Raw genomic sequence first — 69773 nt, forward strand, 5'->3', positions numbered from 1 at the left:
AGAAATGAATGCTGAAAGCAAATGCTCTAGTTGGGGTTAGAAATGTCTTTGAAAATGGAATTTTCAGCCCGCTGCACTAGGCCATAGACATCTGCCGAATCAGTGATCAAATGAAGAGGTTCTTTGAAAGTGGAGAAGGTCCTAAGGACTGCAGTCAATTCAGCAATTTGGGCAGGGTGAGGATGCCCTGGCTTGGCTTTTGTCTCTTGAGCAATGCGGAGCCAGGGCAGTGCAGAGCAGGGTGGGAAGCAGAGCCCGGAGCCTTTGGAGGCTGCAAGCCTTAAACATCAGCCGCTGCAGCAGCCCAGATGCAGGTGCCACAGTTGCCAAGGCTGTCAAGGCCTTGAGAGCGGGCAGGTGGATTTTGCATCCCTGTGGGCTGATGGCGGCTCTGGAGCCAGGAGTGGCTGTGGCTGCAGCAGGAAGGGTGGCTGAAAGTTTCCTGCCTTGCTTTGGTGGCATGGCTGCAGGGGCCAGTGCAGCGAGAGCCCCCTCTGTGCTGGTGAGAGCTCAGCTCTTGGGGACGCGGCTGTGCCCCAGCCCAGGAGCAGCAGCAGTGGCCAGCGGCAGCAGTGGTGTCAGTGGGACCCCCTGTGCACAGGGAGCCCCAGCCGCGGGGTGGCCGTGGCAGCAGCCCCAGGGAGCTCCAGCCCCGGGATCCCGGAACAAGTGGAAATCCCAACTGTGCAAACGCTGCCTGTGCCTCTTGGGTTTTCTTTGGTTGAGGGGATTTCGAGGTATGTTAAAAGTCTCTTTTTCTCTAACTTAGCTGTCGAAGGAAGAGTTGAGAAGTATGTGGTTCACGCTCTTAAGGTTGATTTTTATGTTTTGTCTAAAACATTTTTTGCTGGCCTGCTGAGGTTTGTTCAGCAGCTCAGCTTAAGGTACTCTTTTTGCCTCTTGGGTTGGTGTTATCTTTTATATTAAAACCTGCCTATACTATGTTTGCAAGAATGTTTTAATACCTATTACTTAAGTTAGATAGTGACTTTCTACTTGAAACCAATTTGTGAATGGTAATATCGTCTTTCATATGGATGCTAGGGAGAAGAAAGAGGAAGGACAGGGTACGCCCACATTTTTCTATCTATGTAGATAATACCAAACTCTTTCGTACAAGGTTCAAAACCTCTGTGTACAGTGCTCTAAATGTTTTGTGTTCACTTTGTGATTACTATTACTAGACTATCTAAATTGTTGTGACTTTTAATTCTTGACATAAAGGTGGTAACATGCTTTATGGGTTAAATTCAAAGGCACAGAGGTCTTTGGCTACATGCCAGGGTCTCCGAACCCCCTGCCAGGGATTTAAAGCCCCCTGGCTGGGGCTGGGATCATTTAGGATGGTCAGGGGGAGGTCCGGGGTTCTGACAGTGCCCAAAGGAATGAGAAGGAGAAGTGAAGTTTTATAAAGTATCATTATTTATTTGCTGATCATCGGCAAACACGAGGATTTACAGAACACCTTCCATTACAACAATCCTTATAACAACAACAACAACAATCTACTGCACATATTTCCATGGGATCCTATGGAGTAACAATCTTCAAAACATATTTACAAAGAACTACTAACCTAAGAACATATTTACAAAAATATTCTAACTTTTCAAACATATATACACAGGTGTAATATGTACGGCCGTCATCTCCAGCAGTCCTGGAAGGAAGAAAGAAGCAAAGCTGGAGTCAGCTGCCAGCACTGGGCCCAGCTGGGCCCCAGGAGCTGGGACAGGGTTGGCAGGGCTGGTGTGGCCCCAGGCAAGTGCAGGGCAGGCCAGGGCTGGTGCTTGTGGCAGCACAATCCAGGCCCCCTGCGGGCAGCGTGTCCCTGAGCGGGGCCATCCAGCCCAGCCCCAGCCTGGCGCCAGGGCAGCCACTGTGTCTGTGGGCAGGGCATGGGGAGCATCTGCCTGTCTTACTTGTGGGGCTCCATCTTCATCCAAGGACCATGGGCTCCTCCTCATCCTTCTCGTCCACTTCCATCTCCTTGATGTCATCCTCCACATCTACTTCCATCTCCTCAACCTGCTCTTCCACGTCCACCTCCATCATTTCTTCCTCATTCAGCACCATGTCCACTTCCATCGCCACCACAGTGTCTCTGGAAGTCTGAAAGAGACAGGACAATGTCACAGTGGGGTTCCTGTCCCACACCATCCATTGCCACGTGGCTGCAGACTGCTCAAGCAGGCTGCCCCCTCCCTGGAATGGCACAGTACCTCCACTGGCGCAGCAGTGCTCATCCTGCTGGGATTGGTGCTCCAGAGCAGGCAGCAGGAAAAGGCCAGGCAGCAGCAGCAACAGCTGAGTGCTGACGGGCAGAGCGCAGAGCGAGCGCCAACTGAGCGCTGGCAGCAGGCAGAGTGTCTGCTGTGGTGGTTTCCAGGTGCTGGACGTTCCACCTGGAACACTGTGGGAGCTGTGATGTCACAGAAGTTTCAGGGCCGCTCCACACTGGGAGGTGGGCATGGTGGAATGATGAAATCCTTGAATGGTTTGGCTTGGAAGGGACCCTAAGGATCATCTGGTTCCAAGCTGAGCAGCCTCCCAGCACAGCAGGTTGCTGCGGCCCCTGTCCAAGCTGGCCTTGGATGTTGGTGGGCATGGGGTATGCACAGCCTCTCTGCGCTGGTCCCTGTGTCAGGGACAAGCACCCTGACAGGAAAGAACTTCTTCCCATCATGGAATGGATTCCAGCTCTTGTAGTTTCGTCCCATTCCCCCTTGTTCTGTCACTTCAGTTGCTGACAAAGAGTCCTCTCCCACTTCCCTGTGGGTCAGGCTGTTCCTGCAGTGTCACACATGTGGCTGAAGCTGCAGGCAGGAGAGAGAGAAGCCAAGCTGCCAGAGCGAGGCAATGGGGAAAGTGACATGAGAGATGAGAGAAGAAGGAAAAAGTAGAGACATGCAAGGCATTGGGTTGGGTGGGCTGTGGCATTCATGCCTTTTATTAGAGGCCAGGTTCTCTGGTGCACTCAATGACTGTGTGATTGCGGCGTGTCCACAGTGAGCCCGTGTGAGCGACCTGCACTCCCAGGGGCCGGAGCACACTTGCTTCAAGTGCTGATGAATGAGGCCAGAGATGGGTCTTTGTGTGGAACTCCAAACGCTGTGCATTGCCATGAAGAGGGTCCAGGGCCGGAGAGAAAATGAGGCTGGGGTCTGAGGGTTTCATTCGGGGGGGAGAAGGGGTGAAGCCAGGACCAGCAGGGGAGAAGAGAGAGGAGAACATTCTCTGGAGAGTAGATCTAAGGAAAAAATGGCAGTTGAAGTGGGTGATAGCAACAAAACCTGCGGATTGCAAGAGGCTGCAAGTGGCCATGGGTGAGAGCCTTGCATTCAGAGGGGTTTCTCTGTTTCACCTTGGTCCCCTTTGCCCTAAGGTATTACAGTTGCAATGAGAGGCCCCTGGGCCTCCACAACTGCCCCCTTTTTGTTTTCAGGAATGAAGGCTTCTGCCATGGACTTTTGCAAGCATTGAGCAAAAATGGATAGAATAACCAAGACAATGAATACCAGAAACAAAGCCCACAAAACAGTCTTAACTAAAGGTGAAAGCCAGCCTTTCATGCCCCAGTCTTTCAAAAGTCCAGTGAGCCAGTCGTTGTTGTCTTTCATCTGGATCTTGTTGATTTGATCTGTGAGCAGCTGGCCGCTCTGGTATACTGAGTCCTTATGTGAGAAGAGGTTGACAAGCGTGGCCATGGGCAAGAAATTGTGGCTTGGCTGTGGAACCAGCCAGCTGAAGGCATGTGGCATAGTGAGGAGCATCCAGCTTCCTGCTGCAGTGGCAAGAAAGGACAGCATCCTTTGACTTTAGCTAATTTACTAGTGGGTGGAGGCTTGGGTGGCCTGAAAGTAAAGAGATAGGGAGATTGCAATGTGAAGCTTAAATTCTGGTCCCACTAAACTTTCTCTTCTGTAAGGCAAGGGTTTGAAGTCAGCTTATTAGAAGAATCAAATATCAAGGCTAGAATACAGTTTTTCCAATTGTTAAGCGGTATATCGCAGTTAGTGGTGTCTGAGCTCTCTTGGTGTTGGTCTGTGTGGTCCACACTGCTTAGGAGATCTTCTGCTGTCCTTCTTCTTCTTCTTTTCCAGGCTGCTGCTGTCTCTCTTAGGCTTTTGTTCTGTTTTTCTGATGGTGGCCCTGGTGTTTGCCTGGCCATTGGCAGAAGGGTTTGATGTTTTTTGCTGGGATCCGTCTTGGGCCTGCTGCTGTAGAGACACAAGCATATCCTCCCTCCCAAGTAATGAATGGGAAAGGGCCCATAATTTGTTTGGATTCAGGGTCTTTGATCAACACAGGTGGCTTTTCTTTTTATTGGGCTGCCAATTAAATATAAAATGCCTGATGACTGGGGGAGTTGTTCAAAAAGTTGAGCACATCAAGGGCCTTGGCCAGTCTCTCAATGGGAGATAATATGTGGACTCCCTGTCTCTGTTGATCAAGGATCCTTTGGATGGAAGAGTGGGCCCTCTAGACTATGGACTGTCCTGTGGCAGAGTGTGGTATGGCTGCGACATGTTTTGTAGCCCACTGGTCAGAAAATGGTTGGAATCAGTGGGAGGTATAAGCGGGACCATGATCAGTTTTAATTTCCTGTGGAACAGGGAAGGTGGAAAAGGCTAAAAAGTAACGTTTTATAGCATCTTTTGATTTTTCACCAGCATGGGCAGGGGCAGAAACCGCAGCGTTGTCGGTGTGGATTGAGACGGGGATGTATTTTAGTCTCCCAAAAGGGGCTTGGTGTGTGATGTGTGATTGCCCGATCTGGAGAGTCTTTAGTCCTCTTGGATTGAGTGCAGCTCTGACAGAAGCAAAGGCACGTTGCTGACAATTTGGGCAGGTGGCTGCCATGAATCTTGCCTGATCTTGGGTAATTTTAAAGATGCTGAGCGGTGCAGGAATGTTTTGATGGTAGAAGTGGTGGCGGATCCTAGCCTGTTCAGAAACATTCCGTAGGCAGGTTTGGAGAAGCATTGCTGAGGCATCTGCTCTAGCATTGCCTACTATAAATGCAGGAAGGGTGGTATGAGACCTTGTGTGCATGATATAGCGTGGGTGTTGTCTGTGGGACAAAAGAGAAATGAATGCTGAAAGCAAATGCTCTAGTTGGGGTTAGAAATGTCTTTGAAAATGGAATTTTCAGCCCGCTGCACTAGGCCATAGACATCTGCCGAATCAGTGATCAAAGGAAGAGGTTCTTTGAAAGTGGAGAAGGTCCTAAGGACTGCAGTCAATTCAGCAATTTGGGCAGGGTGAGGATGCCCTGGCTTGGCTTTTGTCTCTTGAGCAATGCGGAGCCAGGGCAGTGCAGAGCAGGGTGGGAAGCAGAGCCCGGAGCCTTTGGAGGCTGCAAGCCTTAAACATCAGCCCCTGCAGCAGCCCAGATGCAGGTGCCACAGTTGCCAAGGCTGTCAAGGCCTTGAGAGCGGGCAGGTGGATTTTGCATCCCTGTGGGCTGATGGCGGCTCTGGAGCCAGGAGTGGCTGTGGCTGCAGGAGGAAGGGTGGCTGAAAGTTTCCTGCCTTGCTTTGGTGGCATGGCTGCAGGGGCCAGTGCAGCGAGAGCCCCCTCTGTGCTGGTGAGAGCTCAGCTCTTGGGGACGCGGCTGTGCCCCAGCCCAGGAGCAGCAGCAGTGGCCAGCGGCAGCAGTGGTGTCAGTGGGACCCCCTGTGCACAGGGAGCCCCAGCCGCGGGGTGGCCGTGGCAGCAGCCCCAGGGAGCTCCAGCCCCGGGATCCCGGAACAAGTGGAAATCCCAACTGTGCAAACGCTGCCTGTGCCTCTTGGGTTTTCTTTGGTTGAGGGGATTTCGAGGTATGTTAAAAGTCTCTTTTTCTCTAACTTAGCTGTCGAAGGAAGAGTTGTGAAGTATGTGCTTCACTCTCTTAAGGTTGATTTTTATGTTTTGTCTAAAACATTTTTTGCTGGCCTGCTGAGGTTTGTTCAGCAGCTCAGCTTAAGGTACTCTTTTTGCCTCTTGGGTTGGTGTTATCTTTTATATTAAAACCTGCCTATACTATGTTTGCAAGAATGTTTTAATACCTATTACTTTAGTTAGATAGTGACTTTCTACTTGAAACCAATTTGTGAATGGTAATATCGTCTTTCATATGGATGCTAGGGAGAAGAAAGAGGAAGGACAGCGTACGCCCACATTTTTCTATCTATGTAGATAATACCAAACTCTTTCGTACAAGGTTCAAAACCTCTGTGTACAGTGCTCTAAATGTTTTGTGTTCACTTTGTGATTACTATTACTAGACTATCTAAATTGTTGTGACTTTTAATTCTTGACATAAAGGTGGTAACATGCTTTATGGGTTAAATTCAAAGGCACAGAGGTCTTTGGCTACATGCCAGGGTCTCCGAACCCCCTGCCAGGGATTTAAAGCCCCCTGGCTGGGGCTGGGATCATTTAGGATGGTGAGGGGGAGGTCCGGGGTTCTGACAGTGCCCAAAGGAATGAGAAGGAGAAGTGAAGTTTTATAAAGTATCATTATTTATTTGCTGATCATCGGCAAACACGAGGATTTACAGAACACCTTCCATTACAACAATCCTTATAACAACAACAACAACAATCTACTGCACATATTTGCATGGGATCCTATGGACTAACAATCTTCAAAACATATTTACAAAGAACTACTAACCAAAGAACATATTTACAAAAATATTCTAACTTTTCAAACATATATACACAGGTGTAATATGTACGGCCGTCATCTCCAGCAGTCCTGGAAGGAAGAAAGAAGCAAAGCTGGAGTCAGCTGCCAGCACTGGGCCCAGCTGGGCCCCAGGAGCTGGGACAGGGCTGGCAGGGCTGGTGTGGCCCCAGGCAAGTGCAGGGCAGGCCAGGGCTGGTGCTTGTGGCAGCACAATCCAGGCCCCCTGCGGGCAGCGTGTCCCTGAGCGGGGCCATCCAGCCCAGCCACAGCCTGGCGCCAGGGCAGCCACTGTGTCTGTGGGCAGGGCATGGGGAGCATCTGCCTGTCTTACTTGTGGGGCTCCATCTTCATCCAAGGACCATGGGCTCCTCCTCATCCTTCTCGTCCACTTCCATCTCCTCGATGTCATCCTCCACATCTACTTCCATCTCCTCAACCTGCTCTTCCACGTCCACCTCCATCATTTCTTCCTCATTCAGCACCATGTCCACTTCCATCGCCACCACAGTGTCTCTGGAAGTCTGCAAGAGACAGCACAATGTCACAGTGGGGTTCCTGTCCCACACCATCCATTGCCACGTGGCTGCAGCCTGCTCAAGCAGGCTGCCTCCTCCCTGGAATGGCACAGTACCTCCACTGGCGCAGCAGTGCTCATCCTGCTGGGGTTGGTGCTCCAGAGCAGGCAGCAGGAAAAGGCCAGGCAGCAGCAGCAACAGCTGAGTGCTGACGGGCAGAGCGCAGAGCGAGCGCCAACTGAGCGCTGGCAGCAGGCAGAGTGTCTGCTGTGGTGGTTTCCAGGTGCTGGACGTTCCACCTGGAACACTGTGGGAGCTGTGATGTCACAGAAGTTTCAGGGCCGCTCCACACTGGGAGGCGGGCATGGTGGAATGATGAAATCCTTGAATGGTTTGGCTTGGAAGGGACCCTAAGGATCATCTGGTTCCAAGCTGAGCAGCCTCCCAGCACAGCAGGTTGCTGCGGCCCCTGTCCAAGCTGGCCTTGGATGTTGGTGGGCATGGGGTATGCACAGCCTCTCTGCGCTGGTCCCTGTGTCAGGGACAAGCACCCTGACAGGAAAGAACTTCTTCCCATCATGGAATGGATTCCAGCTCTTGTAGTTTCGTCCCATTCCCCCTTGTTCTGTCACTTCAGTTGCTGACAAAGAGTCCTCTCGCACTTCCCTGTGGGTCAGGCTGTTCCTGCAGGGTCACACATGTGGCTGAAGCTGCAGGCAGGAGAGAGAGAAGCCAAGCTGCCAGAGCGAGGCAATGGGGAAAGTGACATGAGAGATGAGAGAAGAAAGAAAAAGTAGAGACATGCAAGGCATTGGGTTGGGTGGGCTGTGGCATTCATGCCTTTTATTAGAGGCCAGGTTCTCTGGTGCACTCAATGACTGTGTGATTGCGGCGTGTCCACAGTGAGCCCGTGTGAGCGACCTGCACTCCCAGGGGCTGGAGCACACTTGCTTCAAGTGCTGATGAATGAGGCCAGAGATGGGTCTTTGTGTGGAACTCCAAACGCTGTGCATTGCCATGAAGAGGGTCCAGGGCCAGAGAGAAAATGAGGCTGGGGTCTGAGGGTTTCATTCAGGGGGGAGAAGGGGTGAAGCCAGGACCAGCAGGGGAGAAGAGAGAGGAGAACATTCTCTGGAGAGTAGATCTAAGGAAAAAATGGCAGTTGAAGTGGGTGATAGCAACAAAACCTGCGGATTGCAAGAGGCTGCAAGTGGCCATGGGTGAGAGCCTTGCATTCAGAGGGGTTTCTCTGTTTCACCTTGGTCCCCTTTGCCCTAAGGTATTACAGTTCAATGGCAGGCCCCTGGGCCTCCACAAGTGCCCCCTTTTTGTTTTCAGGAATGAAGGCTTCTGCCATGGACTTTTGCATGCTTTGAGCAAAACTGGATAGAATAACCAAGACAATGAATACCAGAAACAAAGCCCACAAAACAGTCTTAACTAAAGGTGAAAGCCAGCCTTTCATGCCCCAGTCTTTCAAAAGTCCAGTGAGCCAGTCGTTGTTGTCTTTCGTCTGGATCTTGTTGATTTGATCTGTGAGCAGCTGGCCGCTCTGGTATACTGAGTCCTTATGTGAGAAGAGGTTGACAAGCGTGGCCATGGGCAAGAAATTGTGGCTTGGCTGTGGAACCAGCCAGCTGAAGGCATGTGGCATAGTGAGGAGCATCCAGCTTCCTGCTGCAGTGGCAAGAAAGGACAGCATCCTTTGACTTTAGCTAATTTAGTAGTGGGTGGAGGCTTGGGTGGCCTGAAAGTAAAGAGATAGGGAGATTGCAATGTGAAGCTTAAATTCTGGTCCCACTAAACTTTCTCTTCTGTAAGGCAAGGGTTTGAAGTCAGCTTATTAGAAGAATCAAATATCAAGGCTAGAATACAGTTTTTCCAATTGTTAAGCGGTATATCGCAGTTAGTGGTGTCTGAGCTCTCTTGGTGTTGGTCTGTGTGGTCCACACTGCTTAGGAGATCTTCTGCTGTCCTTCTTCTTCTTCTTTTCCAGGCTGCTGCTGTCTCTCTTAGGCTTTTGTTCTGTTTTTCTGATGGTGGCCCTGGTGTTTGCCTGGCCATTGGCAGAAGGGTTTGATGTTTTTTGCTGGGATCCGTCTTGGGCCTGCTGCTGTAGAGACACAAGCATATCCTCCCTCCCAAGTAATGAATGGGAAAGGGCCCATAATTTGTTTGGATTCAGGGTCTTTGATCAACACAGGTGGCTTTTCTTTTTATTGGGCTGCCAATTAAATATAAAATGCCTGATGACTGGGGGAGTTGTTCAAAAAGTTGAGCACATCAAGGGCCTTGGCCAGTCTCTCAATGGGAGATAATATGTGGACTCCCTGTCTCTGTTGATCAAGGATCCTTTGGATGGAAGAGTGGGCCCTCTAGACTATGGACTGTCCTGTGGCAGAGTGTGGTATGGCTGCGACATGTTTTGTAGCCCACTGGTCAGAAAATGGTTGGAATCAGTGCAAGGTATAAGCAGGACCATGATCAGTTTTAATTTCCTGTGGAACAAGGAAGGTGGAAAAGGCTAAAAAGTAACGTTTTAGAGCATCTTTTGATTTTTCACCAGCATGGGCAGGGGCAGAAACCGCAGCGTTGTCGGTGTGGATTGAGACGGGGATGTATTTTAGTCTCCCAAAAGGGGCTTGGTGTGTGATGTGTGATTGCCCGATCTGGAGAGTCTTTAGTCCTCTTGGATTGAGTGCAGCTCTGACAGAAGCAAAGGCACGTTGCTGACAATTTGGGCAGGTGGCTGCCATGAATCTTGCCTGATCTTGGGTAATTTTAAAGATGCTGAGCGGTGCAGGAATGTTTTGATGGTAGAAGTGGTGGCGGATCCTAGCCTGTTCAGAAACATTCCGTAGGCAGGTTTGGAGAAGCATTGCTGAGGCATCTGCTCTAGCATTGCCTACTATAAATGCAGGAAGGGTGGTATGAGACCTTGTGTGCATGATATAGCGTGGGTGTTGTCTGTGGGACAAAAGAGAAATGAATGCTGAAAGCAAATGCTCTAGTTGGGGTTAGAAATGTCTTTGAAAATGGAATTTTCAGCCCGCTGCACTAGGCCATAGACATCTGCCGAATCAGTGATCAAAGGAAGAGGTTCTTTGAAAGTGGAGAAGGTCCTAAGGACTGCAGTCAATTCAGCAATTTGGGCAGGGTGAGGATGCCCTGGCTTGGCTTTTGTCTCTTGAGCAATGCGGAGCCAGGGCAGTGCAGAGCAGGGTGGGAAGCAGAGCCCGGAGCCTTTGGAGGCTGCAAGCCTTAAACATCAGCCGCTGCAGCAGCCCAGATGCAGGTGCCACAGTTGCCAAGGCTGTCAAGGCCTTGAGAGCGGGCAGGTGGATTTTGCATCCCTGTGGGCTGATGGCGGCTCTGGAGCCAGGAGTGGCTGTGGCTGCAGCAGGAAGGGTGGCTGAAAGTTTCCTGCCTTGCTTTGGTGGCATGGCTGCAGGGGCCAGTGCAGCGAGAGCCCCCTCTGTGCTGGTGAGAGCTCAGCTCTTGGGGACGCGGCTGTGCCCCAGCCCAGGAGCAGCAGCAGTGGCCAGCGGCAGCAGTGGTGTCAGTGGGACCCCCTGTGCACAGGGAGCCCCAGCCGCGGGGTGGCCGTGGCAGCAGCCCCAGGGAGCTCCAGCCCCGGGATCCCGGAACAAGTGGAAATCCCAACTGTGCAAACGCTGCCTGTGCCTCTTGGGTTTTCTTTGGTTGAGGGGATTTCGAGGTATGTTAAAAGTCTCTTTTTCTCTAACTTAGCTGTCGAAGGAAGAGTTGTGAAGTATGTGCTTCACTCTCTTAAGGTTGATTTTTATGTTTTGTCTAAAACATTTTTTGCTGGCCTGCTGAGGTTTGTTCAGCAGCTCAGCTTAAGGTACTCTTTTTGCCTCTTGGGTTGGTGTTATCTTTTATATTAAAACCTGGCTATACTATGTTTGCAAGAATGTTTTAATACCTATTACTTTAGTTAGATAGTGACTTTGTACTTGAAACCAATTTGTGAATGGTAATATCGTCTTTCATATGGATGCTAGGGAGAAGAAAGAGGAAGGACAGCGTACGCCCACATTTTTCTATCTATGTAGATAATACCAAACTCTTTCGTACAAGGTTCAAAACCTCTGTGTACAGTGCTCTAAATGTTTTGTGTTCACTTTGTGATTACTATTACTAGACTATCTAAATTGTTGTGACTTTTAATTCTTGACATAAAGGTGGTAACATGCTTTATGGGTTAAATTCAAAGGCACAGAGGTCTTTGGCTACATGCCAGGGTCTCCGAACCCCCTGCCAGGGATTTAAAGCCCCCTGGCTGGGGCTGGGATCATTTAGGATGGTGAGGGGGAGGTCCGGGGTTCTGACAGTGCCCAAAGGAATGAGAAGGAGAAGTGAAGTTTTATAAAGTATCATTATTTATTTGCTGATCATCGGCAAACACGAGGATTTACAGAACACCTTCCATTACAACAATCCTTATAACAACAACAACAACAATCTACTGCACATATTTGCATGGGATCCTATGGACTAACAATCTTCAAAACATATTTACAAAGAACTACTAACCAAAGAACATATTTACAATAAAAAATCTAACTTTTCAAACACATCTACACTGCCGGAATATCTACAGCCATCATCTCCAGCAGTCCTGGAAGGAAGAAAGAAGCAAAGCTGGAGTCAGCTGCCAGCACTGGGCCCAGCTGGGCCCCAGGAGCTGGGACAGGGCTGGCAGGGCTGGTGTGGCCCCAGGCAAGTGCAGGGCAGGCCAGGGCTGGTGCTTGTGGCAGCACAATCCAGGCCCCCTGCGGGCAGCGTGTCCCTGAGCGGGGCCATCCAGCCCAGCCCCAGCCTGGCGCCAGGGCAGCCACTGTGTCTGTGGGCAGGGCATGGGGAGCATCTGCCTGTCTTACTTGTGGGGCTCCATCTTCATCCAAGGACCATGGGCTCCTCCTCATCCTTCTCGTCCACTTCCATCTCCTCGATGTCATCCTCCACATCTACTTCCATCTCCTCAACCTGCTCTTCCACGTCCACCTCCATCATTTCTTCCTCATTCAGCACCATGTCCACTTCCATCGCCACCACAGTGTCTCTGGAAGTCTGCAAGAGACAGCACAATGTCACAGTGGGGTTCCTGTCCCACACCATCCATTGCCACGTGGCTGCAGCCTGCTCAAGCAGGCTGCCCCCTCCCTGGAATGGCACAGTACCTCCACTGGCGCAGCAGTGCTCATCCTGCTGGGATTGGTGCTCCAGAGCAGGCAGCAGGAAAAGGCCAGGCAGCAGCAGCAACAGCTGAGTGCTGACGGGCAGAGCGCAGAGCGAGCGCCAACTGAGCGCTGGCAGCAGGCAGAGTGTCTGCTGTGGTGGTTTCCAGGTGCTGGACGTTCCACCTGGAACACTGTGGGAGCTGTGATGTCACAGAACTTTCAGGGCCGCTCCACACTGGGAGGCGGGCATGGTGGAATGATGAAATCCTTGAATGGTTTGGCTTGGAAGGGACCCTAAGGATCATCTGGTTCCAAGCTGAGCAGCCTCCCAGCACAGCAGGTTGCTGCGGCCCCTGTCCAAGCTGGCCTTGGATGTTGGTGGGCATGGGGTATGCACAGCCTCTCTGCGCTGGTCCCTGTGTCAGGGACAAGCACCCTGACAGGAAAGAACTTCTTCCCATCATGGAATGGATTCCAGCTCTTGTAGTTTCGTCCCATTCCCCCTTGTTCTGTCACTTCAGTTGCTGACAAAGAGTCCTCTCCCACTTCCCTGTGGGTCAGGCTGTTCCTGCAGTGTCACACATGTGGCTGAAGCTGCAGCCAGGAGAGAGAGAAGCCAAGCTGCCAGAGCGAGGCAATGGGGAAAGTGACATGAGAGATGAGAGAAGAAAGAAAAAGTAGAGACATGCAAGGCATTGGGTTGGGTGGGCTGTGGCATTCATGCCTTTTATTAGAGGCCAGGTTCTCTGGTGCACTCAATGACTGTGTGATTGCGGCGTGTCCACAGTGAGCCCGTGTGAGCGACCTGCACTCCCAGGGGCCGGAGCACACTTGCTTCAAGTGCTGATGAATGAGGCCAGAGACGGGTCTTTGTGTGGAACTCCAAATGCTGTGCATTGCCATGAAGAGGGTCCAGGGCCAGAGAGAAAATGAGGCTGGGGTCTGAGGGTTTCATTCAGGGGGGAGAAGGGGTGAAGCCAGGACCAGCAGGGGAGAAGAGAGAGGAGAACATTCTCTGGAGAGTAGATCTAAGGAAAAAATGGCAGTTGAAGTGGGTGATAGCAACAAAACCTGCGGATTGCAAGAGGCTGCAAGTGGCCATGGGTGAGAGCCTTGCATTCAGAGGGGTTTCTCTGTTTCACCTTGGTCCCCTTTGCCCTAAGGTATTACAGTTCAATGGCAGGCCCCTGGGCCTCCACAACTGCCCCCTTTTTGTTTTCAGGAATGAAGGCTTCTGCCATGGACTTTTGCATGCTTTGAGCAAAACTGGATAGAATAACCAAGACAATGAATACCAGAAACAAAGCCCACAAAACAGTCTTAACTAAAGGTGAAAGCCAGCCTTTCATGCCCCAGTCTTTCAAAAGTCCAGTGAGCCAGTCGTTGTTGTCTTTCGTCTGGATCTTGTTGATTTGATCTGTGAGCAGCTGGCCGCTCTGGTATACTGAGTCCTTATGTGAGAAGAGGTTGACAAGCGTGGCCATGGGCAAGAAATTGTGGCTTGGCTGTGGAACCAGCCAGCTGAAGGCATGTGGCATAGTGAGGAGCATCCAGCTTCCTGCTGCAGTGGCAAGAAAGGACAGCATCCTTTGACTTTAGCTAATTTACTAGTGGGTGGAGGCTTGGGTGGCCTGAAAGTAAAGAGATAGGGAGATTGCAATGTGAAGCTTAAATTCTGGTCCCACTAAACTTTCTCTTCTGTAAGGCAAGGGTTTGAAGTCAGCTTATTAGAAGAATCAAATATCAAGGCTAGAATACAGTTTTTCCAATTGTTAAGCGGTATATCGCAGTTAGTGGTGTCTGAGCTCTCTTGGTGTTGGTCTGTGTGGTCCACACTGCTTAGGAGATCTTCTGCTGTCCTTCTTCTTCTTCTTTTCCAGGCTGCTGCTGTCTCTCTTAGGCTTTTGTTCTGTTTTTCTGATGGTGGCCCTGGTGTTTGCCTGGCCATTGGCAGAAGGGTTTGATGTTTTTTGCTGGGATCCGTCTTGGGCCTGCTGCTGTAGAGACACAAGCATATCCTCCCTCCCAAGTAATGAATGGGAAAGGGCCCATAATTTGTTTGGATTCAGGGTCTTTGATCAACACAGGTGGCTTTTCTTTTTATTGGGCTGCCAATTAAATATAAAATGCCTGATGACTGGGGGAGTTGTTCAAAAAGTTGAGCACATCAAGGGCCTTGGCCAGTCTCTCAATGGGAGATAATATGTGGACTCCCTGTCTCTGTTGATCAAGGATCCTTTGGATGGAAGAGTGGGCCCTCTAGACTATGGACTGTCCTGTGGCAGAGTGTGGTATGGCTGCGACATGTTTTGTAGCCCACTGGTCAGAAAACGGTTGGAATCAGTGCAAGGTATAAGCAGGACCATGATCAGTTTTAATTTCCTGTGGAACAAGGAAGGTGGAAAAGGCTAAAAAGTAACGTTTTAGAGCATCTTTTGATTTTTCACCAGCATGGGCAGGGGCAGAAACCGCAGCGTTGTCGGTGTGGATTGAGACGGGGATGTATTTTAGTCTCCCAAAAGGGGCTTGGTGTGTGATGTGTGATTGCCCGATCTGGAGAGTCTTTAGTCCTCTTGGATTGAGTGCAGCTCTGACAGAAGCAAAGGCACGTTGCTGACAATTTGGGCAGGTGGCTGCCATGAATCTTGCCTGATCTTGGGTAATTTTAAAGATGCTGAGCGGTGCAGGAATGTTTTGATGGTAGAAGTGGTGGCGGATCCTAGCCTGTTCAGAAACATTCCGTAGGCAGGTTTGGAGAAGCATTGCTGAGGCATCTGCTCTAGCATTGCCTACTATAAATGCAGGAAGGGTGGTATGAGACCTTGTGTGCATGATATAGCGTGGGTGTTGTCTGTGGGACAAAAGAGAAATGAATGCTGAAAGCAAATGCTCTAGTTGGGGTTAGAAATGTCTTTGAAAATGGAATTTTCAGCCCGCTGCACTAGGCCATAGACATCTGCCGAATCAGTGATCAAAGGAAGAGGTTCTTTGAAAGTGGAGAAGGTCCTAAGGACTGCAGTCAATTCAGCAATTTGGGCAGGGTGAGGATGCCCTGGCTTGGCTTTTGTCTCTTGAGCAATGCGGAGCCAGGGCAGTGCAGAGCAGGGTGGGAAGCAGAGCCCGGAGCCTTTGGAGGCTGCAAGCCTTAAACATCAGCCGCTGCAGCAGCCCAGATGCAGGTGCCACAGTTGCCAAGGCTGTCAAGGCCTTGAGAGCGGGCAGGTGGATTTTGCATCCCTGTGGGCTGATGGCGGCTCTGGAGCCAGGAGTGTCTGTGGCTGCAGCAGGAAGGGTGGCTGAAAGTTTCCTGCCTTGCTTTGGTGGCATGGCTGCAGGGGCCAGTGCAGCGAGAGCCCCCTCTGTGCTGGTGAGAGCTCAGCTCTTGGGGACGCGGCTGTGCCCCAGCCCAGGAGCAGCAGCAGTGGCCAGCGGCAGCAGTGGTGTCAGTGGGACCCCCTGTGCACAGGGACCCCCAGCCACGGGGTGGCCGTGGCAGCAGCCCCAGGGAGCTCCAGCCCCGGGATCCCGGAACAAGTGGAAATCCCAACTGTGCAAACGCTGCCTGTGCCTCTTGGGTTTTCTTTGGTTGAGGGGATTTCGAGGTATGTTAAAAGTCTCTTTTTCTCTAACTTAGCTGTCGAAGGAAGAGTTGTGAAGTATGTGGTTCACTCTCTTAAGGTTGATTTTTATGTTTTGTCTAAAACATTTTTTGCTGGCCTGCTGAGGTTTGTTCAGCAGCTCAGCTTAAGGTACTCTTTTTGCCTCTTGGGTTGGTGTTATCTTTTATATTAAAACCTGCCTATACTATGTTTGCAAGAATGTTTTAATACCTATTACTTTAGTTAGATAGTGACTTTCTACTTGAAACCAATTTGTGAATGGTAATATCGTCTTTCATATGGATGCTAGGGAGAAGAAAGAGGAAGGACAGGGTACGCCCACATTTTTCTATCTATGTAGATAATACCAAACTCTTTCGTACAAGGTTCAAAACCTCTGTGTACAGTGCTCTAAATGTTTTGTGTTCACTTTGTGATTACTATTACTAGACTATCTAAATTGTTGTGACTTTTAATTCTTGACATAAAGGTGGTAACATGCTTTATGGGTTAAATTCAAAGGCACAGAGGTCTTTGGCTACATGCCAGGGTCTCCGAACCCCCTGCCAGGGATTTAAAGCCCCCTGGCTGGGGCTGGGATCATTTAGGATGGTGAGGGGGAGGTCCGGGGTTCTGACAGTGCCCAAAGGAATGAGAAGGAGAAGTGAAGTTTTATAAAGTATCATTATTTATTTGCTGATCATCGGCAAACACGAGGATTTACAGAACACCTTCCATTACAACAATCCTTATAACAACAACAACAACAATCTACTGCACATATTTGCATGGGATCCTATGGACTAACAATCTTCAAAACATATTTACAAAGAACTACTAACCAAAGAACATATTTACAAAAATATTCTAACTTTTCAAACATATATACACAGGTGTAATATGTACGGCCGTCATCTCCAGCAGTCCTGGAAGGAAGAAAGAAGCAAAGCCGGAGTCAGCTGCCAGCACTGGGCCCAGCTGGGCCCCAGGAGCTGGGACAGGGCTGGCAGGGCTGGTGTGGCCCCAGGCAAGTGCAGGGCAGGCCAGGGCTGGTGCTTGTGGCAGCACAATCCAGGCCCCCTGCGGGCAGCGTGTCCCTGAGCGGGGCCATCCAGCCCAGCCCCAGCCTGGCGCCAGGGCAGCCACTGTGTCTGTGGGCAGGGCATGGGGAGCATCTGCCTGTCTTACTTGTGGGGCTCCATCTTCATCCAAGGACCATGGGCTCCTCCTCATCCTTCTCGTCCACTTCCATCTCCTCGATGTCATCCTCCACATCTACTTCCATCTCCTCAACCTGCTCTTCCACGTCCACCTCCATCATTTCTTCCTCATTCAGCACCATGTCTACTTCCATCGCCACCACAGTGTCTCTGGAAGTCTGCAAGAGACAGCACAATGTCACAGTGGGGTTCCTGTCCCACACCATCCATTGCCACGTGGCTGCAGCCTGCTCAAGCAGGCTGCCCCCTCCCTGGAATGGCACAGTACCTCCACTGGCGCAGCAGTGCTCATCCTGCTGGGATTGGTGCTCCAGAGCAGGCAGCAGGAAAAGGCCAGGCAGCAGCAGCAACAGCTGAGTGCTGACGGGCAGAGCGCAGAGCGAGCGCCAACTGAGCGCTGGCAGCAGGCAGAGTGTCTGCTGTGGTGGTTTCCAGGTGCTGGACGTTCCACCTGGAACACTGTGGGAGCTGTGATGTCACAGAACTTTCAGGGCCGCTCCACACTGGGAGGTGGGCATGGTGGAATGATGAAATCCTTGAATGGTTTGGCTTGGAAGGGACCCTAAGGATCATCTGGTTCCAAGCTGAGCAGCCTCCCAGCACAGCAGGTTGCTGCGGCCCCTGTCCAAGCTGGCCTTGGATGTTGGTGGGCATGGGGTATGCACAGCCTCTCTGCGCTGGTCCCTGTGTCAGGGACAAGCACCCTGACAGGAAAGAACTTCTTCCCATCATGGAATGGATTCCAGCTCTTGTAGTTTCGTCCCATTCCCCCTTGTTCTGTCACTTCAGTTGCTGACAAAGAGTCCTCTCCCACTTCCCTGTGGGTCAGGCTGTTCCTGCAGGGTCACACATGTGGCTGAAGCTGCAGGCAGGAGAGAGAGAAGCCAAGCTGCCAGAGCGAGGCAATGGGGAAAGTGACATGAGAGATGAGAGAAGAAAGAAAAAGTAGAGACATGCAAGGCATTGGGTTGGGTGGGCTGTGGCATTCATGCCTTTTATTAGAGGCCAGGTTCTCTGGTGCACTCAATGACTGTGTGATTGCGGCGTGTCCACAGTGAGCCCGTGTGAGCGACCTGCACTCCCAGAGGCCGGAGCACACTTGCTTCAAGTGCTGATGAATGAGGCCAGAGATGGGTCTTTGTGTGGAACTCCAAACGCTGTGCATTGCCATGAAGAGGGTCCAGGGCCAGAGAGAAAATGAGGCTGGGGTCTGAGGGTTTCATTCAGGGGGGAGAAGGGGTGAAGCCAGGACCAGCAGGGGAGAAGAGAGAGGAGAACATTCTCTGGAGAGTAGATCTAAGGAAAAAATGGCAGTTGAAGTGGGTGATAGCAACAAAACCTGCGGATTGCAAGAGGCTGCAAGTGGCCATGGGTGAGAGCCTTGCATTCAGAGGGGTTTCTCTGTTTCACCTTGGTCCCCTTTGCCCTAAGGTATTACAGTTCAATGGCAGGCCCCTGGGCCTCCACAACTGCCCCCTTTTTGTTTTCAGGAATGAAGGCTTCTGCCATGGACTTTTGCATGCTTTGAGCAAAACTGGATAGAATAACCAAGACAATGAATACCAGAAACAAAGCCCACAAAACAGTCTTAACTAAAGGTGAAAGCCAGCCTTTCATGCCCCAGTCTTTCAAAAGTCCAGTGAGCCAGTCGTTGTTGTCTTTCGTCTGGATCTTGTTGATTTGATCTGTGAGCAGCTGGCCGCTCTGGTATACTGAGTCCTTATGTGAGAAGAGGTTGACAAGCGTGGCCATGGGCAAGAAATTGTGGCTTGGCTGTGGAACCAGCCAGCTGAAGGCATGTGGCATAGTGAGGAGCATCCAGCTTCCTGCTGCAGTGGCAAGAAAGGACAGCATCCTTTGACTTTAGCTAATTTAGTAGTGGGTGGAGGCTTGGGTGGCCTGAAAGTAAAGAGATAGGGAGATTGCAATGTGAAGCTTAAATTCTGGTCCCACTAAACTTTCTCTTCTGTAAGGCAAGGGTTTGAAGTCAGCTTATGAGAAGAATCAAATATCAAGGCTAGAATACAGTTTTTCCAATTGTTAAGCGGTATATCGCAGTTAGTGGTGTCTGAGCTCTCTTGGTGTTGGTCTGTGTGGTCCACACTGCTTAGGAGATCTTCTGCTGTCCTTCTTCTTCTTCTTTTCCAGGCTGCTGCTGTCTCTCTTAGGCTTTTGTTCTGTTTTTCTGATGGTGGCCCTGGTGTTTGCCTGGCCATTGGCAGAAGGGTTTGATGTTTTTTGCTGGGATCCGTCTTGGGCCTGCTGCTGTAGAGACACAAGCATATCCTCCCTCCCAAGTAATGAATGGGAAAGGGCCCATAATTTGTTTGGATTCAGGGTCTTTGATCAACACAGGTGGCTTTTCTTTTTATTGGGCTGCCAATTAAATATAAAATGCCTGATGACTGGGGGAGTTGTTCAAAAAGTTGAGCACATCAAGGGCCTTGGCCAGTCTCTCAATGGGAGATAATATGTGGACTCCCTGTCTCTGTTGATCAAGGATCCTTTGGATGGAAGAGTGGGCCCTCTAGACTATGGACTGTCCTGTGGCAGAGTGTGGTATGGCTGCGACATGTTTTGTAGCCCACTGGTCAGAAAATGGTTGGAATCAGTGCAAGGTATAAGCAGGACCATGATCAGTTTTAATTTCCTGTGGAACAAGGAAGGTGGAAAAGGCTAAAAAGTAACGTTTTAGAGCATCTTTTGATTTTTCACCAGCATGGGCAGGGGCAGAAACCGCAGCGTTGTCGGTGTGGATTGAGACGGGGATGTATTTTAGTCTCCCAAAAGGGGCTTGGTGTGTGATGTGTGATTGCCCGATCTGGAGAGTCTTTAGTCCTCTTGGATTGAGTGCAGCTCTGACAGAAGCAAAGGCACGTTGCTGACAATTTGGGCAGGTGGCTGCCATGAATCTTGCCTGATCTTGGGTAATTTTAAAGATGCTGAGCGGTGCAGGAATGTTTTGATGGTAGAAGTGGTGGCGGATCCTAGCCTGTTCAGAAACATTCCGTAGGCAGGTTTGGAGAAGCATTGCTGAGGCATCTGCTCTAGCATTGCCTACTATAAATGCAGGAAGGGTGGTATGAGACCTTGTGTGCATGATATAGCGTGGGTGTTGTCTGTGGGACAAAAGAGAAATGAATGCTGAAAGCAAATGCTCTAGTTGGGGTTAGAAATGTCTTTGAAAATGGAATTTTCAGCCCGCTGCACTAGGCCATAGACATCTGCCGAATCAGTGATCAAAGGAAGAGGTTCTTTGAAAGTGGAGAAGGTCCTAAGGACTGCAGTCAATTCAGCAATTTGGGCAGGGTGAGGATGCCCTGGCTTGGCTTTTGTCTCTTGAGCAATGCGGAGCCAGGGCAGTGCAGAGCAGGGTGGGAAGCAGAGCCCGGAGCCTTTGGAGGCTGCAAGCCTTAAACATCAGCCGCTGCAGCAGCCCAGATGCAGGTGCCACAGTTGCCAAGGCTGTCAAGGCCTTGAGAGCGGGCAGGTGGATTTTGCATCCCTGTGGGCTGATGGCGGCTCTGGAGCCAGGAGTGGCTGTGGCTGCAGCAGGAAGGGTGGCTGAAAGTTTCCTGCCTTGCTTTGGTGGCATGGCTGCAGGGGCCAGTGCAGCGAGAGCCCCCTCTGTGCTGGTGAGAGCTCAGCTCTTGGGGACGCGGCTGTGCCCCAGCCCAGGAGCAGCAGCAGTGGCCAGCGGCAGCAGTGGTGTCAGTGGGACCCCCTGTGCACAGGGACCCCCAGCCGCGGGGTGGCCGTGGCAGCAGCCCCAGGGAGCTCCAGCCCCGGGATCCCGGAACAAGTGGAAATCCCAACTGTGCAAACGCTGCCTGTGCCTCTTGGGTTTTCTTTGGTTGAGGGGATTTCGAGGTATGTTAAAAGTCTCTTTTTCTCTAACTTAGCTGTCGAAGGAAGAGTTGTGAAGTATGTGGTTCACTCTCTTAAGGTTGATTTTTATGTTTTGTCTAAAACATTTTTTGCTGGCCTGCTGAGGTTTGTTCAGCAGCTCAGCTTAAGGTACTCTTTTTGCCTCTTGGGTTGGTGTTATCTTTTATATTAAAACCTGCCTATACTATGTTTGCAAGAATGTTTTAATACCTATTACTTTAGTTAGATAGTGACTTTCTACTTGAAACCAATTTGTGAATGGTAATATCGTCTTTCATATGGATGCTAGGGAGAAGAAAGAGGAAGGACAGGGTACGCCCACATTTTTCTATCTATGTAGATAATACCAAACTCTTTCGTACAAGGTTCAAAACCTCTGTGTACAGTGCTCTAAATGTTTTCCGTTCACTTTGTGATTACTATTACTAGACTATCTAAATTGTTGTGACTTCTAATTCTTGACATAAAGGTGGTAACATGCTTTATGGGTTAAATTCAAAGGCACAGAGGTCTTTGGCTACATGCCAGGGTCTCCGAACCCCCTGCCAGGGATTTAAAGCCCCCTGGCTGGGGCTGGGATCATTTAGGATGGTCAGGGGGAGGTCCGGGGTTCTGACAGTGCCCAAAGGAATGAGAAGGAGAAGTGAAGTTTTATAAAGTATCATTATTTATTTGCTGATCATCGGCAAACACGAGGATTTACAGAACACCTTCCATTACAACAATCCTTATAACAACAACAACAACAACAACAATCTACTGCACATATTTGCATGGGATCCTATGGAGTAACAATCTTCAAAACATATTTACAAAGAACTACTAACCTAAGAACATATTTACAAAAATATTCTAACTTTTCAAACATATATACACAGGTGTAATATGTACGGCCGTCATCTCCAGCAGTCCTGGAAGGAAGAAAGAAGCAAAGCTGGAGTCAGCTGCCAGCACTGGGCCCAGCTGGGCCCCAGGAGCTGGGACAGGGCTGGCAGGGCTGGTGTGGCCCCAGGCAAGTGCAGGGCAGGCCAGGGCTGGTGCTTGTGGCAGCACAATCCAGGCCCCCTGCGGGCAGCGTGTCCCTGAGCGGGGCCATCCAGCCCAGCCCCAGCCTGGCGCCAGGGCAGCCACTGTGTCTGTGGGCAGGGCATGGGGAGCATCTGCCTGTCTTACTTGTGGGGCTCCATCTTCATCCAAGGACCATGGGCTCCTCCTCATCCTTCTCGTCCACTTCCATCTCCTCGATGTCATCCTCCACATCTACTTCCATCTCCTCAACCTGCTCTTCCACGTCCACCTCCATCATTTCTTCCTCATTCAGCACCATGTCCACTTCCATCGCCACCACAGTGTCTCTGGAAGTCTGCAAGAGACAGCACAATGTCACAGTGGGGTTCCTGTCCCACACCATCCATTGCCACGTGGCTGCAGCCTGCTCAAGCAGGCTGCCCCCTCCCTGGAATGACACTGTACCTCCACTGGCGCAGCAGTGCTCATCCTGCTGGGATTGGTGCTCCAGAGCAGGCAGCAGGAAAAGCCCAGGCAGCAGCAGCAACAGCTGAGTGCTGACGGGCAGAGCGCAGAGCGAGCGCCAACTGAGCGCTGGCAGCAGGCAGAGGGTCTGCTGTGGTGGTTTCCAGGTGCTGGACGTTCCACCTGGAACACTGTGGGAGCTGTGATGTCACAGAAGTTTCAGGGCCGCTCCACACTGGGAGGTGGGCATGGTGGAATGATGAAATCCTTGAATGGTTTGGCTTGGAAGGGACCCTAAGGATCATCTGGTTCCAAGCTGAGCAGCCTCCCAGCACAGCAGGTTGCTGCGGCCCCTGTCCAAGCTGGCCTTGGATGTTGGTGGGCATGGGGTATGCACAGCCTCTCTGCGCTGGTCCCTGTGTCAGGGACAAGCACCCTGACAGGAAAGAACTTCTTCCCATCATGGAATGGATTCCAGCTCTTGTAGTTTCGTCCCATTCCCCCTTGTTCTGTCACTTCAGTTGCTGACAAAGAGTCCTCTCCCACTTCCCTGTGGGTCAGGCTGTTCCTGCAGTGTCACACATGTGGCTGAAGCTGCAGGCAGGAGAGAGAGAAGCCAAGCTGCCAGAGCGAGGCAATGGGGAAAGTGACATGAGAGATGAGAGAAGAAGGAAAAAGTAGAGACATGCAAGGCATTGGGTTGGGTGGGCTGTGGCATTCATGCCTTTTATTAGAGGCCAGGTTCTCTGGTGCACTCAATGACTGTGTGATTGCGGCGTGTCCACAGTGAGCCCGTGTGAGCGAGCTGCACTCCCAGAGGCCGGAGCACACTTGCTTCAAGTGCTGATGAATGAGGCCAGAGATGGGTCTTTGTGTGGAACTCCAAACGCTGTGCATTGCCATGAAGAGGGTCCAGGGCCAGAGAGAAAATGAGGCTGGGGTCTGAGGGTTTCATTCAGGGGGGAGAAGGGGTGAAGCCAGGACCAGCAGGGGAGAAGAGAGAGGAGAACATTCTCTGGAGAGTAGATCTAAGGAAAAAATGGCAGTTGAAGTGGGTGATAGCAACAAAACCTGCGGATTGCAAGAGGCTGCAAGTGGCCATGGGTGAGAGCCTTGCATTCAGAGGGGTTTCTCTGTTTCACCTTGGTCCCCTTTGCCCTAAGGTATTACAGTTCAATGGCAGGCCCCTGGGCCTCCACAACTGCCCCCTTTTTGTTTTCAGGAATGAAGGCTTCTGCCATGGACTTTTGCAAGCATTGAGCAAAAATGGATAGAATAACCAAGACAATGAATACCAGAAACAAAGCCCACAAAACAGTCTTAACTAAAGGTGAAAGCCAGCCTTTCATGCCCCAGTCTTTCAAAAGTCCAGTGAGCCAGTCGTTGTTGTCTTTCGTCTGGATCTTGTTGATTTGATCTGTGAGCAGCTGGCCGCTCTGGTATACTGAGTCCTTATGTGAGAAGAGGTTGACAAGCGTGGCCATGGGCAAGAAATTGTGGCTTGGCTGTGGAACCAGCCAGCTGAAGGCATGTGGCATAGTGAGGAGCATCCAGCTTCCTGCTGCAGTGGCAAGAAAGGACAGCATCCTTTGACTTTAGCTAATTTACTAGTGGGTGGAGGCTTGGGTGGCCTGAAAGTAAAGAGACAGGGAGATTGCAATGTGAAGCTTAAATTCTGGTCCCACTAAACTTTCTCTTCTGTAAGGCAAGGGTTTGAAGTCAGCTTATTAGAAGAATCAAATATCAAGGCTAGAATACAGTTTTTCCAATTGTTAAGCGGTATATCGCAGTTAGTGGTGTCTGAGCTCTCTTGGTGTTGGTCTGTGTGGTCCACACTGCTTAGGAGATCTTCTGCTGTCCTTCTTCTTCTTCTTTTCCAGGCTGCTGCTGTCTCTCTTAGGCTTTTGTTCTGTTTTTCTGATGGTGGCCCTGGTGTTTGCCTGGCCATTGGCAGAAGGGTTTGATGTTTTTTGCTGGGATCCGTCTTGGGCCTGCTGCTGTAGAGACACAAGCATATCCTCCCTCCCAAGTAATGAATGGGAAAGGGCCCATAATTTGTTTGGATTCAGGGTCTTTGATCAACACAGGTGGCTTTTCTTTTTATTGGGCTGCCAATTAAATATAAAATGCCTGATGACTGGGGGAGTTGTTCAAAAAGTTGAGCACATCAAGGGCCTTGGCCAGTCTCTCAATGGGAGATAATATGTGGACTCCCTGTCTCTGTTGATCAAGGATCCTTTGGATGGAAGAGTGGGCCCTCTAGACTATGGACTGTCCTGTGGCAGAGTGTGGTATGGCTGCGACATGTTTTGTAGCCCACTGGTCAGAAAATGGTTGGAATCAGTGCAAGGTATAAGCAGGACCATGATCAGTTTTAATTTCCTGTGGAACAAGGAAGGTGGAAAAGGCTAAAAAGTAACGTTTTAGAGCATCTTTTGATTTTTCACCAGCATGGGCAGGGGCAGAAACCGCAGCGTTGTCGGTGTGGATTGAGACGGGGATGTATTTTAGTCTCCCAAAAGGGGCTTGGTGTGTGATGTGTGATTGCCCGATCTGGAGAGTCTTTAGTCCTCTTGGATTGAGTGCAGCTCTGACAGAAGCAAAGGCACGTTGCTGACAATTTGGGCAGGTGGCTGCCATGAATCTTGCCTGATCTTGGGTAATTTTAAAGATGCTGAGCGGTGCAGGAATGTTTTGATGGTAGAAGTGGTGGCGGATCCTAGCCTGTTCAGAAACATTCCGTAGGCAGGTTTGGAGAAGCATTGCTGAGGCATCTGCTCTAGCATTGCCTACTATAAATGCAGGAAGGGTGGTATGAGACCTTGTGTGCATGATATAGCGTGGGTGTTGTCTGTGGGACAAAAGAGAAATGAATGCTGAAAGCAAATGCTCTAGTTGGGGTTAGAAATGTCTTTGAAAATGGAATTTTCAGCCCGCTGCACTAGGCCATAGACATCTGCCGAATCAGTGATCAAAGGAAGAGGTTCTTTGAAAGTGGAGAAGGTCCTAAGGACTGCAGTCAATTCAGCAATTTGGGCAGGGTGAGGATGCCCTGGCTTGGCTTTTGTCTCTTGAGCAATGCGGAGCCAGGGCAGTGCAGAGCAGGGTGGGAAGCAGAGCCCGGAGCCTTTGGAGGCTGCAAGCCTTAAACATCAGCCGCTGCAGCAGCCCAGATGCAGGTGCCACAGTTGCCAAGGCTGTCAAGGCCTTGAGAGCGGGCAGGTGGATTTTGCATCCCTGTGGGCTGATGGCGGCTCTGGAGCCAGGAGTGGCTGTGGCTGCAGGAGGAAGGGTGGCTGAAAGTTTCCTGCCTTGCTTTGGTGGCATGGCTGCAGGGGCCAGTGCAGCGAGAGCCCCCTCTGTGCTGGTGAGAGCTCAGCTCTTGGGGACGCGGCTGTGCCCCAGCCCAGGAGCAGCAGCAGTGGCCAGCGGCAGCAGTGGTGTCAGTGGGACCCCCTGTGCACAGGGACCCCCAGCCACGGGGTGGCCGTGGCAGCAGCCCCAGGGAGCTCCAGCCCCGGGATCCCGGAACAAGTGGAAATCCCAACTGTGCAAACGCTGCCTGTGCCTCTTGGGTTTTCTTTGGTTGAGGGGATTTCGAGGTATGTTAAAAGTCTCTTTTTCTCTAACTTAGCTGTCGAAGGAAGAGTTGTGAAGTATGTGGTTCACTCTCTTAAGGTTGATTTTTATGTTTTGTCTAAAACATTTTTTGCTGGCCTGCTGAGGTTTGTTCAGCAGCTCAGCTTAAGGTACTCTTTTTGCCTCTTGGGTTGGTGTTATCTTTTATATTAAAACCTGCCTATACTATGTTTGCAAGAATGTTTTAATACCTATTACTTTAGTTAGATAGTGACTTTCTACTTGAAACCAATTTGTGAATGGTAATATCGTCTTTCATATGGATGCTAGGGAGAAGAAAGAGGAAGGACAGGGTACGCCCACATTTTTCTATCTATGTAGATAATACCAAACTCTTTCGTACAAGGTTCAAAACCTCTGTGTACAGTGCTCTAAATGTTTTCCGTTCACTTTGTGATTACTATTACTAGACTATCTAAATTGTTGTGACTTTTAATTCTTGACATAAAGGTGGTAACATGCTTTATGGGTTAAATTCAAAGGCACAGAGGTCTTTGGCTACATGCCAGGGTCTCCGAACCCCCTGCCAGGGATTTAAAGCCCCCTGGCTGGGGCTGGGATCATTTAGGATGGTCAGGGGGAGGTCCGGGGTTCTGACAGTGCCCAAAGGAATGAGAAGGAGAAGTGAAGTTTTATAAAGTATCATTATTTATTTGCTGATCATCGGCAAACACGAGGATTTACAGAACACCTTCCATTACAACAATCCTTATAACAACAACAACAACAACAATCTACTGCACATATTTGCATGGGATCCTATGGACTAACAATCTTCAAAACATATTTACAAAGAACTACTAACCTAAGAACATATTTACAAAAATATTCTAACTTTTCAAACATATATACACAGGTGTAATATGTACGGCCGTCATCTCCAGCAGTCCTGGAAGGAAGAAAGAAGCAAAGCTGGAGTCAGCTGCCAGCACTGGGCCCAGCTGGGCCCCAGGAGCTGGGACAGGGCTGGCAGGGCTGGTGTGGCCCCAGGCAAGTGCAGGGCAGGCCAGGGCTGGTGCTTGTGGCAGCACAATCCAGGCCCCCTGCGGGCAGCGTGTCCCTGAGCGGGGCCATCCAGCCCAGCCCCAGCCTGGCGCCAGGGCAGCCACTGTGTCTGTGGGCAGGGCATGGGGAGCATCTGCCTGTCTTACTTGTGGGGCTCCATCTTCATCCAAGGACCATGGGCTCCTCCTCATCCTTCTCGTCCACTTCCATCTCCTCGATGTCATCCTCCACATCTACTTCCATCTCCTCAACCTGCTCTTCCACGTCCACCTCCATCATTTCTTCCTCATTCAGCACCATGTCCACTTCCATCGCCACCACAGTGTCTCTGGAAGTCTGAAAGAGACAGCACAATGTCACAGTGGGGTTCCTGTCCCACACCATCCATTGCCACGTGGCTGCAGCCTGCTCAAGCAGGCTGCCCCCTCCCTGGAATGGCACAGTACCTCCACTGGCGCAGCAGTGCTCATCCTGCTGGGATTGGTGCTCCAGAGCAGGCAGCAGGAAAAGGCCAGGCAGCAGCAGCAACAGCTGAGTGCTGACGGGCAGAGCGCAGAGCGAGCGCCAACTGAGCGCTGGCAGCAGGCAGAGTGTCTGCTGTGGTGGTTTCCAGGTGCTGGACGTTCCACCTGGAACACTGTGGGAGCTGTGATGTCACAGAAGTTTCAGGGCCGCTCCACACTGGGAGGCGGGCATGGTGGAATGATGAAATCCTTGAATGGTTTGGCTTGGAAGGGACCCTAAGGATCATCTGGTTCCAAGCTGAGCAGCCTCCCAGCACAGCAGGTTGCTGCGGCCCCTGTCCAAGCTGGCCTTGGATGTTGGTGGGCATGGGGTATGCACAGCCTCTCTGCGCTGGTCCCTGTGTCAGGGACAAGCACCCTGACAGGAAAGAACTTCTTCCCATCATGGAATGGATTCCAGCTCTTGTAGTTTCGTCCCATTCCCCCTTGTTCTGTCACTTCAGTTGCTGACAAAGAGTCCTCTCCCACTTCCCTGTGGGTCAGGCTGTTCCTGCAGTGTCACACATGTGGCTGAAGCTGCAGCCAGGAGAGAGAGAAGCCAAGCTGCCAGAGCGAGGCAATGGGGAAAGTGACATGAGAGATGAGAGAAGAAAGAAAAAGTAGAGACATGCAAGGCATTGGGTTGGGTGGGCTGTGGCATTCATGCCTTTTATTAGAGGCCAGGTTCTCTGGTGCACTCAATGACTGTGTGATTGCGGCGTGTCCACAGTGAGCCCGTGTGAGCGACCTGCACTCCCAGAGGCCGGAGCACACTTGCTTCAAGTGCTGATGAATGAGGCCAGAGATGGGTCTTTGTGTGGAACTCCAAACGCTGTGCATTGCCATGAAGAGGGTCCAGGGCCAGAGAGAAAATGAGGCTGGGGTCTGAGGGTTTCATTCAGGGGGGAGAAGGGGTGAAGCCAGGACCAGCAGGGGAGAAGAGAGAGGAGAACATTCTCTGGAGAGTAGATCTAAGGAAAAAATGGCAGTTGAAGTGGGTGATAGCAACAAAACCTGCGGATTGCAAGAGGCTGCAAGTGGCCATGGGTGAGAGCCTTGCATTCAGAGGGGTTTCTCTGTTTCACCTTGGTCCCCTTTGCCCTAAGGTATTACAGTTCAATTGCTGGCCCCTGGGCCTCCACAACTGCCCCCTTTTTGTTTTCAGGAATGAAGGCTTCTGCCATGGACTTTTGCAAGCATTGAGCAAAAATGGATAGAATAACCAAGACAATGAATACCAGAAACAAAGCCCACAAAACAGTCTTAACTAAAGGTGAAAGCCAGCCTTTCATGCCCCAGTCTTTCAAAAGTCCAGTGAGCCAGTCGTTGTTGTCTTTCGTCTGGATCTTGTTGATTTGATCTGTGAGCAGCTGGCCGCTCTGGTATACTGAGTCCTTATGTGAGAAGAGGTTGACAAGCGTGGCCATGGGCAAGAAATTGTGGCTTGGCTGTGGAACCAGCCAGCTGAAGGCATGTGGCATAGTGAGGAGCATCCAGCTTCCTGCTGCAGTGGCAAGAAAGGACAGCATCCTTTGACTTTAGCTAATTTAGTAGTGGGTGGAGGCTTGGGTGGCCTGAAAGTAAAGAGACAGGGAGATTGCAATGTGAAGCTTAAATTCTGGTCCCACTAAACTTTCTCTTCTGTAAGGCAAGGGTTTGAAGTCAGCTTATGAGAAGAATCAAATATCAAGGCTAGAATACAGTTTTTCCAATTGTTAAGCGGTATATCGCAGTTAGTGGTGTCTGAGCTCTCTTGGTGTTGGTCTGTGTGGTCCACACTGCTTAGGAGATCTTCTGCTGTCCTTCTTCTTCTTCTTTTCCAGGCTGCTGCTGTCTCTCTTAGGCTTTTGTTCTGTTTTTCTGATGGTGGCCCTGGTGTTTGCCTGGCCATTGGCAGAAGGGTTTGATGTTTTTTGCTGGGATCCGTCTTGGGCCTGCTGCTGTAGAGACACAAGCATATCCTCCCTCCCAAGTAATGAATGGGAAAGGGCCCATAATTTGTTTGGATTCAGGGTCTTTGATCAACACAGGTGGCTTTTCTTTTTATTGGGCTGCCAATTAAATATAAAATGCCTGATGACTGGGGGAGTTGTTCAAAAAGTTGAGCACATCAAGGGCCTTGGCCAGTCTCTCAATGGGAGATAATATGTGGACTCCCTGTCTCTGTTGATCAAGGATCCTTTGGATGGAAGAGTGGGCCCTCTAGACTATGGACTGTCCTGTGGCAGAGTGTGGTATGGCTGCGACATGTTTTGTAGCCCACTGGTCAGAAAATGGTTGGAATCAGTGCAAGGTATAAGCAGGACCATGATCAGTTTTAATTTCCTGTGGAACAAGGAAGGTGGAAAAGGCTAAAAAGTAACGTTTTAGAGCATCTTTTGATTTTTCACCAGCATGGGCAGGGGCAGAAACCGCAGCGTTGTCGGTGTGGATTGAGACGGGGATGTATTTTAGTCTCCCAAAAGGGGCTTGGTGTGTGATGTGTGATTGCCCGATCTGGAGAGTCTTTAGTCCTCTTGGATTGAGTGCAGCTCTGACAGAAGCAAAGGCACGTTGCTGACAATTTGGGCAGGTGGCTGCCATGAATCTTGCCTGATCTCGGGTAATTTTAAAGATGCTGAGCGGTGCAGGAATGTTTTGATGGTAGAAGTGGTGGCGGATCCTAGCCTGTTCAGAAACATTCCGTAGGCAGGTTTGGAGAAGCATTGCTGAGGCATCTGCTCTAGCATTGCCTACTATAAATGCAGGAAGGGTGGTATGAGACCTTGTGTGCATGATATAGCGTGGGTGTTGTCTGTGGGACAAAAGAGAAATGAATGCTGAAAGCAAATGCTCTAGTTGGGGTTAGAAATGTCTTTGAAAATGGAATTTTCAGCCCGCTGCACTAGGCCATAGACATCTGCCGAATCAGTGATCAAAGGAAGAGGTTCTTTGAAAGTGGAGAAGGTCCTAAGGACTGCAGTCAATTCAGCAATTTGGGCAGGGTGAGGATGCCCTGGCTTGGCTTTTGTCTCTTGAGCAATGCGGAGCCAGGGCAGTGCAGAGCAGGGTGGGAAGCAGAGCCCGGAGCCTTTGGAGGCTGCAAGCCTTAAACATCAGCCGCTGCAGCAGCCCAGATGCAGGTGCCACAGTTGCCAAGGCTGTCAAGGCCTTGAGAGCGGGCAGGTGGATTTTGCATCCCTGTGGGCTGATGGCGGCTCTGGAGCCAGGAGTGGCTGTGGCTGCAGCAGGAAGGGTGGCTGAAAGTTTCCTGCCTTGCTTTGGTGGCATGGCTGCAGGGGCCAGTGCAGCGAGAGCCCCCTCTGTGCTGGTGAGAGCTCAGCTCTTGGGGACGCGGCTGTGCCCCAGCCCAGGAGCAGCAGCAGTGGCCAGCGGCAGCAGTGGTGTCAGTGGGACCCCCTGTGCACAGGGACCCCCAGCCACGGGGTGGCCGTGGCAGCAGCCCCAGGGAGCTCCAGCCCCGGGATCCCGGAACAAGTGGAAATCCCAACTGTGCAAACGCTGCCTGTGCCTCTTGGGTTTTCTTTGGTTGAGGGGATTTCGAGGTATGTTAAAAGTCTCTTTTTCTCTAACTTAGCTGTCGAAGGAAGAGTTGTGAAGTATGTGGTTCACTCTCTTAAGGTTGATTTTTATGTTTTGTCTAAAACATTTTTTGCTGGCCTGCTGAGGTTTGTTCCGCAGCTCAGCTTAAGGTACTCTTTTTGCCTCTTGGGTTGGTGTTATCTTTTATATTAAAACCTGCCTATACTATGTTTGCAAGAATGTTTTAATACCTATTACTTTAGTTAGATAGTGACTTTCTACTTGAAACCAATATGTGAATGGTAATATCGTCTTTCATATGGATGCTAGGGAGAAGAAAGAGGAAGGACAGGGTACGCCCACATTTTTCTATCTATGTAGATAATACCAAACTCTTTCGTACAAGGTTCAAAACCTCTGTGTACAGTGCTCTAAATGTTTTGTGTTCACTTTGTGATTACTATTACTAGACTATCTAAATTGTTGTGACTTTTAATTCTTGACATAAAGGTGGTAACATGCTTTATGGGTTAAATTCAAAGGCACAGAGGTCTTTGGCTACATGCCAGGGTCTCCGAACCCCCTGCCAGGGATTTAAAGCCCCCTGGCTGGGGCTGGGATCATTTAGGATGGTGAGGGGGAGGTCCGGGGTTCTGACAGTGCCCAAAGGAATGAGAAGGAGAAGTGAAGTTTTATAAAGTATCATTATTTATTTGCTGATCATCGGCAAACACGAGGATTTACAGAACACCTTCCATTACAACAATCCTTATAACAACAACAACAACAATCTACTGCACATATTTCCATGGGATCCTATGGAGTAACAATCTTCAAAACATATTTACAAAGAACTACTAACCTAAGAACATATTTACAAAAATATTCTAACTTTTCAAACATATATACACAGGTGTAATATGTACGGCCGTCATCTCCAGCAGTCCTGGAAGGAAGAAAGAAGCAAAGCTGGAGTCAGCTGCCAGCACTGGGCCCAGCTGGGCCCCAGGAGCTGGGACAGGACTGGCAGGGCTGGTGTGGCCCCAGGCAAGTGCAGGGCAGGCCAGGGCTGGTGCTTGTGGCAGCACAATCCAGGCCCCCTGCGGGCAGCGTGTCCCTGAGCGGGGCCATCCAGCCCAGCCCCAGCCTGGCGCCAGGGCAGCCACTGTGTCTGTGGGCAGGGCATGGGGAGCATCTGCCTGTCTTACTTGTGGGGCTCCATCTTCATCCAAGGACCATGGGCTCCTCCTCATCCTTCTCGTCCACTTCCATCTCCTCGATGTCATCCTCCACATCTACTTCCATCTCCTCAACCTGCTCTTCCACGTCCACCTCCATCATTTCTTCCTCATTCAGCACCATGTCCACTTCCATCGCCACCACAGTGTCTCTGGAAGTCTGAAAGAGACAGCACAATGTCACAGTGGGGTTCCTGTCCCACACCATCCATTGCCACGTGGCTGCAGCCTGCTCAAGCAGGCTGCCCCCTCCCTGGAATGGCACAGTACCTCCACTGGCGCAGCAGTGCTCATCCTGCTGGGATTGGTGCTCCAGAGCAGGCAGCAGGAAAAGGCCAGGCAGCAGCAGCAACAGCTGAGTGCTGACGGGCAGAGCGCAGAGCGAGCGCCAACTGAGCGCTGGCAGCAGGCAGAGTGTCTGCTGTGGTGGTTTCCAGGTGCTGGACGTTCCACCTGGAACACTGTGGGAGCTGTGATGTCACAGAAGTTTCAGGGCCGCTCCACACTGGGAGGTGGGCATGGTGGAATGATGAAATCCTTGAATGGTTTGGCTTGGAAGGGACCCTAAGGATCATCTGGTTCCAAGCTGAGCAGCCTCCCAGCACAGCAGGTTGCTGCGGCCCCTGTCCAAGCTGGCCTTGGATGTTGGTGGGCATGGGGTATGCACAGCCTCTCTGCGCTGGTCCCTGTGTCAGGGACAAGCACCCTGACAGGAAAGAACTTCTTGCCATCATGGAATGGATTCCAGCTCTTGTAGTTTCGTCCCATTCCCCCTTGTTCTGTGACTTCAGTTGCTGACAAAGAGTCCTCTCCCACTTCCCTGTGGGTCAGGCTGTTCCTGCAGGGTCACACATGTGGCTGAAGCTGCAGGCAGGAGAGAGAGAAGCCAAGCTGCCAGAGCGAGGCAATGGGGAAAGTGACATGAGAGATGAGAGAAGAAGGAAAAAGTAGAGACATGCAAGGCATTGGGTTGGGTGGGCTGTGGCATTCATGCCTTTTATTAGAGGCCAGGTTCTCTGGTGCACTCAATGACTGTGTGATTGCGGCGTGTCCACAGTGAGCCCGTGTGAGCGACCTGCACTCCCAGGGGCCGGAGCACACTTGCTTCAAGTGCTGATGAATGAGGCCAGAGATGGGTCTTTGTGTGGAACTCCAAACGCTGTGCATTGCCATGAAGAGGGTCCAGGGCCGGACAGAAAATGAGGCTGGGGTCTGAGGGTTTCATTCGGGGGGGAGAAGGGGTGAAGCCAGGACCAGCAGGGGAGAAGAGAGAGGAGAACATTCTCTGGAGAGTAGATCTAAGGAAAAAATGGCAGTTGAAGTGGGTGATAGCAACAAAACCTGAGGATTGCAAGAGGCTGCAAGTGGCCATGGGTGAGAGCCTTGCATTCAGAGGGGTTTCTCTGTTTCACCTTGGTCCCCTTTGCCCTAAGGTATTACAGTTCAATGGCAGGCCCCTGGGCCTCCACAACTGCCCCCTTTTTGTTTTCAGGAATGAAGGCTTCTGCCATGGACTTTTGCAAGCATTGAGCAAAACTGGATAGAATAACCAAGACAATGAATACAAGAAACAAAGCCCACAAAACAGTCTTGACTAAATCACAGAATCACAGAATCATGAGTTTGGAAGAGACCCCTAAGATCATCAAGTCCAACCTATGCCCTAACATCTCAACTAGACTATAGCACCAAGTGGCATGTCCAGTCTTTTTTTAAACACATCCAGTGATGGTGATTCCACCACCTCCCTGGGAAGACAGTTCCAGTGCTTTATTATTCTTTCAGTGAAAATTTTTTTCCTAATATCTAACCTATACCTTCCCTGACGTAGCTTGAGACTGTGTCCCCTTGTTCTGTCAGTTGCTGCCCGGTGGAAGAGACCGACCCCCACCTGTCTACAACCTCCCTTCAGGAAGTTGTAGAGAGCAATAAGGTCACCTCTAAGCCTCCTCTTCTCCAGGCTAAACAACCCCAGCTCCCTCAAATGTTCCTCGTAGGGCTTGTTTTCCAAGCCCCTCACCAGCCTCGTTGCTCTCCTCTGGACACGCTCAAGTATCTCAATATCCTTCCTAAATTGAGGGGCCCAGAACTGGACAGAGTACTCAAGATGTGGCCTCACCAGTGCCGAGTACAGGGGGAGAATGACCTCCCTGCTCCTGCTGCTCACACAAGTCCTAATGCAGGCCAGGATGCCGTTGGCCTTCTTGGCCACCAAGGCACATTGCTGGCTCATATCCAATCGGCTGTCAACCAGCACCCCCAGGTCCCTTTCTGCCTGAACACTATCCAGCCACACTGTCCCCAGCCTGTAACGCTGTAGGGGATTTTTGTGGCCAAAATGCAGAACACGGCACTTAGACTTATTAGACTTCATATTGTTGGACGTAAAGATGAAAGCCAGCCTTTCATGCCCCAGTCTTTCAACAGTCCAGTGAGCCAGTCGTTGTTGCCTTTTGTCTGGATCTTATTGATTTGATCTGTGAGCAGCTGGCCGCTCTGGTATACTGAGTCCCTATGTGAGAAGAGGTTGACATGTGTGGCCATGGGCAAGAAATTGTGGCTTGGCTGTGGAACCACCCATGCGAAGGCATGCGGCATAGTTAGGAGCATCCAGCTTCCTGCTGCAGTGGCAAGAAAGGACAGCATCCTTTGACTTTAGCTAATTTACTAGTGGGTGGAGGCTTGGGTGGCCTGAAAGTAAAGAGATAGGGAGATTGCAATGTGAAACTTAAATTCTGGTCCCACTAAACTTTCTCTTCTGTAAGGCAAGGGTTTGAAGTCAGCTTATTAGAAGAATCAAATATCAAGGCTAGAATACAGTTTTTCCAATTGTTAAGCGGTATATCGCAGTTAGTGGTGTCTGAGCTCTCTTGGTGTTGGTCTCTGCGGTCCACACTGCTTAGGAGATCTTCTTCTGTCCTTCTTCTTCTTCTTTTCCAGGCTGCTGCTGTCTCTCTTAGGCTTTTGTTCTGTTTTTCTGATGGTGGCTGTGGTGTTTGCCTGGCCATTGGCAGAAGAGTTTTATGTTTTTTGCTGGGATGCGTCTTGGGCCTGCTGCTGTAGAGACACAAGCATATCCTCCCTCCCAAGTAATGAATGGGAAAGGGCCCATAATTTCTTTGGATTCAGGGTCTTTGATCAAGACAGGTGGCTTTTCTTTTTATTGGGCTGCCAATTAAATATAAAATGCCTGATGACTGGGGGAGTTGTTCAAAAAGTTGAGCACATCAAGGGCCTTGGCCTCCAATGGGAGATACTATGTGGACTCCCTGTCTCTGTTGATCAAGGATCCTTTGGATGGAAGAGTGGGCCCTCTGGACTATGGACTGTCCTGTGGCAGAGTGTGGTATGGCTGTGACATGTTTTGTAGCCCACTGGTCAGAAAACGGTTGGAATCAGTGGGAGGTATAAGCAGGACCATGATCAGTTTTAATTTCCTGTGGAACAGGGAAGGTGGAAAAGGCTAAAAAGGAACGTTTTAGAGCATCTTTTGATTTTTCAGCAGCATGGGCAGGGGCAGAAACCGCAGCGTTGTCGGTGTGGATTGAGACGGGGATGTATTTTAGTCTCCCAAAAGGGGCTTGGTGTGTGATGTGAGATTGCCCGATCTGGAGAGTCTTTAGTCCTCTTGGATTGAGTGCAGCTCTGACAGAAGCAAAGGCACGTTGCTGACAATTTGGGCAGGTGGCTGCCATGAATCTTGCCTGATCTTGGGTAATTTTAAAGATGCTGAGCGGTGCAGGAATGTTTTGATGGTAGAAGTGGTGGCGGATCCTAGCCTGGTCAGAAAGATTCCGTAGGGAGGTTTGGAGAAGCATTGCTGAGGCATCTGCTCTAGCATTGCCTACTATAAATGCAGGAAGGGTGGTATGAGACCTTGTGTGCATGATATAGCGTGGGTGTTGTCTGTGGGACAAAAGAGAAATGAAAGGGGAAAGCAAATGCTCTAGTTGGGGTTAGAAATGTCTTTGAAAATGGAATTTTCAGCCCGCTGCACTAGGCCATAGACATCTGCCGAATCAGTGATCAAAGGAAGAGGTTCTTTGAAAGTGGAGAAGGTCCTAAGGACTGCAGTCAATTCAGCAATTTGGGCAGGGTGAGGATCCCCTGGCTTGGCTTTTGTCTCTTGAGCAATGCGGGCCCAGGGCAGTGCAGAGCAGGGTGGGAAGCAGAGCCCGGAGCCTTTGGAGGCTGCAAGCCTTAAACATCAGCCCCTGCAGCAGCCCAGATGCAGGTGCCACAGTTGCCAAGGCTGTCAAGGCCTTGAGAGCGGGCAGGTGGATTTTGCATCCCTGTGGGCTGATGGCGGCTCTGGAGCCAGGAGTGGCTGTGGCTGCAGGAGGAAGGGTGGCTGAAAGTTTCCTGCCTTGCTTTGGTGGCATGGCTGCAGGGGCCAGTGCAGTGAGAGCCCCCTCTGTGCTGGTGAGAGCTCAGCTCTTGGGGACGCGGCTGTGCCCCAGCCCAGGAGCAGCAGCAGTGGCCAGCGGCAGCAGTGGTGTCAGTGGGACCCCCTGTGCACAGGGAGCCCCAGCCGCGGGGTGGCCGTGGCAGCAGCCCCAGGGAGCTCCAGCCCCGGGATCCCGGAACAAGTGGAAATCCCAACTGTGCAAACGCTGCCTGTGCCTCTTGGGTTTTCTTTGGTTGAGGGGATTTCGAGGTATGTTAGAAGTCTCTTTTTCTCTAACTTAGCTGTCGAAGGAAGAGTTGAGAAGTATGTGCTTCACTCTCTTAAGGTTGATTTATATATTTTGTCTAAAACATTTTTTTGCTGGCCTGCTGAGGTTTGTTCAGCAGGTCAGCTTAAGGTACTCTTTTTGCCTCTCGGGTTGGTGTTATCTTTTATATTAAAAAGTGCGTATACTATGTTTACAAGAATGTTTTAATACCTATTACTTAAGTTAGATAGTGACTTTCTACTTGAAACCAATATGTGAATGGTAATATCGTCTTTCATATGGATGCTAGGGAGAAGAAAGAGGAAGGACAGGGTACGCCCAAATTTTTCTATCTTAGAACCTCTGACTTCTATGTAGACAATTCCAAACTCTTTCGTACAAGGTTCAAAACCTCTGTGTACAGTGCTCTAAATGTTTTGCGTTCACTTTGTGATTACTATTACTAGACTATCTAAATTGTTGTGACTTTTAATTCTTGACATAAAGGTGGTAACATGCTTTATGGGTTAAATTCAAAGGCCCAGGGGTCTTTGGCTACATGCCAGGGTCTCTGAACCCCCTGCCAGGGATTTAAAGCCCCCTGGCTGGGGCTGGAATCATTTAGGATGGTCAGCGAGACGTCCCGGGTTCTGACAGTGCCCAAAGGAATGAGAAAGAGAAGTGAAGTTTTATAAAGAAGCAGTATTTATTTGGCGATGATCGGCAAACACGAGGATTTACAGAACACCTTCCATTACAAAAATCCTTATAACAACAACAACAACAACAATCTACAGCACATATTTCCATGGGATCCTATGGACTAACAATCTTCAAAACATATTTACAGAGAACTACTAACCTAAGAACATATTTACAAAAATATCCTAACTTTTCAAACATATATACACAGGCGTAATAGGTACGGCCGTCATCTCCAGCAGTCCTGGAAGGAAGAAAGAAGCAAAGCTGGAGTCTGCTGCCAGCCCTGGGCCCAGCTGGGCTGGGAGCTGGGCCACAGGAGCTGGGACAGGACTGGCAGGGCTGGTGTGGCCCCAGGCAAATGCAGGGCAGGCCAGGGCTGGTGCTTGTGGCAGCACAATCCAGGTCCCCTGCGGGCAGCGTGTCCCTGAGCGGGGCCATCCAGCCTAGCCCCAGCCTGGCGTCAGGGCAGCCACTGTGTCTGTGGGCAGGGCATGGGGAGCATCTGCCTGTCTTACTTGTGGGGCTCCATCTTCATCCAAGGACCATGGGCTCCTCCTCATGCTCCTCGTCCACTTCCATCTGCTCGATGTCATCCTCCACATCTACTTCCATGTCCTCAACCTGCTCTTCCACGTCCACCTCCATCACTTCTTCCTCATCCAGCACCATGTCCACTTGCATCTCCTCCACAGTGTCTCTTTTAGTCTGCAAGAGACAGCACAATCTCACAGTGGGGTTCCTGTCCCACACCATCCATTGCCACATGGCTGCAGCCTGCTCAAGCAGGCTGCCCCCTCCCTGGAATGGCACAGTACCTCCACTGGTGCAGCAGTGCTCATCCTGCTGGGGTTGGTGCTCCAGAGCAGGCAGCAGGAAAAGCCCAGGCAGCAGCAGCAACAGCTGAGTGCTGACGGGCAGAGCGCAGAGCGAGCGCCAACTGAGCGCTGGCAGCAGGCAGAGTGTCTGCTGTGGTGGTTTCCAGGTGCTGGACGTTCCACCTGGAACACTGTGGGGGCTGTGATGTCACAGAAGTTTCAGGGCTGCTCCACACTGGGAGGTGGGCATGGTGGAATGATGAAATCCTTGAATGGTTTGGCTTGGAAGGGACCCTAAAGATCATCTGGTTGCAAGCTGAGCAGCCTCCCAGCACAGCAGGTTGCTGCGGCCCCTGTCCAAGCTGGCCTTGGATGTTGGTGGGCATGGGGTATGCACAGCCTCTCTGCGCTGGTCCCTGTGTCAGGGACAAGCACCCTGACAGGAAAGAACTTCTTGCCATCATGGAATGGATTCCAGCTCTTGCAGTTTCATCCCATTCCCCCTTGTTCTGTCACTTCAGTTGCTGACAAAGAGCCCTCTCCCACTTCCCTGTAGGTCAGGATGTTCCTGCAGTGTCACACATGTGGCTGAAGCTGCAGCCAGGAGAGAGAGAAGCCAAGCTGGCAGAGAGAGGAAATGGGGAAAGTGACATGAGAGATGAGAGAAGAAGGAAAAAGTAGAGACATGCAAGGCATTGGGTTGGGTGATTTGTGGCATTCATGCCTTTTATTAGAGGCCAGGTTCTCTGGTGCACTCAATGACTGTGTGATTGCGGCGTGTCCACAGTGAGCCCGTGTGAGCGAGCTGCACTCCCAGAGGCCGGAGCACACTTGCTTCAAGTGCTGATGAATGAGGCCAGAGATGGGTCTTTGTGTGGAACTCCAAACGCTGTGCATTGCCATGAAGAGTGTTGTCCTGGGTTGACTATATGATGCTTTTATCCCCAATCGTCTTGTTCTGTTTACGCTGAATAATATGTTTTAAACCTTTAAGACTCTCTTCCAGACAGTGAGGACGGGAGGGAAGAAGCGCACAGTTTGTTTTCAGACTTCTCTCACTCCTCCACATTCCTGCTCCTGGACTGTCTTGTCTGCGGATGGACAGACAGCCGGACAGAGCTCCTTTTTTCCCTTTTTCTTTTTTTTAGTTAGTTTTAGCTGGCTGAGGCAAAGAAGTTCTCCAGATTGTGATTTTTTTCCTTTTTTCTTGGACCTGTTCAAGCCTGCTCTGCACTGAACACCCAGAAGAGCACCGGCAGCTCCACCTGTAGCCCCTGGCCAGGCCTAGGCCGCGGCGTTTCCAGCACCAGAGACTGATCAGAGACTGAGTGAGCCAAGCTGCAACCCGGGGAGGGGACTGTTCTGAGTTTGCTTTCCTTGGATCAGTGAGAAGTTTTATTGTTTAATATTGTTTGGTTTCTATTGTTTAATAAACAGGTTTCTTTCCACTTTTCTCCAAAGAAATATTTTCTCCTGAACCGGTTGGAGGGTGGAGGGGCAATTGGATCTGCTTTTGTAGAGAAGCCCCTTTGGGAGTTATCTCCCAAACTTGCCCTAAACCAAGACAAATACAGCTAGTGGCGCCCAACGCGTGGCTTGAGAAAGTGGAAAAAAACCCTTTATTGATTGTAGGTTTGTTGTGCTTGGTGTGTAGTAGGTTAAAGTACCCAGTAGCCATGTTATTTGAATTTGTAATGTCTCTTTGGCAGGCCTTTATGTGGCTCTGGTCTCTAGACCTTTTTGAGGTTTCAATACTTTTCTGGTCACTAGGATTATTGTCCCTATCACGTAGTTTTTGCGGTAAAGGGGCATGGATTAGATTAGCTATTGTGTTAGCCTTGGTGATAATGATTTATAAGGCGTTTACAAAAATACTGGCGTCTGTTTATGATATGTATGGTTTATGGTTTCTTCGTCTTACCCTGCATCCCAGTTCTAGCAGTATGTTTTGGGAATTTATTAGTAATTGCACCCAGCTGGTTAGAGGAGGAGCAGGGAATGAGGCTTTCCAGCCTTTCCTTTCCTTCTTCTCCTTTGAATCTGTTATGTCACTTGTAGAGAATGTTCAGTTTCCCCTGAATATTAAAGAGACCATCTTTCTGGCATTTAATCTAGTAGGCTTCCTCTATATGGTCTGCAGCTTCTCTAGAATGAGGGCTGAGATGTCTAGAAGAGCTGATGAGACCCCTGACCCAGAAGTAGACCCACGTGTGGAGAATCCTGAGTGGGGTGGAGAATGGGAAAATATGAGCCAAATCCTGAAAGAATTCTCTGACCCTATAGTCTGGGACTTTCCCCATGAACAAATTCAGAACCCAGCTGAAGTGGGGAAATATCTGAAAGAGAAGTATCTCGATAGCCCTAAGGAGAAAAGGATCATTGCAGTGAGCTGGGCCCTAGCATATGCTTATCGTACACTGCTAGATACTCTAGGGCAGCAGACCGAGGAAGGGGGGCAGGGAGATACATCAAGAGCTATCCCAATCGCTCAAGTTGCAACCAACACCCCAAGCTCAAAACCAGCAGCTAAACCACATAGTGAACCTAAGCCAGTGGTTAAACCAAACAATAAGCCTCAACCAATAGCTGTTGCTACTAGCACTAAAAGTAAGAAGTGCACAGACAAGACCGATCGACCAATAGATGATAATGATGATGATGCAAAAGAAAGACCCTCAACATTTCCTAACATAAAATCAGGAGTCAAAGCAACTAACACAAAATCAGAAGCCAATATTAAGTCCTTCTCCCTAAAAGACCTGCGTGGCCTAAGGAAGGATTACACCCGACGATCTGATAAATCCATAATTAGCTGGTTAGTCTGTCTTTAAAATGCTGCAAGCGAAGCTACAATTCTGAATAACACAGAAGCGAAGCATTTGAGATCCCTGTCACATGATCCTGTCATTGACCAAAGCATGATGAGGGGGGCTAACCCTCACAGCCTCTGGGTACGGGTCTTAAACAGTGTAGCACAAAGATACCTGTGTGCCGATGATCTCTACATGCAGCAAACACAGTAAAAAACCATAGAACAAAAGATTCAACGCTTGAAAAAAATAACAATAAGAGAAATTATATTCTCAGATGACATAACAACTAAAAATCCAGACTTAGTACCATGCACATCTGTGATGTGGCGAAAACTAGTACAACTTGAACCACATGAATATGCATCTGCTCTAGCTATCATAAAGCGAGATAACACGGATGAGACTGTGCTTGACATGGCAAAGAAACTCCGAGCTTATGCAGATGCTGTGCATAGCCCCACACATGCCAGAATCGCAGCGGTGGAAACACGTCTGCAGAGATTAGAAGATAAGATAAAAAAGAATCATAAGAAGCTTAGAAAAGAGATTAAAGAAAACCTTCTCCAAATCTCAGCAGTACAGATCAGAGGTTCTAGTACCCAACGCAGACGTTCCCCAGATGGAGAAAGAAAGTACACCCCATGAGCTGAGCTGTGGTTCTTTCTGCGTAATTGTAGAGAAAACATGAAGCTATAAGATGAAAAATCCACCGCTGCTCTGGCCCGAAAAGTACGTGAATTAAAAGAAGACAAAGCTCAGAGAAGAAGTTCCACCACAAGGAAAGCAGCTCCAGTTACCCATAGCCAAACTGCCAGGTATGATAATAATAATGACATGTCTAATCCCCTTGAAAAAACCTCTAAGACATATGCCCAAAGAAAGAAAGATAACCAAGCTTAGAGGAGCCCTGCCGCTAGCCAAGTAGAAGCTAAAAAAAATCGTGTTTTCTGGACAGTATAGATTCGTTGGCCTGGCACATCAGAACCACAAAAGTATAAAGCTTTAGTCAACACTGGTGCACAGTGTACCATAATTCCATCAAGACACGTAGGGACAGAATCCGTTTCTATCGCTGGTGTGACAGGGAGATCACAAGACTTCACTTTAGTAGAAGCTGATGTGAGCTTGACTGAGAATGAGTAGAAGAAACATCCTATTGTGACTGGCCCAAAAGCCCCATGTATCCTGGGCATAGATTATCTGTGAAGTAGGTATTTCAAAGACCCAAAAGGACTGAAGTAAGCATTTAAGATAGCAACTATAGTAACAGAGGGCGTCCAGCAATTGAATACCTTGCCTAGACTGTCTGAAAATCCATCTACAATAAAGCTTCTAAAGAGAAAAGAACAACAAGTACCAATTGCCACTTCCACAGTACATCATCGACAATATAAAACCACTCGAGATGCTGTAATTCCCATCCATAAGATGATGCGAGAGCTAGAGAGCCAAAGAATAGTCAACAAAACCCACTCACCCTTCAACAGCCCCATCTAGCCTGTGCATAAATCTAAAAGAGAATAGAGACTGACGGTTAACTACCGTGCATTAAATAAAGTGAGTCCACCACTGAGCGCTGCTGTACCAGACATATTAGAGCTCCAGTATGAGCTTGAGTCCAAAGCAGCGAAGTAGTATGCCACTATCAATATTGCCAATACATTTTTCTCCATTCCGCTGACAGCAGAATGCAAGCCTCAGTTTGCCTTCACCTAGAGAGGTGTGCAGTACACTTGAAACCGACTGCCCCAGGAGTAGAAGCACAGTCCTACCATCTGCCATAGACTGATCCAAAGTACACTAGAAAAAGGTAAAACTCCAGAACATCTGCAGTATATTGATGACATCATTATATAGGGGAAGACAGCAGCAGAAGTGTTTGAGAAAAGAGAGAAAATTATCCAAATTCTCCTGAAAGCCGGCTTTACCATCAAGAAGAGCAAAGTCAAAAGACCTGCTCAAGAAATCCAGTTTCTAAGAGTAAAGTAGCAAGACGAACAGCGTCAGATTCCCACTGATGTCATCAACAAGATAACAGCAATGTCTCCACCATCCAACAAGAAGGAAACACAAGCTTTCCTAAGTGCCATAGGTTTTTAGAAAATGCACATTCCTGAGTACAGTCAGATCGTGAGCCCTCTCTATCTAGTCACCCATAAAAAGAACACTTTCCACTAGAGCCCTGAACAGCAACAAGCCTTCGTCCAAATTAAGCAAAAAATCGCTCATGCAGTAACCCTTAGCCCAGTCAAAACAAGACCAGATGTGAAAAATGTGCTCTATTCTACAGCCGGGAACCATGGTTTGTCCTAGAACTTGTAGCAGAAAGTGCCTGAAGAGACTCGAAGCCGACCACTGGGATTTTAGAGTCGAAACTACAGAAAGTCTGAAGCCAACTATACTCCAACAGAGAAAGAAATTTTAGCAACCTATAAAAGAGTCCAAACTGCCTCAGAAGTAATAAACACCGAAGCACAACTCCTCCTGGCACCCCGACTACCAGTACTGGGGTGGATGTTCAAAGCAAAAGTTCCCTCTACCCACCATGCCACCAGTGCTACATAAAATAAGTAGATTGCTCTCATAACACAGCGTGCCCGTATTAGAAAGCTGAATCGCCCTGAAATTCTAGAAATAATTACAAACTAGCCAGAAAGTAAAAACTTCAGTCTCACTGATAAAGAAGAACAAGAAATGACACATGCTGAAGAAGCTCCTCCATATAACCAACTGCCAGCGGAAGAAACACAATATGCTCTTTTTACTGATGGTTCCTGTCGCATGGTAGGAATGAATCGGAAGTGGAAAGCAGCCGTATGGAGCCCCACACGACAGGTTGCAGAGGCCACTGAAGGAGAAGATGGATCAAGCCAACTTGCTGAACTCAAAGCTGTTCAACTGGCCTTGGACATTGCTGAAAGAGAGAGGTGGCCAAAGCTCTACCTCTACACTGATTCATGGATGGTAGCCAACACTCTGTGGGGATGGCTGGAGAGGTGGAAAGAGGCTAATTGGCAGCGTAGAGGAAAACCAGTTTGGGCTGTTGAAGAGTGGAAAGACATCGCTACCAGGGTAGGGAGGCTACCTGTGAAGGTCCGCCATGTAGATGCCCATGTCCTCAAGAGTAGAGCTAATGAGGAGCACAAGAACAATGAGCAGGTAGACCAGGCTGCAAAGATAGGGGTGTCCAAGACAAACCTAGATTGGGAGCATAAGGGAGAGTTATTCCTAGCTCGATGGGCCCATGATGCCTCAGGTCATCAGGGTAGAGATGCCACCTATAAGAGGGCACGAGACCGAGGAGTGGATTTAACCATAGACAGTATTTCTCAAGTTATCCACAACTGTGAGACGTGTGCTGCCGTCAAACAGGCCAAGCGGATGAAGCCCCTATGGTATGGTGGGCGGTGGTCCAAGTACAAGTATGGGGAGGCCTGGCAGATTGACTACATCACACTGCCCCACACACACCAAGGCAAGCGCTACGTGCTCACAATGGTAGAAGCCACCACAGGATGGTTGGAGACCTACCCTGTGCCTCATGCTACTGCCCGTAACACCATCCTGTGCCTGGAAAAGCAAGTCCTGTGGAGACATGGTACCCCTGAGAGGACTGAGTCAGACAACAGGACTCATTTCAAGAACAGCCTTATTAGCACCTGGGCCAGAGAACATGGCATTGAGTGGGTGTACCATAACCCCTACCATGCACCAGCTGCGGGAAAAGTGGAAAGGTACAATGGGCTGCTAAAAACCACCTTAAAAGCCTTAGGTGGGGGATCTTTCAAAAATTGGGAGCAGCATTTGGCAAAGGCCACCTGGTTAGTTAATACCCGAGGCTCTACTAACTGAGTGGGCCCTGCCCAATCTGAGCCTTTGCATAGAGTAGATGGAGACAAAGTCCCAGTGGTACATGTCAGGGGTTTGTTAGGGAAGACAGTTTGGATCAATCCTACCTTGAGTACAGACAAACCCATTTGCGGAGTTGTTTTTGCTCAGGGACCAGGTTGCACATGGTGGATAATGCAAAAAGATGGAAGAACAGGATGTGTACCTCAGGGAGATCTGATTGTTGGGTGAGAACTATGTATAAATATCACTGTTTGCTGAATGTTACCACCATTGTCTGTGTATAGCTGTATATTAGATGTATAATATATGTGTTTGTAGAGTAAGAATATATATTAGTTTTAGTAGTAAGCCGATGATATGGGGATAAGGGGTGGAATGTCCTGGGTTGACTATATGATGCTTTTATCCCCAATCGTCTTGTTCTGTTTATACTGAATAATATGTTTTACACCTTTAAGACTCTCTTCCAGACAGTGAAGAGGGGAGGGAAGAAGCGCACAGTTTGTTTTCAGACTGCTCTCACTCCTCCACATTCCTGCTCCTGGACTGTGTTTTCTGCGGATGGACAGACAGCCGGACAGAGCTCCTTTTTCCCTATTTTCTTGCTTTTAGTTAGTTTTACCTAGCTGAAGCAAAGAAGTTCCCTGGACTGTGATTTTTTCCTTTTTTCTTGGACCTGTTCAAGCCTGCTCTGGACTGAACACCCAGAAGAGCACCAGCAGCTCCACCTGTAGCCCCCCTGTCTGGGCCTGGGCAGCAGCATTTCCAGCACCAGAGAGACTGATCAAAGACTGAGTGAGCCGAGCTGCAACCCAGGGAGGTGGCTGTTCTGAGTTTGCTTGTTTTTTTGGATCAGTGAAAAGTTTTGTTGTTTAATATTGTTTGGGTTCTATTGTTTAATAAACAGGTTTCTTTCCACTTTTTCTCCAAGGAGATATTTTCTCCCAAACTGGTTGGAGGGTGGAGGGGCAATTGAATCTGCTTTTGTAGAAAAGCCCCTTTGGGGGTTATCTCCCAAATTTTCCCTAAACCAGGACAAAGTCCAAGGGACAAATTTGTGCCAATGAACTTCACAACTTGAACTAGGAGGATCAATTCTTGTTGTGCTCAGCAGAGTCTGGGGACAGAGAGGGTTTCCAAAGGAAATCTTGGTCCATGTGGGGCTGAGGCTCCCTCCAGGCTGGCTCCAGCCCCTCAGGGTGCCCACAGCCCAGTGCCCCCTCCTTAGCCCTGGGGCTGCCCAGGGAAGAGCCATGGCTGAAGCTCTGCAGGAGCACACAGGCTCAGCCCTGCTCCAACATGGGATTCATGGGCCAGGGCACGCTGGGCTTTGCCCCTACAGCTCCCAAGTGTGTCCAGAGAAACTGCAAGGAGAGGCTCACCTCTGTCAGTGGGACCCCTCTGTGCACAGGGACCCCCACTCCTGGGGAGGCTGTGCCAGGGACCTCCAGCCCTGGGAACCTGGAGCAAGTGGAAAGCACAACTTGTCAAAATGCTGCCTGTGCCTGAAGCAAATGCAAGGAGAACTGAGATGTGAAAAATAAAATTTGTTTATTACAGAAGAACAGAAGCAAAAATACAGAAGATATTTACATTCTAAGAATGTTTGTAACAACAACAATTGATAGAACATATATAGAGAAAAGCCTACCTAGCAAAACTATGTGAAATGTATTTACAGAAGTCCAAAATAGCCCTAAAATCTATATTCTAAAAAACAACAACAAAGTGTAAAACATATATACAAAAGGGTGGTGCCTCTGTCGGTGATGTCCATCGCACCTGGAAGAAAAGCAAATGCCACGGTCACTCCAGTCAGGCACAGAGGGCTCTTGCATGTGCCCCCAGGCTGGCACATGCTTACCCAGCAGCAGGACTCTGCTACCAGAACTGAGCCTGGCTGGGTCTGGCATGGAGCTTGTGTGGAGCAAAGCAGGCACAGGACGGGCTGTGGATGGCCACCAGAATCCAGTGCCCTGGGTACAATGTCCCTGAGCAGGGAGCACCCAGCCCAGCCCCAGCCTGGCAGCAGGAGACCCACTCTGCCTGTCCTGCTGCTGGCATTGCTCTTCATGCCAAGATCATGGCCGCTTCCTCACCTTCTTAATCAATATCCATGTCCTCAATGGACTCTTCCATATCCACATCCATCTCTTCATCCTCATGCACATCCACGTCCATCTCTTCTTCATCATCCTCATCCACATCCATCTCTTCCTCTCCAGGGTCTTCTCCGTCTATTTCCATCTCCTCCTCCATATCAATCTTGGTATCTACCTCCATCTCCTCCTCTCTGTCTGGGACAGCCTGCAGAGGTAGGTAGCAAAAGCTCAGAGCGGGTCCCTGTCCCACTCCATGCCCACAGAGCTCCAGCCCACCCGGGCAGGTGGGGGGTGTCCACCTCCATGGAATGGCACCATACCTTCCTCAGAAGAAAGGGGAGCATCCTGCAGGGCTGGATGATGAAATCCAGGCACTCAGGAGCTGTCAGGAATGATCGAGGTGATCGGGGTATCGGGGGGATAAGAAGAGTGAAAGGCGAGGGCAGGAGCAAGGTGCAGAGCGTGTCAACACAGCGGCCAAGGGTTGTGTTGTGCCCTTTGCTGGGCGCTGGACGTTCCAGCTGGAGCGTGGGCTGTGACATCACAGTTCCCAGGCTCCATCTGAAGTGGACAGTGGAGACCATGGAATGGTGGAGTCCCTGAACGGTTGGGCTTGCAAGGGAGCCTGAAGAACAACATCTTGTTCCCAGCTGAGCAGTCTTCCCCCAGAGCATGCTGCTGAGAGCCCTGTTGCCAAGGATGGGACATGCACAGCCTCTGTGCACAGCCTGGGCCAGTGCCCCACCACCCCCAGTGGAAAAGAGCAGCTTCCTTAGATGCAGCTTCCATCAACCTGCTGCAGTTGAAAGCCATCCCCCCTTGTCCTGTCAGCACAGGCCCTGCTGAACACTCTGTCCCCTTCTTTCCTGCGGGAGCCTTCCAGTCCTGCAGAGCCGCAGTGAGGCTGCCCAGTGTCTCCTCTCTCCAGGCTGAGCATCCCCAGCCCCACTTGCCCAGCAGTCAGTCACATCAGGGCCAGTCAAGGCTGAAGGGTAGCAAATAGCATCAGGAACTGAGAGATGCAAGCTTTAGACCCAGGTGTCCTGGCTTGTAAAATAAGCATGTATTCTATTTTTGCCATCTGTTGGGGGTTAGGCAGTTTTTCTTATCTCTTTCAAGAACAATGACACTGCCTGGAAGATAATCTCCTGCTAATGGGCTATTGAATTACTCACTGTGGCTGGTAAGATTAGTTACATCATCCCATTGGGAGATGCTCCACCCAGAGGGAGGAGCCAAGCATCCCTGCCACCATAAAACAAGCATTTCTGAGACCACAGACAGCCTTCTTCGCTGGATTTCCAAGAGGAATCAGGAACCAAGGCCCAGCTGCTCCTTCGCCGCATTTTCAGAAAGGATCTACACCCTTCTGCAGATCGCCGCTCCAGGAGGAGCAGCCACCATCTGGCTGGACTACTGTCAACACCCTGACTTCTCAGGGTGTCAGGTTTTTCTCACTCTGCCAGTGGTTTTTTGCTTGTGCTAAATTACATTGTTATTTAGGTTTTTTTCTTCCTAGTAAAAAACTGTTATTCCCATATCTTTGCCTGAGAGCCCTTTTAATTCTGAAACTGATAATTCGGAAGGAGGGGGTTTACCTTTTCCATTTCACAGAAGGCTTTTTGCCTTCCTTCACAGACTCCTGTCTTTTCAAACCAAGACATATGGTCAGTTTCCATGGCAACCATAACCAGCCCCCTGTTGCTATGGTCAGTTTCCATGGCAACCATCCCCAGCCCCCTGTTGCTATGGTCACTTTCCATGGCAACCATCCCTAGTCCACTGTTACTATGGTCAGATTCCATGGCAACCATCATCAGCTACCGTTGCTATGGTCAGTTTCCATGGCAGACATCACCAGCCACCTGTTACTATGGTCAGTTTCTATGGCTACCATCACTAGTCCCCTGTAGCTATGGTCACTATCCATGGCAACCATCACCACCCCCCAGTTGCTATGGTCAGTTTCCATAGCAATCATCCCCCCCCCCTGTTGCTATGGTCAGTTTCCATGGCAACCATTCCCAGCACCCCGTTTCTATGGTCGGTTTCCATGGAAACCATCCCCAGCCCCCTGTTGCTATGGTCCGTTTCCATGGCAACCATCGCCACCCCCCGTTGCTATTGTCAGTTTCCATGGCAACCATCCCCAGCCCCCAGTTGCCAAAGTCACTTTCCATGGCAACCATTCCCAGCCCCTTGTTCCTATGGTCAGTTTCCATGGCAACCGATCCCAGCCCCCTGTTGCTATGGTCAGTTTCCATGGCAAACATTACCAGCCCCTAGTTGCTATGGTCAGTTTCCATGGCAACCATCCCCAACCCATTGTTGCTAAGTCAGGTTCCATGGCAACTATCACAGCCCCCGCTGCAATGGTCAGTTTCCATGGCAACCATCAGCAGCACACTGTTGCTATGATCAGTTTCCGTGGCAACCATCCCCAGCCCCCCTTGCTATGGTCGGTTTCCATGGCAGCCATCCCTACCCCATGTTGCTATGGTCAGTTTCCATGACAACCATCCCCACCTCCGGTTGCTATGGTCAGTTTCCATAGCAACCATCCCCCCCGTTGCTATGGTCAGTTTCCATCGCAACCATCACCAGCATGCCTGTTGCTATGCTCGGTTTCCATGGCAACCATACCCAGCACCCCGTTGCTATGGTCAGTTTCCATGGTACCCACCCGCAGCCCACTGTTGCTATGGTCACTTTCCATGGTAACCATCCCCCGCCCCTTGTTGCTATGATCAGTTTCCATGGCAGCCATCCCCAGCCCACTGTTGCTACGGTTAGTTTCCATGGCAGCCATCCCCAGCCCACTGTGGCTATGGTTAGTTTCCATGGCAACTATCACCATCCCCCTCTTTCTATGGTCGGTATCCATGGCAGCCATCCCCATCCCCCTGTTGCTATGGTCAGTTTCCATGGCAACCATCCCCAGCTCCCGTTTCTATGGTCGGTTTCCATGGAAACCATCCCCAGCCCCCTGTTGCTATGGTCCGTTTCCATGGCAACCATCGCCACCCCCCGTTGCTATTGTCGGTTTCCATGGCTACCATCACCAGCCCCTTCTTGCTATGGGTAGTTTCCATACCAACCATCCCCAGCCTCTCGTTGCTATGGTCGGTTTCCATGACAACCATCCTCAGCCCACTGTTGCTATGGTCAGTATCCATGGCAACCATCCCTAGCTCCCTGTTGCTATGGTCAGTTTTCAAGGAAAACCTCTCCAGCCCTCCGTTGTTATGGTCGGTTTCCATGGCAACAATCGTGAGCCCCCTGTTGCTATGGTCAGTTTCCATGGCAACCATCAACAGCCCCCTGCTGATATGGTCGGTTTCCACGGCAACCATCAACACCCCCCAGTTGCTGTGATCAATTTCCATGGCAACAACCCCAGCCCACTCTTGCTATGGTCAGTTTCCACGGCAATTATCACCAGCCCCCAGTTGCTATGGCCAGTTTCCATGGCAACAATCCCCAGCCCCTTGTTACTATGTCAGGATCCATGGCAACCATCCCCAGTCCCCCGTTGCTATGGTCAGTATCCATGGTAACCATCCGCAGCCCACTGTTGCTATGGTCACTTTCCATGGCAACCATCACCAGACCCCAGTTGCTATGGTCTGTTTCCATTGCAACCATCAACACCCCCCCAGTTGCTATGATCAATTTCCATGGCAACCACCCCCAGCCCCCTCTTGTTGTGGTCAGTTTCCATGGCAATCAACCCCACACCCATGTAGCTGTGGTCAGTTTCCACGGCAACCATCCCCGGCCCCCTGTTGGTATGGTAAATATCAATGGTAGACATCACCAGCCGCCTCTTGCTATGGTCAGTTGCCATGGCAACCATCATCAGCCCGCCATTGCTATGGTCAGTTTCCATGGCAGCCATCCCCAGCCCCCCGTTGCTATGTCAGGTTTCCCGGGCAGCCATCACCAGCCCCCTGTTGCTATGGTCAGTTTCCAAGGAAAACATCACCAGCCCCCTGTTGCTACGGTCAGTTTCCATGGCAACCACCCCAGCCCCCTGTTGCTATGGTCGGTTTGCAAGGAAAACATCACCAGCCCCCTGTTGCTATGGTCAGTTTCCATGGCAACCACCCCCAGCCCCCTCTTGCTATGGTCAGTTTCTATGGCAACCATCACAACTCCCCTATTGCTATGGTCTATTTCCATGGAAACCATCACCAGACCCCAGTTCCTGTGGTCAATATCCATGGCAGCGACCCCCAGTCCGCTGTTTCTATGGTCAATTTCCATGGCAACTATCACCAGCCCCTTGCTGCTATGGTCGGTATCCATGGCAACCAACCCCAGCCCCCGGTTGCTATGGTCAGTTTCCATGGCAAACATTACCAGCCCCCTGTTGCTATGGTCAGTTTCCAAGGAAAACATCACCAGCCCCCTGTTGCTATGCACGGTTTCCATGGCAGCCATCACCAGCCCCATGTTGCTATGGTCAGTTTCCATGGCAATCATCACCAGACACCTGTTGCTATGGTCAGCTTCCATAGCAATCATCCCCACCCCCCTATTGCTATGGTCGCTTTCCATGGCTACCATCACCAGACCCCTGTTGCTATGATTAGTTTCCACGGCAACCATCACCAGCCCCCTGTTGATATGGTCCGTTTCCATGGCAACCATCAACACCCCCCAGTTGCTATGATCATGGCAACAACCCCCAGCCCACTCTTGCTGTGGTCAGCTTCCACGGCAATTATTACCAGCCCCCTCTTGCTATGGCCAGTTTCCATGACAACCATCCCCAGCCCCTTGTTACTATGCCAGGTTCCATGGCAACCATCAGCAGCCCACTGTTGCTATGGTCACTTTCCATGGCAACCATCCCCCGCCCCTTGTTGCTATGATCAGTTTCCATGGCAGCCATCCCCAGCCCCCTGTTGCTATGGTCACTTTCCATGGCAACCATCGCCACCCCCCGTTTCTATGGTCGGTTTCCATGGAAACCATCCCCAGCCCCCTGTTGCTATGGTCGGTTTTCATGGCAACCATCCCCAGCCCCCCGTTGCTATGGTCGGTTTTCACGTCAGTCATCACCAGACCACTGTTGCTATGGTCAGTTTCCATAGCAACCATCCCCAGCTCCCCATTGCTATGGTCGGTTTCCATGGCAGCCATCACCAGCCCCATGTTGCTACGGTCGGTTTCCATGGCAACCATCCCCAGCCCCCCGTTCCTATGGTCAGTTTCCACGGCGACCACCATTAGTACCCCGTTGCTATGGTCAATTTCCATGGCAGCCATCCCCAGCCCACTGTTGCTATGGTCAATTTCCATGGCAACCATCACCCGCCCCCTCTTGCTATGGTCAGTTTCCAAGGAAAACATCTCCAGCCCCCTGTTGCAATGGACAGTTTTCATATCAAACATCACCAGCCCCCTGTTGCTATTGTCTGTTTCCATGGCAACCATCCCCAGCCCACTGTTGCTATGGTCAGTTTCCATCGCAACCATCCCCAGCCCCCTTTTGCTATGGTCAGTTTCCAAGGAAAACATCACCAGCCCGCTGTTGCTATGGTCAGTTTCCATGGCAACCACCCCAGCCCCCTGTTGCCATAGTCACTTTCCATGGCAACCATTCCCAGCGTCTTGTTCCTATGGTCCGTTTCCATGGTAACCATCCCCAGCCCCCTATTGCTATGGTCAGTTTCCAAGGAAAACATCACCAGCCCCCTGGTGCTATGCTCAGTTTCCATGGCAACCATCCCCAGCACCCCGTTGCTATGGTCAGTTTCCATGGTAACCACCCGCAGCCCACTGCTGCTATGGTCACTTTCCATGGCAACCATCCCCCGCCCCTTGTTGCTATGGTCAGTTTCCATGGCAGCCATCCCCAGTCCACTGTTGCTTTGGTCAGTTTCCATGGCAACCATCCCCAGCTCCCGATTCTATGGTCGGTTTCCATGGCAACCATCACCAGCCCCCTGTTGCTATGGTCCGTTTCCATGGCAACCATCGCCACCCCCCGTTGCTATTGTCGGTTTCCATGGCTACCATCACCAGCCCCTTCTTGCTATGGATAGTTTCCATACCAACCATCCCCAGCCTCTCGTTGCTATGGTCGGTTTCCATGACAACCATCCCCAGCCCATTGTTGCTATGGTCAGTATCCATGGCAACCATCTACACCCCGCAGTTGCTATGGTCCATTTCCATGGCAGCCATCGCCAGACCACTGTTGCTATGGTCACTTTCCATGGCAACCATCCCCCGCCCCTTGTTGCTATGGTCAGTTTCCATGGCAGCCATCCCCAGTCCACTGTTGCTTTGGTCAGTTTCCATGGCAACCATCCCCAGCTCCCGATTCTATGGTCGGTTTCCATGGCAACCATCACCAGCCCCCTGTTGCTATGGTCCGTTTCCATGGCAACCATCGCCACCCCCCGTTGCTATTGTCGGTTTCCATGGCTACCATCACCAGCCCCTTCTTGCTATGGATAGTTTCCATACCAACCATCCCCAGCCTCTCGTTGCTATGGTCGGTTTCCATGACAACCATCCCCAGCCCATTGTTGCTATGGTCAGTATCCATGGCAACCATCTACACCCCGCAGTTGCTATGGTCCATTTCCATGGCAGCCATCGCCAGACCACTGTTGCTATGGTCAGTTTCCACGGCAGCCATCCCCAGCGCTTTGTTGCAATGGTCGGTTTCCATGGCAACCATCACCAGACCCCCATTGCTGTGATCAGTATCCATGGCAGCGACCCCCAGCCCCCTGTTGCTATGGCCAGTTTCCATGGCAACCACCCCCACCCCCTGTTGCTATGGTCAGTTTCCTTGGCAGCAATCATCACCAGACACCTGTTGCTATGGTCAGTTTCCATCGCAAACATCACCAGCCCGCCTATTGCTATGCACAGTTTCCATGGCAACCATCCCCAGCCCCCCGTTGCTATGGACAGTTTCCATGGCAACCATCACCAGCCCTTTGTTGCTATGGTCAGTTTCCATAGCAAACATCCCCGGCCGCAGTTACTATGGTCTGTTTCCATGGCAACCATCAACACCCCCCACTTGTTATGATCAATTTCCATGGCAACCACCCCCAGCCCCCTCTTGTTGTGGTCAGATTCCATGGCAATCATCCCCAGCCCCCTGTTGCTATGGTCAGTTTCCATGGACACCATCCCCAGCCCCCCGTTGCTATGGTCGGTTTCCATGGCAGCCATCACCAGCCCCATGTTGATATGGTCAGTTTCCACGGCAATCATCACCTGACACCTGTTGCTATGGTCAGTTTCCATAGCAACCATCCCCCCGCCCGTTGCTCTGGTCAGTTTCCATCGCAACCATTCACCAGCCCGCCCGGTGCTATGGTCAGTTTCCATGGACACCATCCCTCCGCCCGTTGCTCTGGTCAGTTTCCATGGCAACCATCACCAGCCCGCCTATTGCTATGGTCAGTTTCCATGGCAACCATCCCCAGCTCCCCGTTGCTATGATCAGTTTCCATGGCAACCATCCCCAGATCCCCGTTGATATGGTCGGTTTCCTTAGCAACCATCCCCAGCCCCTATTGCTATGGTCAGTATCCATGGCAGCGACCCCCAGCCCCCGGTTGCTATGGTCTATTTCCATGGCAACTATCACCAGCCCCCAGTTGCTATGGTCTGTTTCCATGGCAACCATCAAGGCCCCCCAGTTGGTATGATCAATTTCCACGGCAACCACCCCCAGCCCCCTCTTTTTGTGGTCAGTTTCCATGGCAACCAACCCCATACCCCTGTTGCTAAGGTCGGTTTCCATGGCAGCCATCACCAGCCCCCCGTTGCTATGGTAAATTTCCATGGAAACCATCCCTAGCCCCCTGTTGCAATGGTCGGTTTCCAGGGCAGCCATCAGCAGCCCCCAGTTGCTATGGTCAGTTTCCGTGGCAACCATCCCCAACCCCCTGTTGCAATGGTCATTTTTCATAGCAACCATACCCAGCCCCCTATTGCTATGGTCGGTTTCTAAAGCTACCATCTCCAGCCCCCTGTTGCTATGGTCGGTTTCCCTGGCAACCATCAGCAGCTCCAATTACTATGGTCGTTTTCCATGGCAGCCATCACCAGCCACCTGTTGCTATGGTCGGTTTCCAAGGAAAACGTCATCAGACCCCTGTTGCTATGGTCAGATTTCATGGCAACCATCCCCAGCCTCTTGTTGCTATGTCAGGTTCCATGGCAACCATCCCCAGCCCCCCGTTGCTATGGTTAGTTTCCATCGCAGCCATCCCCAGCCCCTAGTTTCTATGGTCGGTTTCCAAGGCAACCATCCCCAGTCCCCTGTTGCTATGGTCGCTTTCCATGGCAACCATCCCCAGCCCCCCGTTGCTATGGTCAGTATACAAGGAAAACATCACCAGCCCCCTGTTGCTATGGTCAGTTTCCATGGCAACCATCCCCAGCTCCCCGTTGCTATGGTCAGTTTCCATCGCAGCCATACCCAGCCCATTGATTCTGTGGTCGGTTTCCATGGCAACCATCCCCAGCTCCCCATTCCTATGGTCACTTTCCACGTCGACCACCATTAGTACCCCGTTGCCATGGTAAATCTCCATGGCAACCATCCCCAGCCCACTGATGCTATGGTCAGTTTCTATGGCAGACATCAAAAGCCCCTTGTTCCTATGCTCCGTTTCCTTGGCAGCGATCCACAGCCCCCCGTTGCTATGGTCAGTTTCCATGGCAATCATCCCCAGCCCCCTGTTGTTATGGTCTGTTTCCGTGGCTACCATCACCAGCCCCCTGTTGCTATGATCGGTTACCATGGTAACCATCACCAGCCCCCTGTTGCTATGGTCAGTTTCGAAGGAAAACGTCTCCAGCCTCCTGTTGCTATAGTCAGTTTCCATGGCAACCATCCCCAGCCCGCCGTTGCTGTGGTCAGTATCCGTGGCAACCATCCCTAGCTCCCTGTTGCTATGGTCAGTTTTCCAGGAAAACATCACCAGCTCCCTGTTCTAATGGTCAATTTTCAGAGCAACCATCACCTGCCCCCTGTTGATATGGTCGGTTTCCACGGCAACCATCCCCAGCAGCCCGTTGCTATGGTCAGTTTTCATCGCACATCACCAGCCCACAGTTGCTATGGTCAGTTTCCATAGCAACCATCACCAGCCCTGCATTGCTATGGTCGGTTTCCATGGCAAGCATCCCAAGCTCCCCGTTGCTATGATCAGTTTCCATGGCAGCCATCCCTAGCCCCCTCTTGCTATGGTCAGTTTCCAAGGAAAACATCACCAGCCCCTTCTTGCTATAGTCAGTTTCCATGGCAACCATCCCCAGCACCCTGTTGCTGTGGTCAGTTTCCACGGAAAACATCACTAGCCCCCTCTTGCTATGGTCAATTTCCATGGCAACCATCAACACCCCCCAGTTGCTATGATCAATTTACATGGCCACAACCCCCAGCCCCCTCTTGTGGTGGTCAGATTCCATGGCAATCATCCCCAGCCCCCTCTTGCTATGGTCAGTTTCCAAGGAAAAGATCTCCAGCCCCCTGTTGCAATGGACAGTTTTCATATCAACCATCACCAGCCCCCTCTTGCTATTGTCTGTTTCCATGGCTACCATCCCCAGCCCCCCGTAGCTATGGTCAGTTTCCACGGCAGCCATCACCAGACCACTGATGCTCTGGTCAGCTTCCATGGCAACCATCCCCACCTCCCCGTTTCTATGGTCAGTTTCCACGTCGACCACCATTAGTACCCCGTTGCTATGGTAAATCTCCATGGTAACCATCCCCAGCCCACTGTTGCTATGGTCAGTTTGCATGGCAGCCATCAAAAGCCCCTTGTTCCTATGGTCAGTTTCCTTGGCAGCGATCCACAGCCCCCTGTTGCTATGGTCAGTTTCCATGGCAATCATCCCCAGCCCCCTGTTGTTATGGTCGGTTTCCGTGGCTACCATCACCAGCCCCCTGTTGCTATGATCGATTTCCATGGTAACCATCACCAGCCCCCTGTTGCTATGGTCAGTTTCCAAGGAAAACGTCTCCAGCCCCCTGTTGCTATGGTCAGTTTTCATGGCAACCATCCCCAGCCCCGCGTTGCTATGGTCGGTTTCCATGACAACCATCCCCAGCCCGCCTTTGCTATGGTCAGCTTTCATGGCAGACATCACCAGCCCACTGTTGCTATGGTCAGTTTCCATGGCAGCCATCCCCAGCCCCCTCTTGCTATGGTCAGTTTCCAAGGAAAACGTCACCAGCCCCCAGTTGCTATGGTCAATTTCCACGGCAACAATCAGCAGCCACCTGTTGCTATGGTCACTTCCCAATGAAAACATCACTAGCCCCCTCTTGCTATGGTCAGTTTCCATGGCAACCATCCCCAGCCGCCTGTTGCTATTATTAATTTCCACGGCAACCATCACCAGCCCCCTGTTGATACGGTCCGTTTCCATGGCAAGCATCAACACCCCCCAGTTGCTATGATCAATTTACATGGCAACAATCCCCAGCCCACTCTTGCTATGGTCAGTTTCAAAGGAAAACATCTCCAGCCCCCTGTTGCAATGGTCAGTTTTCATAGCAACCATCACCAGCCCCCTGATGCTATGGCCAGTTTCCATGGCAACTATTCCCAGCCCCTTCTTACTATGCCAGGTTCCATGGCAACCATCACCAGCCCCCCGTTGCTATGGTCAGTTTCCATGGCTACCATCCCCAGCCCCCAGTTGCCATAGTTACTTTCCATGGCAACCATTCCCAGCCCCTTGTTCCTATGGTCAGTTTCCATGGCAACCATCCCCACCTGCCTGTTGCTATGGTCCGTTTCCTAGGAAAAGATCACCAGCTCCCTGCTGCTATGCTCGGTTTCCATGTCAGCCATCACCAGCCCCATGTTGCTATGGTCAGTTTCCACGACAATCATCACCAGACACCAGTTGCTATGGTCAGTTTCCATAGCAATCATCCCCACCCCCCAGATACTATGGTCAGTTTCCATGGCAACCATCACCATTCCCCGTTGCTATGGTCAGTTTCCATGGTAACCATCCGCAGCCCACTGTTGCTATGGTCACTTTCCATGGCAACCATCCCCAGCCCCCTGTTGCTATCGTCGGTTTTCACGTCAGTCATCACCAGACCACTGTTGCTATGGTCAGTTTCCATGGCAACCATTCCCAGCCCCCCGTTCCTATGGTCAGTTTCCACAGCGACCACCATTAGTACCCCGTTGCTATGGTAAACCTCCATGGCAGCCATCCCCAGCCCACTGTTGCTATGGTCAATTTCCATGGCAGCCATCCCCAGCCCACTGTTGCTATGGTCAATTTCCATGGCAACCATCACCCGCCCCCTCTTGCTATGGTCAGTTTCCAAGGAAAACATCTCCAGCCCCCTGTTGCAATGGACAGTTTTCATATCAAACATCACCAGCCCCCTGTTGCTATTGTCTGTTTCCATGGCAACCATCCCCAGCCCCCAGTTGCTATGGTCAGTTTCCAAGGCAGCCATAACCAGACCACTGATGCTCTGGTCAGTTTCCATGGTAACCATCCCCAGCTTCCCATTGCTATGGTCAGTTTCCACGTCGACCACCATTAGTACCCCGTTGCTATGGTAAATCTCCATGGCAACCACCCCCAGCCCACTGTTGCTATGGTCAGTTTCCATGGCAGCCATCGCCACCCCCCGTTGCTATTGTCGGTTTCCATGGCTACCATCACCAGCCCCTTCTTGCTATGGATAGTTTCCATACCAACCATCCCCAGCCTCTCGTTGCTATGGTCGGTTTCCATGACAACCATCCCCAGCCCATTGTTGCTATGGTCAGTATCCATGGCAACCATCTACACCCCGCAGTTGCTATGGTCCATTTCCATGGCAGCCATCGCCAGACCACTGTTGCTATGGTCACTTTCCATGGCAACCATCCCCCGCCCCTTGTTGCTATGGTCAGTTTCCATGGCAGCCATCCCCAGTCCACTGTTGCTTTGGTCAGTTTCCATGGCAACCATCCCCAGCTCCCGATTCTATGGTCGGTTTCCATGGCAACCATCACCAGCCCCCTGTTGCTATGGTCCGTTTCCATGGCAACCATCGCCACCCCCCGTTGCTATTGTCGGTTTCCATGGCTACCATCACCAGCCCCTTCTTGCTATGGATAGTTTCCATACCAACCATCCCCAGCCTCTCGTTGCTATGGTCGGTTTCCATGACAACCATCCCCAGCCCATTGTTGCTATGGTCAGTATCCATGGCAACCATCTACACCCCGCAGTTGCTATGGTCCATTTCCATGGCAGCCATCGCCAGACCACTGTTGCTATGGTCAGTTTCCACGGCAGCCATCCCCAGCGCTTTGTTGCAATGGTCGGTTTCCATGGCAACCATCACCAGACCCCCATTGCTGTGATCAGTATGCATGGCAGCGACCCCCAGCCCCCTGTTGCTATGGCCAGTTTCCATGGCAACCACCCCCACCCCCTGTTGCTATGGTCAGTTTCCTTGGCAGCAATCATCACCAGACACCTGTTGCTATGGTCAGTTTCCATCGCAAACATCACCAGCCCGCCTATTGCTATGCACAGTTTCCATGGCAACCATCCCCAGCCCCCCGTTGCTATGGACAGTTTCCATGGCAACCATCACCAGCCCTTTGTTGCTATGGTCAGTTTCCATAGCAAACATCCCCGGCCGCAGTTACTATGGTCTGTTTCCATGGCAACCATCAACACCCCCCACTTGTTATGATCAATTTCCATGGCAACCACCCCCAGCCCCCTCTTGTTGTGGTCAGATTCCATGGCAATCATCCCCAGCCCCCTGTTGCTATGGTCAGTTTCCATGGACACCATCCCCAGCCCCCCGTTGCTATGGTCGGTTTCCATGGCAGCCATCACCAGCCCCATGTTGATATGGTCAGTTTCCACGGCAATCATCACCTGACACCTGTTGCTATGGTCAGTTTCCATAGCAACCATCCCCCCGCCCGTTGCTCTGGTCAGTTTCCATCGCAACCATTCACCAGCCCGCCCGGTGCTATGGTCAGTTTCCATGGACACCATCCCTCCGCCCGTTGCTCTGGTCAGTTTCCATGGCAACCATCACCAGCCCGCCTATTGCTATGGTCAGTATCCATGGCAGCGACCCCCAGCCCCCGGTTGCTATGGTCTATTTCCATGGCAACTATCACCAGCCCCCAGTTGCTATGGTCTGTTTCCATGGCAACCATCAAGGCCCCCCAGTTGGTATGATCAATTTCCACGGCAACCACCCCCAGCCCCCTCTTTTTGTGGTCAGTTTCCATGGCAACCAACCCCATACCCCTGTTGCTAAGGTCGGTTTCCATGGCAGCCATCACCAGCCCCCCGTTGCTATGGTAAATTTCCATGGAAACCATCCCTAGCCCCCTGTTGCAATGGTCGGTTTCCAGGGCAGCCATCAGCAGCCCCCAGTTGCTATGGTCAGTTTCCGTGGCAACCATCCCCAACCCCCTGTTGCAATGGTCATTTTTCATAGCAACCATACCCAGCCCCCTATTGCTATGGTCGGTTTCTAAAGCTACCATCTCCAGCCCCCTGTTGCTATGGTCGGTTTCCCTGGCAACCATCAGCAGCTCCAATTACTATGGTCGTTTTCCATGGCAGCCATCACCAGCCACCTGTTGCTATGGTCGGTTTCCAAGGAAAACGTCATCAGACCCCTGTTGCTATGGTCAGATTTCATGGCAACCATCCCCAGCCTCTTGTTGCTATGTCAGGTTCCATGGCAACCATCCCCAGCCCCCCGTTGCTATGGTTAGTTTCCATCGCAGCCATCCCCAGCCCCTAGTTTCTATGGTCGGTTTCCAAGGCAACCATCCCCAGTCCCCTGTTGCTATGGTCGCTTTCCATGGCAACCATCCCCAGCCCCCCGTTGCTATGGTCAGTATACAAGGAAAACATCACCAGCCCCCTGTTGCTATGGTCAGTTTCCATGGCAACCATCCCCAGCACCCTGTTGCTATGGTCAGTTTCCAAGGAAAACATCACCAGCCCCTTCTTGCTATAGTCAGTTTCCATGGCAACCATCCCCAGCACCCTGTTGCTGTGGTCAGTTTCCACGGAAAACATCACTAGCCCCCTCTTGCTATGGTCAATTTCCATGGCAACCATCAACACCCCCCAGTTGCTATGATCAATTTACATGGCCACAACCCCCAGCCCCCTCTTGTGGTGGTCAGATTCCATGGCAATCATCCCCAGCCCCCTCTTGCTATGGTCAGTTTCCAAGGAAAAGATCTCCAGCCCCCTGTTGCAATGGACAGTTTTCATATCAACCATCACCAGCCCCCTCTTGCTATTGTCTGTTTCCATGGCTACCATCCCCAGCCCCCCGTAGCTATGGTCAGTTTCCACGGCAGCCATCACCAGACCACTGATGCTCTGGTCAGCTTCCATGGCAACCATCCCCACCTCCCCGTTTCTATGGTCAGTTTCCACGTCGACCACCATTAGTACCCCGTTGCTATGGTAAATCTCCATGGTAACCATCCCCAGCCCACTGTTGCTATGGTCAGTTTGCATGGCAGCCATCAAAAGCCCCTTGTTCCTATGGTCAGTTTCCTTGGCAGCGATCCACAGCCCCCTGTTGCTATGGTCAGTTTCCATGGCAATCATCCCCAGCCCCCTGTTGTTATGGTCGGTTTCCGTGGCTACCATCACCAGCCCCCTGTTGCTATGATCGATTTCCATGGTAACCATCACCAGCCCCCTGTTGCTATGGTCAGTTTCCAAGGAAAACGTCTCCAGCCCCCTGTTGCTATGGTCAGTTTTCATGGCAACCATCCCCAGCCCCGCGTTGCTATGGTCGGTTTCCATGACAACCATCCCCAGCCCGCCTTTGCTATGGTCAGCTTTCATGGCAGACATCACCGGTATACTGTTGCTATGGCAAGTATCCATGGCAACCATCCCTAGCTCCCTGTTCCTATGGTCAATTTTCCAGGAAAACATCACCAGCCCCCTGTTGCTATGGTCAGTTTTCATAGCAACCATCCCCAGCACCCCATTGCTATGGTCAGTTTCCATGGCAAACATCACCAGCCCACTGTTGCTATGGTCAGTTTCCATGGCAGCCATCCCCAGCCCCCTCTTGCTATGGTCAGTTTCCAAGGAAAACGTCACCAGCCCCCAGTTGCTATGGTCAATTTCCACGGCAACAATCAGCAGCCACCTGTTGCTATGGTCACTTCCCAATGAAAACATCACTAGCCCCCTCTTGCTATGGTCAGTTTCCATGGCAACCATCCCCAGCCGCCTGTTGCTATTATTAATTTCCACGGCAACCATCACCAGCCCCCTGTTGATACGGTCCGTTTCCATGGCAAGCATCAACACCCCCCAGTTGCTATGATCAATTTACATGGCAACAATCCCCAGCCCACTCTTGCTATGGTCAGTTTCAAAGGAAAACATCTCCAGCCCCCTGTTGCAATGGTCAGTTTTCATAGCAACCATCACCAGCCCCCTGATGCTATGGCCAGTTTCCATGGCAACTATTCCCAGCCCCTTCTTACTATGCCAGGTTCCATGGCAACCATCACCAGCCCCCCGTTGCTATGGTCAGTTTCCATGGCTACCATCCCCAGCCCCCAGTTGCCATAGTTACTTTCCATGGCAACCATTCCCAGCCCCTTGTTCCTATGGTCAGTTTCCATGGCAACCATCCCCACCTGCCTGTTGCTATGGTCCGTTTCCTAGGAAAAGATCACCAGCTCCCTGCTGCTATGCTCGGTTTCCATGTCAGCCATCACCAGCCCCATGTTGCTATGGTCAGTTTCCACGACAATCATCACCAGACACCAGTTGCTATGGTCAGTTTCCATAGCAATCATCCCCACCCCCCAGATACTATGGTCAGTTTCCATGGCAACCATCACCATTCCCCGTTGCTATGGTCAGTTTCCATGGTAACCATCCGCAGCCCACTGTTGCTATGGTCACTTTCCATGGCAACCATCCCCAGCCCCCTGTTGCTATCGTCGGTTTTCACGTCAGTCATCACCAGACCACTGTTGCTATGGTCAGTTTCCATGGCAACCATTCCCAGCCCCCCGTTCCTATGGTCAGTTTCCACAGCGACCACCATTAGTACCCCGTTGCTATGGTAAATCTCCATGGCAGCCATCCCCAGCCCACTGTTGCTATGGTCAATTTCCATGGCAGCCATCCCCAGCCCACTGTTGCTATGGTCAATTTCCATGGCAACCATCACCCGCCCCCTCTTGCTATGGTCAGTTTCCAAGGAAAACATCTCCAGCCCCCTGTTGCAATGGACAGTTTTCATATCAAACATCACCAGCCCCCTGTTGCTATTGTCTGTTTCCATGGCAACCATCCCCAGCCCCCAGTTGCTATGGTCAGTTTCCAAGGCAGCCATAACCAGACCACTGATGCTCTGGTCAGTTTCCATGGTAACCATCCCCAGCTTCCCATTGCTATGGTCAGTTTCCACGTCGACCACCATTAGTACCCCGTTGCTATGGTAAATCTCCATGGCAACCACCCCCAGCCCACTGTTGCTATGGTCCGTTTCCATGGCAGCCATCGCCACCCCCCGTTGCTATTGTCGGTTTCCATGGCTACCATCACCAGCCCCTTCTTGCTATGGATAGTTTCCATACCAACCATCCCCAGCCTCTCGTTGCTATGGTCGGTTTCCATGACAACCATCCCCAGCCCATTGTTGCTATGGTCAGTATCCATGGCAACCATCTACACCCCGCAGTTGCTATGGTCCATTTCCATGGCAGCCATCGCCAGACCACTGTTGCTATGGTCACTTTCCATGGCAACCATCCCCCGCCCCTTGTTGCTATGGTCAGTTTCCATGGCAGCCATCCCCAGTCCACTGTTGCTTTGGTCAGTTTCCATGGCAACCATCCCCAGCTCCCGATTCTATGGTCGGTTTCCATGGCAACCATCACCAGCCCCCTGTTGCTATGGTCCGTTTCCATGGCAACCATCGCCACCCCCCCCGTTGCTATTGTCGGTTTCCATGGCTACCATCACCAGCCCCTTCTTGCTATGGATAGTTTCCATACCAACCATCCCCAGCCTCTCGTTGCTATGGTCGGTTTCCATGACAACCATCCCCAGCCCATTGTTGCTATGGTCAGTATCCATGGCAACCATCTACACCCCGCAGTTGCTATGGTCCATTTCCATGGCAGCCATCGCCAGACCACTGTTGCTATGGTCAGTTTCCACGGCAGCCATCCCCAGCGCTTTGTTGCAATGGTCGGTTTCCATGGCAACCATCACCAGACCCCCATTGCTGTGATCAGTATCCATGGCAGCGACCCCCAGCCCCCTGTTGCTATGGCCAGTTTCCATGGCAACCACCCCCACCCCCTGTTGCTATGGTCAGTTTCCTTGGCAGCAATCATCACCAGACACCTGTTGCTATGGTCAGTTTCCATCGCAAACACCACCAGCCCGCCTATTGCTATGCACAGTTTCCATGGCAACCATCCCCAGCCCCCCGTTGCTATGGACAGTTTCCATGGCAACCATCACCAGCCCTTTGTTGCTATGGTCAGTTTCCATAGCAAACATCCCCGGCCGCAGTTACTATGGTCTGTTTCCATGGCAACCATCAACACCCCCCACTTGTTATGATCAATTTCCATGGCAACCACCCCCAGCCCCCTCTTGTTGTGGTCAGATTCCATGGCAATCATCCCCAGCCCCCTGTTGCTATGGTCAGTTTCCATGGACACCATCCCCAGCCCCCCGTTGCTATGGTCGGTTTCCATGGCAGCCATCACCAGCCCCATGTTGATATGGTCAGTTTCCACGGCAATCATCACCTGACACCTGTTGCTATGGTCAGTTTCCATAGCAACCATCCCCCCGCCCGTTGCTCTGGTCAGTTTCCATCGCAACCATTCACCAGCCCGCCCGGTGCTATGGTCAGTTTCCATGGACACCATCCCTCCGCCCGTTGCTCTGGTCAGTTTCCATGGCAACCATCACCAGCCCGCCTATTGCTATGGTCAGTTTCCATGGCAACCATCCCCAGATCCCCGTTGATATGGTCGGTTTCCTTAGCAACCATCCCCAGCCCCTATTGCTATGGTCAGTATCCATGGCAGCGACCCCCAGCCCCCGGTTGCTATGGTCTATTTCCATGGCAACTATCACCAGCCCCCAGTTGCTATGGTCTGTTTCCATGGCAACCATCAAGGCCCCCCAGTTGGTATGATCAATTTCCACGGCAACCACCCCCAGCCCCCTCTTTTTGTGGTCAGTTTCCATGGCAACCAACCCCATACCCCTGTTGCTAAGGTCGGTTTCCATGGCAGCCATCACCAGCCCCCCGTTGCTATGGTAAATTTCCATGGAAACCATCCCTAGCCCCCTGTTGCAATGGTCGGTTTCCAGGGCAGCCATCAGCAGCCCCCAGTTGCTATGGTCAGTTTCCGTGGCAACCATCCCCAACCCCCTGTTGCAATGGTCATTTTTCATAGCAACCATACCCAGCCCCCTATTGCTATGGTCGGTTTCTAAAGCTACCATCTCCAGCCCCCTGTTGCTATGGTCGGTTTCCCTGGCAACCATCAGCAGCTCCAATTACTATGGTCGTTTTCCATGGCAGCCATCACCAGCCACCTGTTGCTATGGTCGGTTTCCAAGGAAAACGTCATCAGACCCCTGTTGCTATGGTCAGATTTCATGGCAACCATCCCCAGCCTCTTGTTGCTATGTCAGGTTCCATGGCAACCATCCCCAGCCCCCCGTTGCTATGGTTAGTTTCCATCGCAGCCATCCCCAGCCCCTAGTTTCTATGGTCGGTTTCCAAGGCAACCATCCCCAGTCCCCTGTTGCTATGGTCGCTTTCCATGGCAACCATCCCCAGCCCCCCGTTGCTATGGTCAGTATACAAGGAAAACATCACCAGCCCCCTGTTGCTATGGTCAGTTTCCATGGCAACCATCCCCAGCTCCCCGTTGCTATGGTCAGTTTCCATCGCAGCCATACCCAGCCCATTGATTCTGTGGTCGGTTTCCATGGCAACCATCCCCAGCTCCCCATTCCTATGGTCACTTTCCACGTCGACCACCATTAGTACCCCGTTGCCATGGTAAATCTCCATGGCAACCATCCCCAGCCCACTGATGCTATGGTCAGTTTCTATGGCAGACATCAAAAGCCCCTTGTTCCTATGGTCCGTTTCCTTGGCAGCGATCCACAGCCCCCCGTTGCTATGGTCAGTTTCCATGGCAATCATCCCCAGCCCCCTGTTGTTATGGTCTGTTTCCGTGGCTACCATCACCAGCCCCCTGTTGCTATGATCGGTTACCATGGTAACCATCACCAGCCCCCTGTTGCTATGGTCAGTTTCGAAGGAAAACGTCTCCAGCCTCCTGTTGCTATAGTCAGTTTCCATGGCAACCATCCCCAGCCCGCCGTTGCTGTGGTCAGTATCCGTGGCAACCATCCCTAGCTCCCTGTTGCTATGGTCAGTTTTCCAGGAAAACATCACCAGCTCCCTGTTCTAATGGTCAATTTTCAGAGCAACCATCACCTGCCCCCTGTTGATATGGTCGGTTTCCACGGCAACCATCCCCAGCAGCCCGTTGCTATGGTCAGTTTTCATCGCACATCACCAGCCCACAGTTGCTATGGTCAGTTTCCATAGCAACCATCACCAGCCCTGCATTGCTATGGTCGGTTTCCATGGCAAGCATCCCAAGCTCCCCGTTGCTATGATCAGTTTCCATGGCAGCCATCCCTAGCCCCCTCTTGCTATGGTCAGTTTCCAAGGAAAACATCACCAGCCCCTTCTTGCTATAGTCAGTTTCCATGGCAACCATCCCCAGCACCCTGTTGCTGTGGTCAGTTTCCACGGAAAACATCACTAGCCCCCTCTTGCTATGGTCAATTTCCATGGCAACCATCAACACCCCCCAGTTGCTATGATCAATTTACATGGCCACAACCCCCAGCCCCCTCTTGTGGTGGTCAGATTCCATGGCAATCATCCCCAGCCCCCTCTTGCTATGGTCAGTTTCCAAGGAAAAGATCTCCAGCCCCCTGTTGCAATGGACAGTTTTCATATCAACCATCACCAGCCCCCTCTTGCTATTGTCTGTTTCCATGGCTACCATCCCCAGCCCCCCGTAGCTATGGTCAGTTTCCACGGCAGCCATCACCAGACCACTGATGCTCTGGTCAGCTTCCATGGCAACCATCCCCACCTCCCCGTTTCTATGGTCAGTTTCCACGTCGACCACCATTAGTACCCCGTTGCTATGGTAAATCTCCATGGTAACCATCCCCAGCCCACTGTTGCTATGGTCAGTTTGCATGGCAGCCATCAAAAGCCCCTTGTTCCTATGGTCAGTTTCCTTGGCAGCGATCCACAGCCCCCTGTTGCTATGGTCAGTTTCCATGGCAATCATCCCCAGCCCCCTGTTGTTATGGTCGGTTTCCGTGGCTACCATCACCAGCCCCCTGTTGCTATGATCGATTTCCATGGTAACCATCACCAGCCCCCTGTTGCTATGGTCAGTTTCCAAGGAAAACGTCTCCAGCCCCCTGTTGCTATGGTCAGTTTTCATGGCAACCATCCCCAGCCCCGCGTTGCTATGGTCGGTTTCCATGACAACCATCCCCAGCCCGCCTTTGCTATGGTCAGCTTTCATGGCAGACATCACCGGTATACTGTTGCTATGGCAAGTATCCATGGCAACCATCCCTAGCTCCCTGTTCCTATGGTCAATTTTCCAGGAAAACATCACCAGCCCCCTGTTGCTATGGTCAGTTTTCATAGCAACCATCCCCAGCACCCCATTGCTATGGTCAGTTTCCATGGCAAACATCACCAGCCCACTGTTGCTATGGTCAGTTTCCATGGCAGCCATCCCCAGCCCCCTCTTGCTATGGTCAGTTTCCAAGGAAAACGTCACCAGCCCCCAGTTGCTATGGTCAATTTCCACGGCAACAATCAGCAGCCACCTGTTGCTATGGTCACTTCCCAATGAAAACATCACTAGCCCCCTCTTGCTATGGTCAGTTTCCATGGCAACCATCCCCAGCCGCCTGTTGCTATTATTAATTTCCACGGCAACCATCACCAGCCCCCTGTTGATACGGTCCGTTTCCATGGCAAGCATCAACACCCCCCAGTTGCTATGATCAATTTACATGGCAACAATCCCCAGCCCACTCTTGCTATGGTCAGTTTCAAAGGAAAACATCTCCAGCCCCCTGTTGCAATGGTCAGTTTTCATAGCAACCATCACCAGCCCCCTGATGCTATGGCCAGTTTCCATGGCAACTATTCCCAGCCCCTTCTTACTATGCCAGGTTCCATGGCAACCATCACCAGCCCCCCGTTGCTATGGTCAGTTTCCATGGCTACCATCCCCAGCCCCCAGTTGCCATAGTTACTTTCCATGGCAACCATTCCCAGCCCCTTGTTCCTATGGTCAGTTTCCATGGCAACCATCCCCACCTGCCTGTTGCTATGGTCCGTTTCCTAGGAAAAGATCACCAGCTCCCTGCTGCTATGCTCGGTTTCCATGTCAGCCATCACCAGCCCCATGTTGCTATGGTCAGTTTCCACGACAATCATCACCAGACACCAGTTGCTATGGTCAGTTTCCATAGCAATCATCCCCACCCCCCAGATACTATGGTCAGTTTCCATGGCAACCATCACCATTCCCCGTTGCTATGGTCAGTTTCCATGGTAACCATCCGCAGCCCACTGTTGCTATGGTCACTTTCCATGGCAACCATCCCCAGCCCCCTGTTGCTATCGTCGGTTTTCACGTCAGTCATCACCAGACCACTGTTGCTATGGTCAGTTTCCATGGCAACCATTCCCAGCCCCCCGTTCCTATGGTCAGTTTCCACAGCGACCACCATTAGTACCCCGTTGCTATGGTAAATCTCCATGGCAGCCATCCCCAGCCCACTGTTGCTATGGTCAATTTCCATGGCAGCCATCCCCAGCCCACTGTTGCTATGGTCAATTTCCATGGCAACCATCACCCGCCCCCTCTTGCTATGGTCAGTTTCCAAGGAAAACATCTCCAGCCCCCTGTTGCAATGGACAGTTTTCATATCAAACATCACCAGCCCCCTGTTGCTATTGTCTGTTTCCATGGCAACCATCCCCAGCCCCCAGTTGCTATGGTCAGTTTCCAAGGCAGCCATAACCAGACCACTGATGCTCTGGTCAGTTTCCATGGTAACCATCCCCAGCTTCCCATTGCTATGGTCAGTTTCCACGTCGACGACCATTAGTACCCCGTTGCTATGGTAAATCTCCATGGCAACCACCCCCAGCCCACTGTTGCTATGGTCCGTTTCCATGGCAGCCATCG

The 69773-nt window shown here is 51.0% G+C and overlaps 1 protein-coding gene and 6 long non-coding RNA genes across 7 annotated transcripts; all 7 read right to left on the minus strand.

Annotated features, from left to right (window-relative positions):
- Positions 1–1443: 1443 nt before the first annotated feature.
- On the minus strand, positions 1444–2349 carry LOC135299881 (uncharacterized). The gene is made up of 3 exons (XR_010361725.1): positions 2223–2349; positions 1923–2112; positions 1444–1660 (listed from the first exon to the last, which is right to left on the minus strand). It is a non-coding gene; the product is annotated as an uncharacterized LOC135299881 (long non-coding RNA).
- Positions 2350–6637: 4288 nt separating this feature from the next.
- Positions 6638–7437, minus strand: LOC135299882 (uncharacterized). The gene is made up of 3 exons (XR_010361726.1): positions 7311–7437; positions 7011–7200; positions 6638–6748 (listed from the first exon to the last, which is right to left on the minus strand). It is a non-coding gene; the product is annotated as an uncharacterized LOC135299882 (long non-coding RNA).
- A 4274-nt stretch (positions 7438–11711) lies between these two features.
- Positions 11712–12525, minus strand: LOC135299883 (uncharacterized). The gene is made up of 3 exons (XR_010361727.1): positions 12399–12525; positions 12099–12288; positions 11712–11836 (listed from the first exon to the last, which is right to left on the minus strand). It is a non-coding gene; the product is annotated as an uncharacterized LOC135299883 (long non-coding RNA).
- A 14437-nt stretch (positions 12526–26962) lies between these two features.
- On the minus strand, positions 26963–27795 carry LOC135299884 (uncharacterized). The gene is made up of 3 exons (XR_010361728.1): positions 27669–27795; positions 27369–27558; positions 26963–27106 (listed from the first exon to the last, which is right to left on the minus strand). It is a non-coding gene; the product is annotated as an uncharacterized LOC135299884 (long non-coding RNA).
- Positions 27796–31976: 4181 nt separating this feature from the next.
- On the minus strand, positions 31977–32882 carry LOC135299885 (uncharacterized). Its single transcript, XR_010361729.1, has 3 exons — positions 32756–32882; positions 32456–32645; positions 31977–32193 (listed from the first exon to the last, which is right to left on the minus strand). It is a non-coding gene; the product is annotated as an uncharacterized LOC135299885 (long non-coding RNA).
- Positions 32883–37934: 5052 nt separating this feature from the next.
- LOC135299886 (uncharacterized) lies at positions 37935–38780 on the minus strand. The gene is made up of 3 exons (XR_010361730.1): positions 38661–38780; positions 38361–38550; positions 37935–38086 (listed from the first exon to the last, which is right to left on the minus strand). It is a non-coding gene; the product is annotated as an uncharacterized LOC135299886 (long non-coding RNA).
- Positions 38781–46971: 8191 nt separating this feature from the next.
- On the minus strand, positions 46972–47904 carry LOC135299887 (ribosomal RNA processing protein 1 homolog). Its single transcript, XM_064419290.1, has 3 exons — positions 47748–47904; positions 47425–47632; positions 46972–47107 (listed from the first exon to the last, which is right to left on the minus strand). The coding sequence occupies exons 1-2, from the start codon at positions 47769–47771 to the stop codon at positions 47429–47431; spliced, it is 228 nt and encodes a 75-aa protein (XP_064275360.1). The 5' UTR covers positions 47772–47904; the 3' UTR covers positions 46972–47107; positions 47425–47428.
- Between the last annotated feature and the right edge of the window lie 21869 nt (positions 47905–69773).

This window comes from Passer domesticus, chromosome 4 (assembly GCF_036417665.1).
Source record: "Passer domesticus isolate bPasDom1 chromosome 4, bPasDom1.hap1, whole genome shotgun sequence".
Classification (NCBI taxonomy): Eukaryota; Metazoa; Chordata; class Aves; order Passeriformes; family Passeridae; genus Passer; species Passer domesticus.

Bases quoted from the DNA above. Each gene is read 5' to 3' on its own strand.
- LOC135299887 (XM_064419290.1), bottom strand. From the start codon at position 47,771: ATGCTCCCCTTTCTTCTGAGGAAG. The intron at 47,633-47,747 runs GTATGGTGCCAT...CTACCTCTGCAG, and splicing joins TCCCCTTTCTTCTGAGGAAG to GCTGTCCCAGACAGAGAGGA.